This window comes from Salvelinus namaycush, chromosome 21 (assembly GCF_016432855.1).
Source record: "Salvelinus namaycush isolate Seneca chromosome 21, SaNama_1.0, whole genome shotgun sequence".
NCBI lineage: Eukaryota > Metazoa > Chordata > Actinopteri > Salmoniformes > Salmonidae > Salvelinus > Salvelinus namaycush.
This window is the reverse complement of record NC_052327.1, coordinates 42,991,416-43,057,593: the sequence shown is the minus strand read 5'-3', so window position 1 is coordinate 43,057,593 and position 66,178 is coordinate 42,991,416. Positions and strand designations below refer to the sequence as shown.

Below are 66,178 nucleotides of genomic sequence, written 5' to 3'. Positions count from 1 at the left end.
CTTTAATTATACATTCTGTCCTGGCATGGTGCAAACTGCATGAGCTGTTAAGACGAGAGGGATTTCTTTCCCCTAAAACCCCTCTATGGAACAATAGATTGATTCCTATGTTTTTCCAGAATAGTAACTTTAGACCATGGTCTGATAAGGATATCACTCATCTGGAACATTGTTATGAGGGAATTCTTATGTCTTGCGAACAGCTGAAACAGAAATACCACTTGTCTAACAGGGACTTCTTTAGTTACCTACAACTACGAAATTTTATTAGGGTGACTCTCAAGGGACAATGGGACCTACCTAAGATGTCACCTATTGAACAATTCTGCCATGCAGACCAACCACTGTTCAAGACCATTTCCCGTGTTTACGATGCTCTTATGTCAGGACTAACACTGCCTGAGCTAGACAAACCCCGACTTAGATGGGAAAAAGATCTGGGTATTAATCCTTATGAAGGACTATGGAGAGACCTATGCAGGGATGGTGTTACTTCCACATTGAACTCCAGATTAAAGGTTGACCGATGGCCGATTAATTAGGGGCGATTTCAAGTTTTCATAACAATCCGTAATCGGCCTTTTTGGACGCCGATTATGGCCGATAACATTTTTTCATTTTTTTTTAGTCATTTAGCAGACGCTCTTATCCAGAGCGACTTACAGTAGAGTGCATACATTTTATTACATTTACATACTGAGACAAGGATATCCCTACCGGCCAAACCCTCCCTAACCCGGACGACGCTATGCCAATTGTGCGTCGCCCCACGGACCTCCCGGTTGCGGCCGGCTGCGACAGAGCCTGGGCGTGAACCCAGAGACTCTGGTGGCGCAGCTAGCACTGCGATGCAGTGCCCTAGACCACTGCGCCACCCGGGAGGTGGATAACATTTCAATTCACAAGGAGACTGCGTGGCAGGCTGACCACCTGTTACGCGAGTGCAGCATCAAAAGGACCTTGTGGCTGTAAGGAGCCAAGGTAAGTTGCTAGCTAGCATTACATTTATCTAAAAAAAACAATCAATCTTAACATAATCACAAGTTAACTACACATGGTTGATGATATTACTAGGTTAACTAGCTTGTCCTGCGTTGCATATAACCAATGCGGTGCCTGTTAATTTATCATTGAATCACAGCCTACTTCAACTTCGCCAAACGGGTGATGATTTAACAAAAGCACATTCGCGAAAAAAGCACAATCGTTGCACAAATGTACCAAACCATAAACATCAATGCCTTTCTTAAAATCAATGCACAAGTATATATATTTTTTAAACCTGCATATTTAGTTAAAATAAATTAATGTTAGCAGGCAATATTAACTCTGGAAATTGTGTCACTTCTCTTGCGTTCAGTGCAAGCAGAGTCAGGGTATACGCAGCAGTTTGGGCCACCTGGCTCGTTGCGAACTGTGTGAAGAACATTTCTTCCTAACAAAGACCGTAATTAATTTGCCAGAATTTTACATAATTATGACATAACATTGAAGGTTGTGCAATGTAACAGCAATATTTAGACTTAGGCTTTCCACCCGTTCATTAAAATACGGGACGGTTCCATATTTAAATGAAAGAATAAACGTTTTGTTTTCAAAATGATAGTTTCTGGATTTGACCATGTTAATGACCAAAGGTTCGTATTTCTGTGTGTTTATTGTATTAGAATTAAGTCTATGATTTGATATTTGATAGAGCAGTCTAACTGAAGGTAAGCCTTGAAATACATCCACAGGTACACCTCCAATTGACTCAAATGATGTCAATTAGCCTATCAGAAGCTTCTAAAGCCATGACATAATTTTCTGGAATTTTCCAAGCTGTTTAAAGGCACAGTCAACTTAGTGTATGTAAACGTCTGACCCACTGGAATTGTGATACAGTGAATTATAAGTGAAATAATCTGTCTGTAAACAATTGTTGTAAAAATGACTGGTGTCATGCACAAAGTAGATGTCCTAATCGACTTTCCAAAACTATAGTTTGTTAACAAGAAATTTGTGGAGTGGTTGAAAAACGAGTTTCAATGACTCCAACCTAAGTGTATGTAAACTTCCGACATCAACTGTATATACATATGTACACAAACACAAGATAACATATGCACTATACACACATGTACACATTGATTTTGGGTTATAGATATGTGGTAGTAGAGGCCTGAGGGCACAAACTTAATATGTTGTGAAATCTGTTATGAATGTATTGTAATGTTTTTTGCTGGACCCCAGGAAGAGTTGGGGATCCATAATAAATACAAATGCAAATTGGCACTATGAAATGCAATTACAAACCTTTTAACCTTTTTTAATTGCATCACGTATTTCACTATTTATTATCACCATGAATTATCCTTGTATATACTGTTCCTATATTTATTACATATGTATTCATTTCTATCAGTATACAAACTCATCCTAATAACAAAGAAAACATGTATAAACTTGTATTAATTCGTACTTAACTCTTTAGATTGCAGCGCTGATCACGAAATCACCTTGTGCAAGTGAGCAGCCTTCTAGCAAGCTAGCTAGCAAAACAGCTAATGGCTAATTTTCAAGTGGTCTAAACATACAAACAGGGGCGCCACTTTGGTTTTCGAAGTGGTGGGGGACACAACCTGGCGAGAAGTCTCGTGGTCCTCCCCCAGAGTTGTTTTGGGAATCTAAATGTCAGGTTGTGGGTAACTGGTGCATGGAATCAGGCGCAGGAGAGCAGAGATTAGTGTACAAGGTAATTTATTCCACGAACAGCACCAGTATAAAACAAATACTAAAGGTGCCTGAAATTACCGGTCACTCGTAAATAACGGGCGTAATAACGATGTAACGCTCGTCGTCGGTGGAAGGAAGAGTGGACCAAAGCGCAGCGTGGAAAGTGTTCATGATATTTATTTACAAGAAACACTCAAACAAAAATAACAAATCCAAAAACGAAAACGGTCAGGCACAGACACTAAACAGAAAATAACACCCCACAAAACCCAAACGGAAAATCACAACTTATATATGATCCCCAATCAGAGACAACGATAGACAGCTGCCTGATTGGGAACCACACTCGGCAAAACAACAAAGAAATAGAAAACATAGATTTTCCCACCCGAGTCACACCCTAACCCAACCAAACATAGAGAATAAAAAGGATCTCTAAGGTCAGGGCGTGACAAACGAACCCGGCAAACAATACCAGCCAACAAGTAACGACCTGAACATTATATACAAACACGCACACAAACATGGGGGAAACAGAGGGTTAAATAATGAACATGTAATTGGAGAATAGAAACCAGGTGTGTAGAAAACAAAGACAAAACAAATGGAAAATGAAAAGTGGATCGGCGATAGCTAGAAAGCCGGTGACGTCGACCGCCGAACGCCGACCGAATAAGGAGACGGACCGACTTGGGCGGAAGTCGTGACACTAAAGCTTATTTCCTGCATTAAAAAAACAACAAAAAGTAAGCAAAAATGCTCACAGTCATCAAGCTAGGTAAGAGATCATTGTTAAATGTTTAACTGATTAACAAGACTGAATTAGATCAGATGAATTAGATTAGAAGGTAATTCAATAATAAATATTGTGTTGCACCTTTAACCAATAGCGTAACAAATGAACAACTCTTGAAAAAATACAAAGACTTGATCGTCTTTATTAAGACATCCTCTATATAAAATTTCAGCCAGACCGACCACCCAGCCCAAGCCGCCTGCAAGCCCGATCCCCATCAGTCTAATGAATAACTCAACTCAATTTCCTTCCCAGCTCGCACCATACATTTTTTTAAAGTTCCCAAGGGAATGGTTTAGAAGCAAAACAACAACAACAAAAAAACACATCTCAAATATACATTAATACACAAAAACAGCAAATACTTAATATCATTAATATCATAGGCCTAATAGTACTGTAGAGCTCTTTTTAACTGCACACAATATAGCTAGGTCGGCCAGTCCTGTCCTTTGGTGTCCACCAGCCTGCAGCGCCCCAACCCAACCCAACACACCCCACTCAGCTTTAGGATCTTAGTGAAACATTCATTATTTATTTTGAGTGAGTTTGGCCAATGCCAGAGTAACAACCCACAGGACGGCAGACCACCAGGGACAGGTCTGAGCAGCCCAGCAGCTAGGAATTGCCTAAATAGGTATCTCGCCTGACGTGGGCATGTTTTCAATACAGGCTCCTTTAGTTGTACTGTATTCCATATAAGGCATCCAGACCTTATGAAAGTTGCCCAGTATACCCTTAGTCTGGTAATAAATCAATGCTAGTGGTACACAACTTGACATTGTGGGAGGATAACCAACCTTCCAATTAATGACAATGCATTTCTTAGCCGCTATAAATGCTTGGTTACACAGGTTCTTTTGATAACAGTCTCCAGTATCAACATTTCCAAGCAAACAAAAACAGGTAGAAGGGAGAATCTGTAGATTTGCTGAGATAAAATAACATACTCTTTGCAAGAATTCAGTCAGCCTTCACAAGACCATAACATATGCAAATATGTCCCCTTCTGTGTTTTACACCCCCAGCAGAGGAAGTACATTTCTGAGTGCATGATATTCAGTTTCACTGACATATAGTACGTTATATGGATGGTCTTGAACTGCAGTAATTTATGTCTGAGATTATATGAACATGACTAGGCATTCAAACATATCTGTATCCATTCATCAGCAATAGCTTCTACCATGTCTTCCTTACAATTTTGTTTTACACCGGACAAACCCGGACGACGCTGGGCCAATTGTGCGCCGCCCTATCACGGCCGGTTGTGATACAGCCTGGAATCGAACCAGGTGTCTGTAGTGACACCTCTAGCACTGAGATGCAGTGCCTTAGACCGCTGCGCCACTCGGGAGCCCCTACAGTTTGTAAATCAACTTTGGAGGTTTATCAGACTGCCTTAAAATAGAATCTGGCTTGTAAAGTGTTTGCTGCACAGAGAGAATAAAGTGTTGTATCTTCAAAAATTCCCCTCAGCTCTGTCACAGACTGGTCTTCCCCGGCTGCCTGACCCTGCTGAGACCTGTCACCATCTGATCCTCCTAAGATGAAACATGACAAAGATTGACCTTGGTGTACATGATTACATTACATTATCCAGGAATATAATCAATGGTTCAATAATTGAAATGACCATTATTCCCAGATCCCAGACTGTAGCTTTAAGCTTAAACTGCTGTCCTGTAGCTACTGTAGGTCTACCCATCAATTCAAGATGGAACTTTGTATCATTCACTGATATTGTTAATATACTGCAAAATTCACCTGAGCTCAGTAGACTGGTCTTCCCTGGCTGTGTGACCCTGCTGGGACCCTGTCACCATCTGATCCTGCTAAGACATGATGAACATAGTGTTGTGTATTGACTGTGCAATAGAGGGCTGCATTCCTGCAGGATGCCTCAGGTCCTGACAGAGATCATTGCAACGATCTGTGGGCAGGAGCAGGGACTTTGGGATGAAAAAAATGTATTTTTGTTGTCCCACAGATTATTTGGAAACAGTGTCTTTCTGCTTTGTATGTGTTAGCCTACCTATTGTATTAAAAACACATATTTTTCACATTATTCATACTCAGAATTCCCTGCTTCAACATCAGTAGCCTACCTCTCCTAGTTGGGCGTGAGAGTTCAAGTGCGCCAACTATGTGTGGTCTCATTGAAATAGAGAAGGCTGCCTAAATGGGCGGAGAATCACATGGCAGTTAATTTAAATGAACTTAAATATGATTAGACTGTAGTTTACTACAGTGTCTGTAAATAAATATTGATAATGGACAGAAGTGGAGAGTGCTCAACTAACGTGAGTCGAAGTGCAATCGAAATGTAATCATCATTGAAAAGGAAAAGGCACAACGCGCACATAGCTTATACAGAACCCAAACCATGCTGCGCGCGTGTGCCATCGTGCATATATGTATTTTGTCCCCCCACACCAAGCGCAATCACGACACGTAGGTTAAAATATCAAAACAAACTCTGAACCAATGACATTAATTTGGGGACAGGTCGAAAAGCATTAAACATGTATGGCAATTTAGCTAGCTAGCTTGCACTTGCTAGCTAATTTGTCCTATTTAGGTAGCTTGCACTTGCTAGCTAATTTGTCCTATTTAGGTAGCTTGCTGTTGCTAGCTAATTTGTCCTGGGATATAAACATTGAGTTGTTATTTTACTTGAAATGCACAAGGTCCTCTACTCCGACAAGTAATCCACACATAAAACGGCCAACCGAATCGTTTCTAGTCATCTCTCCTCCTTCCAGGCTTTTCATCTTTGAACTTATATGGTGATTGGCATCTAAACTTTCATAGTATTACCACGATGACCGGGAACACAGTTCATCTTTCAATCACCCACGTGGGTATAACCAATGAGGAGATGGCACGTGATTACCTACTTCTATAAACCAATGAGGAGATGGGAGATGCAGGACTTGCAGTGCGATCTGCGTCAGAAATAGAAAGGATTTCTATTTTAGCCCTTTGGCAACGCAGATGCTCGTTGACGCGCGCGAGCAGTGTGGGTGCAATAATTGAATAACATAGATTTCTACACCACACGCAACGCAAGCGGTGTAGTTAGCCTGTTAGGCTACTATATAGAGCAAACGTTGCGCCTTTTCATTTTCAATAAGTGTTATGTTGTTAATTACTGATGTCCTCTTTAAGAATGGAGCACCCTTGGTCATGCGCAGTGTTGTTCTATGTTATTCTGGTACTAACTCATTTTTAGTAAATGTGAAGCTCCAGTTCAATTTCTTGTATTCAGAGTCTTTCTAATTATATAAATAAGTAATAAGAGCTAAGACACTACAATGGCAACGAGGATGATTACCTGCAGTGTACATCACGAATGCAGATGGAGCTCATAGGAAGAGAGGAAGATTTTGACCCTGTAGCACAACAGCTAGCAAGCAGTGACGACGAGGGGAGAGCTGACGAGAACGAGGCGGCAGATCAAAGACCCGTGGAGCCGGCGGTAAAGAGAATAGCTAGCATCGGAAAATAGATGTGTTTGATGACACGCAAGAAAACTGGGCAACTTACATTGAATGACTGGAACAGTACTTCATTGCAAACGACATTGCTGATAACAAGAGAGTACCAGCGTTGTTGAGTTTAATTGGCCCAAAAACGTAGTTTGCTAAGAGATCTGACTGCCCCTCTGAAGCCCTCCAATAAAACATTCACAGAGATTGTGGAGATATTGCAAAATCACCTATCACCTAAACCACTCCTCATCGCGGAACGTTTTCGTTTCCACAAGAGAGATCAGAACGAGGGGGAGGGTGTTAGTACATATGTAGCAGAGTTGAAGAAACTGTCTGAACATTGCCAGTTTGGAGAGAACCTAAATGACACATTAATGGATAGATTTGTTTGTGGACTGAAACATGAACACATTCAAAAACGTTTGCTCACAGAATCAGATCTCATGTTTGCAAAGGTTGTTGAAATTGCTGTGGCTATGGAAATCGCGACTAAAGATGCATTTGAGTTGCAAAGTAAAAGAAATACTGACCTATCACAAACTTCCCTGCACAAAGTTTTCACGCAGCCGACAGCTCCCCTGTGTGGCCGAAAAATGCAACAGGTGTGACAGAGATGGTCACAGAGCAGAGGACTGCCGTTTCAAAGACATAATTTGTCACAAATGCAGTGGAAGGGGGCACATTCAAAGAGCATGCAGAGCAAAATTAAGTCACAACAGGAAAACTGAGAAAATTAAAGGGTCTGTGAATGCACTAGTAGAGAACAGTGGCAGTGATTCAGATGAACGATTAATTGGTAAAATGGAGTTAAACACAGTGACTTCTCCCAGCAGTAGCATAATATGGGTGACACCAGAAATCGAAGGCAAACCCCTCCAAATGGAGCTGGACACAGGATCTGCAGTGTCTATAATTTCCACTACTGTCTACAATGAGCACTTCAAGGCTATCAAGCTGAAGAACACAAATGTGTTGCTGAAGACCTACTCAGGAGAGAGATTGAGCCCAATGGGGGTGTTGCAGGTCAGAGTGAGTTATGGGGAGCAAACACAACAGGTACACCTGTATGTGGTGCCTGGAACTGGCCCCCCATTATTTGGCAGGGAATGGCTTTCAAAAATAAAGCTGAACTGGTGTGACTTGAAAATGCTCCACACGTTCCAGTCCAAAGAGAAAGGCACAGACCAAACACTGGAACACTTGCGGAAGAAATACAACACAGTTTTCAGTGATCAGATGGGAACAGTAAAAGGCTTCACAGCAAAACTTGTACTAAGAGATGACGCAACCCCAAAATTCTGCAAAGCCAGATCTGTTCCATACTCCCTGAGACCAAAGGTGGAAGCGGAAATCGATCGCTTGCAGGATACAGGGATCCTGACGAAAGTGCACAGAAGGACAGAAGCGAATGTGCTGCACCCATAGTTCCTATTGTAAAGAAAGACGGGTCTGTTAGAATGTGTGGGGACTTCAAGGTAACTGTGAATTCAATGTTGCATGTGGACCAATACCCCCTGCCACATCTGGATGACATCTTTGCTGCACTAGCTGGTGGGAAACACTTCAGTAAAATCGATCTGAAACAGGCTTACCTGCAGCTACCGGTTGAAGAGAGCTCCAAACAGTACCTGACAATAAACACACACAAAGGTATAAGGTCTATACAGGTATAACCGCCTGGTTTTTGGCGTTGCATCAGCCCCAGACATTTGGCAACGAACTATTGACCAGATTTTGAAAGGAATCCCAGGAACCCAGTGTATCCTGGATGACATGATCATAACAGGACGTACCGACAAAGAGCACCTGGCTAACCTGGAAGAGGTCCTGAAAAGACTGAAAGAGTATGGTCTACAGGCAAACTTACAGAAGTGTGAGTTCTTCAAAGACAAGATTGTCTTCTGTGGACATGAAATCGACCGCAATGAATTGCACACAACACAGGACAAAATCGATGCAGTGGTACAGGCACCACGACCACAAAATATCACAGAAGTGAGATCTTTTACGGGACTGATCAATTACTACAGAAGACTCCTCCCAAACCTGTCAGCAGTACTCCAGCCTCTAAATCAGCTCCTGGAAAAGAATAGGACATGGCGGTGGACAGAACAGTGTGAAAATGCGTTTCTTGAGGCAAAACGGCTCATCACATCTGAACAGGTCCTGATGCATTACGACCCTGAACTGCCAGTGAAGTTGGCTTGTGATGCGTCCCCTTATGGCTTAGGTGCCGTCCTTTCACACACACTGAAAGATGGGTCAGAGAGGCCAGTTGCATTTGCGTCACGAACATTGAATGATGCAGAGAAAAACTACTCACAAATCGACAAAGAAGCACTGGCGCTAGTGTGGAGCGTCAAGAAATTCCACGCATACCTATATGGCAAGCGTTTCACACTGGTTACGGATCACCAGCCGTTGCTTTCCATTTTCAGTCCAAAGAAAGGCATTCCGGCAATGACAGCAGCCAGGTTACAGCGATACGCCTTGTTCCTTGCCAGTCATATGTATGACATTGAGTTTAAGCCGTCGTCCCTCCACACAAATGCAGATGGATTATCTAGACTGCCGTGTACAAGAGAAAGACAAAGGAGTGTGGATGCAGTGGACATTTTCCATACCGCTCAGCTCGAGGCACTACCAGTCACAAGCACAGTTATCAAACAGGAGACAAGGAAAGATGTGACCTTGTCAAAAGTGTACACATACACCATGTCAGGATGGCCAGCTACAGGCAGAAAGGAGCTGACTCCGTATTTCCAGCAGAGAAATGAAATTACAACGTACCAAGGATGTTTGATGTGGGGAATGAGAGTCATGATACCCCAGAAATGCCAACATCAGGTTTTGCAGCAACTACATGAAGGTCATGTTGGAATTGTCAAAATGAAGCTGGTCGCAAGGAGCCACTTCTGGTGGCCAGGTCTGGACCAACAGATAGAAAACATGGCGAAGAACTGTAGCGGATGTTTGGAAACCCTTCACATGCCTGCTCCTGTCCCAGTCCACCCATGGGAATGGCCCACAGAGCCATGGCAGGGAATTCATGTGGACTATGCTGGTCCCTTTGAAAAGTACATGTTTCTGGTTATAGTTGTTGCCCATTCCAAATGGCCAGAGGTGTTTTGCACTGACTCCTCCACCTCAGCTCAGACGATAGAGTGTCTCAGAACAACGTTTGCACGCTTCGGATCTCCGCTGCAGCTGGTAAGTGACAACGCGCAAGCTTTTGTAAGTGACGAGTTTACAAGATTCATGTCAGTAAATGGAATCAAACACTCAACCTCAGCTCCGTACCACCCTGCCACCAATGGCTGGCAGAACGCTTTGTGCAAACCCTAAAGCAAGGACTCCGTGCAGCAAAACGAGACGAAGGGACTTTGCAAACAAAACTGGCCAAGTTCCTGGCCTCCTACCGAAACACCCCACATGCCACGACAAATGAAAGCCCAGCCGCACTGATGTCCGGGAGGCCTCTCCGCACACAGCTGGACATCATGAAGCCAAACAGGTGTAATGAAGTGCTGAACAAACAAGCCAAGATGCTCTCCGGTGGCCGGGAGCGCCATCTCCAAACAGGACAGGAAGTGATGGTGTGAGACTACAGAAGGGGAGGGAAATGGACAAGAGGGACCATACATACACAAACGGGACCCAGAACTTACCAGGTTCAAGTGAGCCCAGACATAATGTGGCGGCGTCACATTAACCAAATGCATTCCACGGAAAACAGCACAACAATCGAGAGAGAACAGGCACAGAGAGCTCCTGAGAGTGACACACAAGGAACTGTAGAAGACGGTGGGGCAGTAAAGAGACCCCAGGCTGAAAGAAGGGAACGTGTTGATGAAGGTGCTGCTATAGCAGAAGCTATAATGGAACAAGCACACACTGAGGATGTTCAGGAGCCTCGAGACAATCCTAGGCGCTACCCAGAACGAAGGCACCGTCCACCAGACAGACTGGACTTATAAACAAACAAACAAAAACGAACTGTTCAAGTTCAAATCAAAAGATGCAAAATAACTACAACAAGTTCTGGGAAATGTTTCAGTTGTGGTTTGGTAAAAGTAACTCTGATTGTATAAGAGAAGGAATGTTATGTTCTGTTAATTACTGATGTCCCCTTTAAGAATGGAGCACCATGGTCACCCGCAGTGTTGTTCTATGTTATTGTGGTACTAACTCGTTTTTAGTACATGTGAAGCTCCAGTTCAATGTCTTGTATTCAGAGTCTTTCTTATTATATAAATAAGTAATAAGAGCTAAGACACTACAATAAGTATTGATTACTAAGAATTGTCACTGCCTGCAAAACATCCACCTAAAAGGTAGGCTATATCCGATAGGCCTATACAAAACGTAAGGGTTGCTTTTATCATTCTTGCTGCTTCAAGTTCAGTATCCATACCTGCGCGATCATGTGGGCGTGTGGTCTCAATTAAATTGAGTAGGCTATAGCCTATGCATGGGCGGAGAAGCACGGGACAGTTAACTTTTTAAGGAAATGTAATTCCTAAATAGGCCTATGATTAGGCTATAGTTTACTACATTGCCTAGAAATGCCTAAATATTAATCACCCATATTTCTCCTTCTGAAAATCTTCACACTCCTAAAGGATGGGCTATATAAATAGCTCAAGAGAAAGTGCATGTCTCTCCAACTCTGCTCTCTTCAAACTACATCTAGCATATTGGCTGATCTTGACAATGTGAGAATCTCTATTAAAGGCTTGCAAGTGAGCTGCGTCACATACGCCTAAAATAGCATTGTGGGACTGTGGTTGGGTTTGGGACCAGTTCTTGCGGTAGCGGGTGGGAGTCGGACAGAAAGCCAGCTGGTGCTGTATGAAAAGCTGTGGGTGCAGGCAGGAGCGGGATGAAGAAATCAGTCAGGCGCAGACCTCTACTGTGCACCATGACAAAGAAGCCTGTCATGTTAGAGCTGTTTATTACTATGTCAGTGTGAAGTGTAGGGAATTAGCTAGAGAAACAGACAGATCAATAATGTTACCATATTGACTAATAAAAACACTGCATTGAAAAAATGTCACAATATCAATCTTCAGTCGTTTGGCCGATTGTCACATCGTTTGATTCAGGTCTAGTGTGATTGAAGCAAAAGAAATAGCTAACGTTTGCCAACTTTTGGGCAGCTCTCCCTCTAACTGTACATCAACTGGCGAAAGCTAGCTAAGTTAATTTACTTCTGTTGAAACGGACGAAACAAAGGCTACAAAACAACAGCTGTTAGATATTAGTAACAGTCACCTCATATCGCTATCTGACAGATAGCTAACTTAGAGGCTAGGGCTGACCTGGCTGTGGTAGCTACTACTAGCTAGTGTAGCTTATTCATTAACCTCAGACAGAGAGGGGATGAAACATTAGCTAACGTCACATGTCAGTTACAATACTAGCTCAACACTGCGAATAAACACTAGTTTAGTTGTTTTCAGCAGTTACCTTTCCAGCTACATCAATCAACTAAAGAGTAGCCAGTTTCTGCTCTGCTTCCTTTTACAACTCGGTGAAAGAGCGCAACACATACACACTATGTTTAACTCTCCCGTGCTGGTCCAGCCAGCCTTCCAGAAGTTTTGCCTTCACACAGCCTATCAACCCTCTCTGTGGTGTCCGCTTGGTCTTAAATCCAGCCTCCTGAACACTCCCAACAGCCTACCTGACCGCTCTGAGGCGCCCACATGGTCCTAAAGCACACCCGCCAATTTTTGTATCACATTGAAATGATAAAACTGGGGGGGCACAAAAATGCAATTTCAGAATGTGGGGGAGGTTATTTGTGTGGGGCTGCACACAAATAACACATATCGTTTTAAACAAGTTTACTGCCTAAATAACACATAGTAACATCTGGCACCCCAATGGTGGAACAAACTCCCTCACGACGCCAGGTCAGCGGAGTCAATCACCACCTTCCGGAGACACCTGAAACCCCACCTCTTTAAGGAATACCTAGGATAGGATAAAGTAATCCTTCTAACCCCCCCCCCCCCCTTAAAAGATTTAGATGCACTATTGTAAAGTGGTTGTTCCACTGGATATCATAAGGTGAATGCACCAATTTGTAAGTCGCTCTGGATAAGAGCGTCTGCTAAATGACTTAAATGTAAAATGTAAATGTAACATTCTGATATTAACAAATATGTTCGACATCACATTCATACCTAAAAGGGGGAAAATATAGAAATAAATCACACGGAGATGTGGCTTCTGCTTCAAGTCACTTGTAATGTGTGAGCGCCCTATACAGGGTTGCCAGGTCTAGTAAAAATGTTTACACAATGATGACTCAAAACCCACCCAAAAGGCCTGAAAACTAGCCAATTGTTCCCCCCCACATCAAGAGAGGATTTGCCACGTTTATACAATAAACAATTTCCCCATAATGTTATGGAAACAATTAAGAAGGAATATCGACATAACCTGTAACTAGGTTAGAAGCAAAATTCGGTTTTCATCAAAATAATAATTATTGTGAACTATGAAATGACGTAATAAACTCATTTGAATATGTTGCAAGAGAAAATATAATTTGCCCTTATTAAACTCGCCAGATAATTTTCGATCAATGGATGTCGATGTAAGTCGTTTGACTGCTATGATTAAGCAATAACGCACAAGGTGGTATGGTATATGGCCAATAGTGCTGGTCTTCAGCGTGAACCAACACTGAGTGCCTGGATACAGCCGTTAGCCGTGGTATATTTGCTATACCACAAACCCCTAGGGTGCCTTATTGCTATTATAAACTGGTTATTAACATAAAATACTTGTTTTGTCATACCTATGGTATATGGTCTGATTAACCACGGCTTTCATTCAATCAGCATTCAGGGTTGAACCTCTTTATAATTGTAAATACATTCCTTTTGCGCATGTGCAAATTATAGATAAATCAGACAGGAGAGTTTGAGTAATTCTAATGTTAGGCTATTTTCTGGGAGAACTACAAATAGTTATAAATGGCCCATTTGTGAGATTGACTTGTCATTTATAGGATACAGACTAAAATCTGGGTTTATGATTGTAATTAAATTTTGCCATGGTTTGCTTAGATTCACTACATGGCCAAAATCATGGGCATTAATATGGAGTTGGTCCCCTCTTTGCTGCTATCACAGCCTCCACTCTTCTGGGAAGGCTTTCCACTAGATGTTGGAACATTGCTGCGGTGACTTGCTTCCATTCAGCCAGAAGGGAATTAGTGAGGTCGGGCACTGACGTTGGGCGATTAGACCTGGCTCGCAGTCGGTGTTCCAATTCATCCCAAAGGTGTTTGATGGGGTTGAGGTCAGGGCTCTGTGCAGGCCAGTCAAGTTCTTCCACACTGATCTCGACAAACTATTTCTGTATGGACCTCACTTTGTGCATGGGGGCATTGTCATGCTAAAACAGGAAAGGGCCTTTCCCAAACTGTTGCCACAAAGTTGGAAGCACAGAATCGTCTAGAATGTCATTGTACACTGTAGCGTTAAGATTTCCCTTCACTGGAACTAAGGGGCCTAGCCCGAACCATGAAAAACAGCCCCAGACCCTTATTTCTTCTTCACCAAACTTTACAGTTGGCACTATGCATTCGGGTAGGTAGCGTTGTCCTGGCATCCACAAAACCCAGATTCGTCCGTTGGACTGCCAGATGGTGAAGCATGATTCACCACTCCAGAGAACGAATTTCCACTGCTCCAGAGTCCAATGGCGGCGAGCTTTACACCACTCCAGCCGATGCTTGGCATTGTGCATGGTGATCTTAGACTTGTGTACGGCTGCTCGGCCCTGGAAACCCATTTCATGAAGCTCCCTACGAACAGTTGTTGTGCTGACGTTGCTTCCATAGGAAGTTTGGAACTTGGTAATGAGTGTTGCAACCGAGGAAAGATGATTTTTACGCACTTCAGCACTCGGCGGTCCCGTTATTTTAGCTTGTGTGGCCTACCACTTCGCAGCTAAGCCGTTGTTGCTCCTAGACGTTTTCATGTCACAATAACAGCACTTACAGTTAACCGGAGCAGCTCTAGCAGGGCAGAAATTTGACCAACTGACTTGTTGGAAAGGTGGCATCCTATGACGGTGCCACGTTGAAAGTCACTGAGCTCCTCAGTACAGCTCATTCTACTAACAATGTTTGTCTATGGAGATTGCATGGCTATGTGCTCAATTTTATACATCTGTCAGAAACGGGTGTGGCTGAAATAGCCGAATCCACTAATGTTAAGGTTTGTCCACATACTTTTGGCCATGTAGTGAAAATGCACATAGCCTATAGCTCCTTATAGGCCTACATCTTATTTCAGATAGTCTTCAGTAGCCTAGGGAAAAGGTAGGCAAGATGTAAACTGAACGATTTAGCAGCTTGCTTTGTTCAAATGAACAGACTAATTTATTTGGCCATTAATAATTGCATAATAACATAATGCTACAACAACAATACACTGAAGTTATAGGTTATTTATTAAATCCGTTTGCTAGCTCCAGGAAGGCTACACAAGTGGCACAAATTGATTTGCAATGACTCCAGTGATATAGTCATTTCAACACATTTACTGTATCAAATCGTAGCCTACAGTAGCCTACAATGGCATATAAATTAATAGGCTACTTGATGGCCAACAGATGCAAATGTAACATTCTCCACATTTAATGTCAGTTTCATTGGGAACTTTTCCCCATAACAGAAGCATGCGAGGGAATTCCATAACTTCCATTTCAAACTTACACTCAAGCATAATGACAAGTTAAATTGCCTACCTACCACTTGTAAAAAAATGTCACGACCTGCTTGTGTGCTGCTCTGTCTCCTCTCACTCTCGTGGATTAAGCTGCACACACACACCTCCGGCCCCACCCACCACTCAATAACTCAGCAATAGCACTGCCTGATAGTCAGCAGTAGCATGTCACAGTGAAATAAAAATGTTTTAAAGAGAAATGCAATGACGGTCGCTGTGTAACTTAGAAGTAGCCCAAAAACCTGCATCCCACGACCAATAGTATTAGGACAATTTACAGTACAAAATAAATCACAAATATGGCAACCCTGCCCCTATAGGAATTCCTATGTATAACCAATCAAACCCAGATCATTTAAAAAAAATGTTAACCTTTATTTAACGAGGCAAGTCAGTTTTAAGAAGAAATTCTTATTTACAATGACGGCCTAGCCCGGACGATGTTGGGTCAATTGTGCACCGCCCTATGGGACTCCCAATCACGGCCGGATGTGATACAGCCTGGATCAGACATCAGTAGAGCACACATATCGAAAAAATGGATAGTATATTACTTACTGCTACACATTAGGATTCTGTATTATTATTTTGTTATTATTAAGACACTTTTAATTATATCACACGTCCCTCCCGTCAAAGTATCCACATCTCACCTGAGAAGGTTAAAATATAGGATTAATATATAATGTACAGATATGTGATTAGTGATACTTCAGTCAATATAGGATATGTCATGGGGTGCATTTTGTATTTGAAAATATTTCCATAAACTGAACCGATCTTCTCGTACTCCAGTCCAGCAGGTGGTGATAAATCAAAATGTGTTACCTCCTACCAGATGAGGTTGCCCGCGGAAACGGACAGAAACCAGGAACTAGCTACCTCGGAAGCTACTAAACGTAATCTAAAATGTCTAAAATACAGCTGTTAAGAGTGTTTCTCAATGAGCGATTAAGAACTGCTGCGGAGGAGATATTATGGGCAGTTGAAAAAACGATAGCAGAAGAAGTTTCCCGTTCAAATGAGGAAAATGACCGTCTACAGAGGCAGCTTGAAATCGCTCTCATAAAGCTAAACAGAGCAGGTTTGTGATTACGTTTGTCTATTCAAACGTTATTGTATGGAAAGTGGATAGAAAATATCACATCAGCTTTTACAGTTACATAGTTATGTCGTTTATGTCTGAATAGTCATAGAGCTCGCCAGCTTGTAGTCCTAAAAACCGGAAATGAGTTACCTGGTTCGTTCAGCCGTTCCTATGGAGGGAAATGAATGGGGAAAGAATGCAGTTCGGTAGGGTCTGATGCTTCTTAATAAACTACGAAAATAAGGTCTGAGGTTAACACAGGCTTAGGACATCTCATACAGTAGGTTTTGTTCTATGAGATGATCAGTCAGTTAACATAACCTTTATGAATTAAGAAGCCTTTATGTGCTTCTTTTGATTACATGCATGCTTCACAAAAAGTAACGTTAGCTGATGATGATCTCATAGAACAGTAAGATCTGAGCCTGTGTTTACCACAGACCACATTTTATGTGTTTATCCAAAAGCCCTACAAAAAAACATTAATTTCACCCATAGGCTTTGGCCAACGAGCAATGGCGGAGTTAATGCCTACAAAAATACGCTGTTAATAATGCTCTCTATTGTAGGCTTACAGGTTTTCTATATCTCATCCTTCCTTTCTACTTGCCTCTAGACATCCTCCAACAGTCAGTCTCGGAACAGGTTCCCCCTGAGCAGCAGCAGGAGTGGAGCCCCAGTCTCGGACAGGAGGACCCAGAGCCTACACAGATAAAGGAGGAACAGGAGGAACTCAATACCAATCAGTGGGAAGAGCAGCTTCAAGAGCAGGAAGATGATACCAAAGACTCCATATTCACTAATGCCTTTATGGAACCTGACTGTGAGGACCCAACTCGGCACTCATATCTTTATCAAGCCCAGAATGACGGAAAAGAAGAGAGAGACTCTCTACCCAGCACCTCAACTGCACATATCAAAACAGAAACTGGTGGAGAGGACTACAGATTATCAGGACCAACCAGTGATTCTCAGCCTAATTATGCAAGAAATCCATACTGTTCTGCAGCTCAGAGGGAAAACATTGATTGGATGGGAGTCGGAGGGCCTCCGTCATGTTTTAAACCAGTCAAATCAAAGAAAAGATGGACAGGAAAAAGACAAAGCTCCCATATGAATACTAAGGGTAGAAAATCCACAGAGTCGTCCGATCTGAAATCACCCAGGCAAAGGGATAATGCTCCTTGCCGTTGTAAAGTGTGTGGAAAGTCTTTCCAGTACATGGGTTCATTAATGAAACATGTGCAAACTCATACAAATGAGAAAGAACATATTTGTGGTGTGTGTGGAAAATGTTTTGAGTCCACAGAAAGTATGAAACATCACATCCAAACTCACATTGCAGATAGGATGTGTTGTCATGTTTGTAGTAAATGCTTCACTAGCAATAGGGATCTGATTGTGCACATGAGAACCCACACAGGGGATAAACCGTATCAATGTTCTGATTGTGGCAAAGAATTCAGCGTTCGCAATAGTCTGAAAAGGCACATGAAGATTCATGCAGGAGGTAAAGGATATAGCTGCAGTCATTGTGACAAGTGTTTCAGCACTAGCTTCCGTCTGACATTTCACATGATGAGGAGTCACAGGGGTGAAATCATACAGGTGTCCTGTATGTAGAAAAACTGCTTTACCCAATCATGTGTAATCAGAAAAGTCACACTGGGGAAAATGTGTATGAGTGCAGGGATTGCAGTAAATATTTCAGTGACAGTGGCTGCTTGAATTTCTAAAAAGTCCACACAGACCACTGTCATATACGTTGCTCACCTAAATCTGTATATTTCTAAAAAGTCCACACAGACCACTGTCATATACGTTGCTCACCTAAATCTGTATAGTCCTAATGCTGGAGTAACTCGCCTTTGAATGAGCCTCGCTCGCAAAAAGAGACAACGTGTGTTTTTGGAGTTCTATTATGGTGGGAGGAAAGGAAATTAGCTACTAATGGTAATACATCTAAAACATAATAAAAGTACTGTGATTTCAAGTATGTTTTATTCCATTGAAATCTGTTGAGCTACTTTTTAATGCCCAATAAATATAAGCACAAAGCATATACTCAGTTTGGACAGTATGTGTAGGGAGTTGAATTTTAGTTACTGGAATTGTAGCCCAAAATAATTGTGGGCAAACTACATAGTCAACCACCAGGCTCTGTACACGTTGACAGTAATTTAAATGGTTATGGACAAATTATAAACTGGGTGGTTCCAGCCCTGAATGCTGATTGGCTGACAGCTGTGGTATATCAGACCGTATACCATGGGTATGACAAAACATATTTTTATTGCTCTAATTACATTGGTAACCAGTTTAAAATAGTAATCAAGCACCTCAGGGGTTTGTGGTATATGGAAAATATTTGTTTGTAAGGATAGAGTAGCAAACAAATTGTCAGTCAACGTAACTTATTTGAAAAGGCATTACTTTATTACATTTTTCAAAATTTTCTTAACATTTGTCATAATTAGTTAAAGCAATTCATTTGTATCTGCTCTCACTGGACTTCGGCTGCATATTTTCTGCCATTTTCTTCAAATCTGAAAAGTTATGAAGCCACACCCATTTCCTGAAGAATGGCATTAGCTTGGGTGCTTGACTGCGTTTGTAAGGTCAGAACGCTCAAATCAACCATACTCCTCCGCCCGAACATCCAGTGTGTGCACAAACAGTCAATGCTCTGAATTTATGAGCACACTCCCAGCACTCCGGATTGAATTTAAGAACACCCCCGAAGAAGTCGTGAAATGTCAAACTACTCATTTGCTATGCTAACTAGATAGCAAGAGGTTGCATAGCAACAGCATCAACTTCCGGTAGACAGATGAAGCGCTAGTAAGCTCAACTGAAAGGATACTATTCATTTACAGTATACTAAAATGAACTAATAGTATATAGTATGTAGTATACTCATTAAGTATGTAGTATACAGTATGTTAGTATGGGTATTCGAACACAGCTTTTGTATTTTGGCGAATTTAGTACGTCATCCGGGAAATTTTGGCATACTAACTACATCCATACTATGACCAATAAGCACACTATATACTCAATTCACATCACAAATAGTACGGTTAGTATGAGTATTCAAACACAACTCAAGTCTGGGTTCCATTGGCGCAGGCAGCCGCAGAATAGCAGGTGACACGTCCGGCATTTCGACTTAATAATATTACGTAAATTCCGGAAAGGGAAGTGGCTCCTTTGGAAAGTTATCGAAGCAGAAAGTTCTCAGAAGTTATCTAGCTAAACAAACAGAAGGGAAACATGGGAACAACAGCAAGTCAATTAGGGAAGGATCTGCTCTCAGAATATCAGGTGACAAGATATTTAACGTGAATTAGATATCTAGCCAAGAAAGTGTACACAACAAGTTGTTGGCCATTGTCGTTACTAGGTTAGGGAATAACTAACGTTAACTAAAAGCTAACCAAGTTGTTTTTAGCCAGCTGGCTATTTATCGTTATTTTTTGCCCTCATAAAAGAGTCAGCTTGAATTATTGCCTTTATTAACAAGCGAGTACATTTTCAGCTTTTGACGACTGTTAGCTAGTTAGTAGGACAACTTGTTGAGCACATTGCAAGTGACCAACTGATAAAAGCAAGAAGTTGTGGTAAAAATATGGAATGTGTGTAGTATTAAATAATGTATTAACACTTCCCTTCCAGGAGCTGACATTTCTTACAAAACAAGAAATTCTGTTGTAAGTAACTAGCTTTATTCATGATCATTTCAATTGACTGATACTTTTTTCAATATCCTATTTGATACAAATACAGTATAAATATATAGGCTCCATTTTGCCAGAGCTTAACGTCCTTGTCAACTGAAAGGGCTAAAGTCCCAATTTACAACGAAATTTGATCGGCAAGATGGATTGTTCGAACTAGGTTGGAATGGTTTGTCATTTTAGATTTATTGCGAAAGGGACTTGATGAACAATCAACATCCATACAGGCAGAGCTAAGTTTGTTTGATGTGTCTTTTCTGTAGGGCACACAAGCGATTCAGCGAACTCCTCTCCAAAGAGGACAGAAACCTCACCAGTGTGCCCATGGAGAAAGTCCTTTCACTGCCAGAACTCAAGGTGACAAGATTGCAATTGAAATTCTACTCCATTACTAATACTTGAATGTTGTTACAAATCATTGTAACATGTTGGATTACCTTTGGTCCCTAATGTTTATGTTCTGTCCCCACCCTTTAGTCCAACCCTTTCAGGAAAAGGATCTGCCATGTATTCTCAACATCTGATATGAAAGATGGAAGTCTCACCTTTGAGGACTTCCTTGATCTCTTGAGTGCCTTCAGCGATTCAGCTACACTGGAAATCAAGTCCCACTACGCATTCCGCATTTTTGGTAATACAATTGTTGGGAATTCTTGGGGTATATGTATGTCATGTATTCATGGATGTCTGGCAGTGTGTGGGTGGCTGGTGAAAACATAAAATGGGAATTGTTTTGTATGTTCAGACTTTGATGACGATGGCACTCTGGATGGTGGGGACCTGGAGAAGCTGGTGAACTGTTTGACTGGTGAGACTGAAGACACAAGGCTTACACCTGAAGAGATGAGGCAGCTCATCAGCAATGTAAGTTTACAGATTAAGGCCACTATTGGTTCTTCCCAATGTGAGCCTACCTCAAGGAAGACCTGCTGTGTATGATATAGTCAGGTCTGCTTTGTATGATTTCAAGTCTCCGTCTGCAATATCCAAGGGTAAAGCAACTACTTATTTACTTTTCAATTTTACAGATTCTTGAAGAGTCAGATATAGACAAAGATGGGACAGTAAATCTGTCAGAGTTCCAACATGTTATCTCGAGGTCACCAGATTTCGTCAGGTGAGTTGAAATCTGATTAGAATATCTCTCCATAATCACTACATTTTAACTATGTACCCCCCTCTAATATTCCAAATTTTTCTTCAGTTCTTTTAAGATTGTGCTGTGAAGTCTACGGATAACACACCAGGATATGGATGCTTTGGATTCTGTTCTATTCATACTAAGAGGACCTCTTCTATTTTTTCATTGTAATACCAGTAACTTTTAGATTTTGCCTTAAATTATACAGAGTGGCTTTCCCCCCCAGACTAAAGGTTCCTAAGCTTCTGGGCGTGTGCGGATCACACACTGCGCATGTTTTTACCTCTACTTGACACATACATTTGCGTTGTCTCTTTCCTTTCACATTTCTCATTGTGAATCGTGAATGATAAGAGATAATGGAATTTTTTTTTGTAGGCACAAACTCCACCATGGTTTGTTGGAGGGGAAATTAATGGTGTTTTTGGTTAAACGCCAAAAATAAGTTTAGGTAAACACGGGCTTAAGAGATTTTTTTGGTTCTGAGAATCTTCATCAGCTAACATCACTTTCTTGAATTTTGAAGAATTCATATAATCTATTAAAAAAAAGCATAGCACAAAGGCTTAATTCATAAACGTCATGTTAACTGACTGGTATTATCTGATAGAACAAAACAAGATCTCCTCAGCCTGTGTTAACCTCAGACCTTATTTTCGGCATTTATTCCAAAACCCTATTCTTTCCCCATTCATTTTTCACATAGGGTTGGCTGAACGAACCAAAGGTAACTAATTTCCTGGGTTTTAGGACTACAAGCTGGTGAGCTCTGATAATTCTTCAAGTTTTTACCGGTTAAACGTCCATACAGCATCTGCATACCAACCATTTGATCTCATCAGTTTCATGGGATATACATTTATAGCTTCGTGTTATTATTGTTTCGAATGATGGGCTAGTGAGCCAATTTTAGAGCAGATGTTAAACTGTAGCATAGTTTAGGCTGTGTTTTTGCCTAGTGGCCACATGGAATTTTTTTTTTTTGTCTGACAGTAATGTCATACTATTATATTCGGTTGTTTTGTAGAATACTATCATTGTGATCTTGCAGGCTTTGATCAAACTTTATTAAACAAGCACCATTAGCCAGAGTAGCCTGCTCTCTGAGTAGAGCAGAGTGTGCATAAAGTAGAGAATAATTTTTCCAGGGGGGAAAGGTTTGATCCACAGCCTAAATTATATTGGTCTGTGTAGATTAATATTTTCTGTTTGAAAATGTATTTCTACATCATGTCAGTGCTCTCTTAACTGTAAAACTTTTAAAAATCTATAAATAGCTAGAATAAAAGTAATCAAGTCTTAGTCACTAACTTTACTTTGTCTGAAACAAACAGCTAGTCAATCAATCTGTGCCCCGTCCTTAGTGCTCAACTCCTACAGGCAGTTTTTCCATTCTATGTAGTCCTTGGTTACAGAGGAATAAGGATATTTGTGTCAGGATGGAGAGAGGGGTCCTCTTTGATAGCAGAAACAAAAGTGTTCCATGGTCCACACACTACATCCACCACACGCAGTCCCTGGTCCTTGAAAAACTCTACCCGTCTTGGCTCGTCTGAACTGTTCACAGTCCCCTGTCCCAGCTGGCCGTATTCACCTGAAACGGTGGCAAATGCGAAACTTGTAGCCGGGCATATGAAAAAAGGCCATGTCTATCCATTGATATGAATTGCTAGGTGAAATACATAACGGCTATTTATTCAATACACAGGCCTACTCAAAGCCACGTAGACTAGAATATTTGACATGTAAAGCTTACCCCAGCCCCAGGTGTAGAGATCACCTGTACCTGGAAAATAAATAGAAAAAATACTCAGTGTCATCTCTCTAAATTAGCAGTTTGAGGCAGCTTGTGTGAAGGGCTCTTACTTGTGACTGCCGCAGTGTGACGCGACCCACAGCTGATCTTGCTGACCTCACATGACTGAGTAACATCCACCAGGGCTGGGAAGGCCTGTATTGATATGAACACCTCATCGTTGCTCTCCTCTTGATCTTTACATGTGCTGGCACCACCTAAACATACAGCAGTTCAGATATAACATATTTATATATTGTGTATCTACACCAGTCCAGAACCTCAATGTAGGTGTTTTGCAACGCAGCCAATTTGGGGTATATAAGTATCATCCATTTGCCTGCATGAACACTGAATATTAAAACAAGCTGAGCTGGTGGGTCTGCCCTCCCAAAATATAACACAGATTTCAGACAGGCAGACCTGTGTTCTGGCTCTTCTGCTGCTCTCCTCTTAGCGCTCGTGATGGCAGTCCCACCTGGCCACTCTCATTCCAGCCCCACACGTACAGGTCTCCCCCAGCTGTGGACCAGACTAGTGATCACATTGACTGAATAATGTAATGCAATGCAATCACTCTACTTTATCATTCTTTTGTAAGTTCCATCCCAGTCAGTCCCTCTTACCACTGGTGCAGACAGAGTGCCAACCCCCGGCGGCCACAGTGCTCATGGGCATACCCATTAGTGCCTCCATTGCTCTGGGCTCCTCCTGCGGGCTCAGGTCCCCATGTCCCAGCTGCCCATGGCTGCCAACAACACCAGGGAGCAAGGTTTTAACAACATTTAATACAGATCCTATGCTGTCGTTCATTCTGCCATGTCTGATGTACCCAAAATAGTCATCAGTAACCTATGAAAGGTGTGCTGTAAAAATGCCTATTGACTAAACTGTTGTACAGGATTTGTTAAATCCATTATAAAACATGACATTTGTGGTCTTCACCTGCCTGAGCCCCAGGTGTAGATGTCTCCAGAGGCAGTGAGGAGGACTGCGTGCTCTGTGCCTAGTGCCAGGCTAACAGCCAGTAGTTGTGGGGAAAGTGTGCGGTAAAAGGGAGGGTTGGAAGCTATGTACCCTCCTGGAACTAATGGGAATGCTAGTGAGGGCCCTACAAAACACACAAGAATACATTATGATTACAACATTATTGAAATGCAACTATTGATCAGAGCTTCATTATATTTTCCACACACCTGTACATGGACCTGGGTGGGGGAAATAACAAGATTTATTTCATTCTAGGGGCTGTGGGTGGTACAGCTCCAGTCAGTATAAATCAATACCAGTATTATCTGGAATCCCCATACTCCACCCTGGTTTCTTCTCATTTCGTTCAGAGTTCCAGCACTCTACTCTGTCTGTGAAAGACAGGGCCAGATATCCCTCGCTGATATGTGCATCCTGGCACCCTCGGCTTTCCTCTACACAGCCGCCACAACCTCTCTGACTGGGGGTCCCTACTCCAAAACCTGCCAGACACAGCCTTCCATCACCTGAAACATAAACAAATGATACAGTTAAGTGGAAACTTTGAAACAGTCCATGTAGTTAGACGAATTGAGGTACATGGTTGCAACTTAATTGATACACTGTGGGAACTGGTTCATGCAGTTATCAACCTTTCACTGCGGTCACTGGTTGAGCGGTCTGCCTGGACTGCAGAGTTACAATCACGAGAAGGCAGACCGTTCAAAAAAATATAGCAGTTTTAAAACTGCAGTCGACGGGTATTTTGGACGCAGGATTTGGCAGCATACTGCAGTTATACTAAGCTCTAACTGCAATCTCTTTTCGTAAGGGATGATCGAGTTGAGTACTCTACTCACTATTTGAATGCAGAACTGCTCTTCGACTCCAACTCGTCCTGATCTGCGTATCAACATTGCTATTATGTTGACAGATTTGGACAGGCTCCTCTTCCAAATTCCGACAAACAATATCAATAGAGATTGGATATGTCACGTTGGCATCTCCGGCACTTTCCGCATCAGTACATTTTTCATTCGCTCGTATTTGCCCAAAGCCGTTGAAGCCAAATCCAAACCAATTCATCAGCAACTCTGCGTTTCGCGGTAGCGTAAACCAAAAAATCCGTACAACGTTGCGATCAGTGCTACAGATAGAACAATGAGACGGATACTTCACCGGATGTATAAATGTGAAGCATCCGCTTTGCGTTTCCAGTCATTACCAAATATGGTAGCGAAAGGAAACCCACTGGCCGGCAGTGGGAGAAGATGAAACGAGATGGGTTTTGGCCGACATTCTGCAAATTCTCATCGATTAAACATTTGATCTCAATTGAATTTTCTGTTCACAAAATGTGAATGAACAGAGTGGACTACGTTTTGTAGACTTTACACTTTGGCGGTTGGCATCCAATATGTTGCATTACCGCCCTCAACTGGACTACAATATAAATCCATTAGGCTATACTTTAATACTTATATATATATATATAATACACACACATATATATACACACACATATATATATATAAATAAAACACCCTTCCAACTAACCCTACACTCATTAAAAACCCACTACCCCATTCAGCTACTTTGACCCTATCTGCTCCTGCACCATGCCAAAGGCCTGGGAGGACGGGACACCACCACTCAACACACCCTGTAACTCTTCTGAAGTCAAATCTTGTATATCCAAATACTTTTCTGTAGCTGCCACCACAACATCTATTTTCTGTGATTAATGTTCCATTTCTGCGTTAGTTAATAACCATTGCTATGAAAGCTTGATAACCATTGCTATGAAAGCTAAGAAACCAACCTTACAGAAGCATATATCACTGGTTGGCCTATCCCTCTGTGCTGGCACAGATCTACTACTCACAGGGATCCTAACAGGATCCCTCACCCATCCTCTACTTTTTTCACTGCCTCAGCATACAACACCTGCACTACTCTGACTCTAGCCACCTCAACCTGCCTCTCTCCCCCCGGACACTTCCGATCCCCAGCAACATGGGCACTCCTACAGTTGACACAACTTTATCCACGGAAACTACACAATCCTTTATATCCAATGCCCTCCTGCACACTTCCCACATCTTGGAATCTCCCTCCTACAAACTGCTGCTACATGACCGTACACGTTGCACCTGAAACAGCGCAGTGGATCCGGCACAAAAGCTCTAACAGGATAACTGATATATCCTGACTTGACTTTGTCAGGTAAAGACTGAAGCAAAACTCAAAAGGGCTGACTGACTGTTTCACAGCACTCCCCACCGGGTCTGGGTTGCACCAAACAGCAGGCATCACAAACACCAGGAATCTTCAACTTCACCTTTACACTTAACACTAAATCATTCCTTTCAATGGTGCAGATCTTAACCCAAGTAGTGTGACATAGAGCGTCCACTGACTCTGGTCATAGTAAATACAAACAAATATCACAAGTTCACTACAGGTTACCTTCACTGATTCAAATGCACCCACCTCCTTTCTCATCCACCCTGAAACCAAAAATGGATCCGCTAAAAAGCAAGGATCCCCTTTCTACAAAAATGTCACTCCTACTGGACCAGATTCTTCTTTATCATGTCCATTGATGCCAGGCTCAGGTTTCGAGTTCTTCAACACAATTTCCACCTCACTTAACTCGCCCTCATTCACTTCCATTTCACCTCCAGAATTCGGTCTGGCGCACAGCTCACTCTGTTTGCACTTGACACCAGTCTTCTTCAACACCCTATCTCCATTTTTATCGCCATCTTCCTCAAATTCAAATCCAAACCTCTGCTTTCCTCATTCTCTTCGACCTCTTCTTCCTATTTGTTCCCTCCATTCCTCCTCAGAAATCCACATTTGTGTGTCCCTGTCCCAATATTCCTATTCTCCGGACTTTGCTTGCGGCCTGACGTAACCCCATCTCATAGTCGTCCTGCTCACCTCGGAAACGTGTCTTCCCTGGGCGCCGACATTTGTAGAGCATCTTCCTGGTCATTTTCAGCTCTTGCCTCCAGCTCCATACGCTGCTAGAGATGGGTGTGAGAGAATTTGATCCGTTCGATTGTGGGAGGTCAGATCAGCATTTTGAATGCATGCTGTGCAGTAGTCCGACGAGTTGAAACTAATTACATATATAAACACTGGATTGCTGATGCTATTCCTTTATCTTGCTGACATTTTTCCCCTCATGCATTTCCTTTGCATTCCCTGACAATGTCTACAAGTGTTTAATGTTTCCAACATATTATTTATGTTGTTCTATAATGCACAGAGAAACACAAATTATTGACTTGCACCTTCTTATAATATGGATCATTTTTGCTTCCCTTTCCTATTTCCACTAGATTTCCAATGTCTCAGTTATTGTTTGTAAACCAAAAACACCAAGACTTTAGAAGGCTGTCTGACAAAAAAACGTGCGATGTTAATACATCTGAGTGATTTCATTAAAAGCTAATCCTTTGTATCTAAATCATTTCATCACTAAAGACTGCATCTAGCCTTAAATATTTATGTGCAATTTCTGGATTATGGAAACCACAGGAGGCTGCTGAGGGGAGGATGCTCATAATAATGGCTGGAACTGAGTGAATGGAATTACATTAAACACATGGAAACCTCTTTGATACCATTCCACTTATTATGTTCCTGCCATTACTACGAGCCCATCCTCCCAAATAAGGTGCCACCAACCTCCAGTGATGGAAATTAATTTCAAAGCAAGATGTTTCAACCAATAATGAGTATAAACCTTGGATGACTGACAGGGGGCGCTGTATTGAAGCTACCGCCAACTTGGTACTCCTCGATTGTAAAAAAATATATTTTGGAAGCTATATAAATGCATTTATTAATGTCTACATTCGTTTTTGACACATTTATTATATTAAAGACACCTTAATGCATACTTTTAAATGATGTGAGCTAAACATACAAATAAAAAAATAGATACAGTACCAGTCAAGTTTGGACACACCTACTCATTCAAGGGTTTTTCTTTATTTTTTACTATTATCTACATTGTATAATAATAGTGAAGACATCAAAACTATGAAATAACACACATGAAATCATGTAGTAACCAAAAAAGTGTTAAACAAATCAATATATATTTTAGATTCTTCAAAGTAGTACAATGACCCAACCCACCTCCAGGCTGTGTAAGGGCTATTTGACCAAGATGGAGAGCTGCATCAGATGACCTGGCCTCCACAATCACCCAACCTCAACCCAATTGAGATGGTTTGGGATGAGTTGGACCACAGAGTGAAGGAAAAGCAGCCCACAAGTGCTCAGCATATATGGGACTCCTTCAAGACTGTTGGAAAAGCATTCCAGGTGAAGCTGGTTGAGAGAATGCCAAGTGTGTGCAAAGCTGTCATCAAGGCAAAGGGTAGCTACTTTGAAGAATCTCAAATATAGTTTTGATGTCTTCACTATTATTCTACAATGTAGAAGACAGTAAAAATAAAGAAAAACCCTTGAATGAGTACTGTAGGTGTGTCCAAACTTTTGACTGGTACTGTAGATATTGGAAATATACACGTAATATCATATCACCACATATATCTCCCTTATACCCTGTTATGTCATAGTGTGGCAGTATGCTATCAATTTGTTTTCTGGCCATCAAGGGATTAAGATGGTCAAATGTAGGACTTGGCATGGAAATTCCTGGACTAGTCTCCTAGGACAGGGTTTCCCAACCCTGTCCACGGGCCCTCCCAGACTTTTCACATTTTTGTTTTAACCCTAAACTGGCACCCCTGATTCAATTAGTCAAAGGGTTGAATATTAGTTGACTAATTGAATCAGGCGTGCCAGTTAAGGGTAAAAACAAAAATGTGAAACGTCTGGGGGGGGGGGGGGGGGGCAGAGGAGAGGGTTGGGGAACCTTGCCCTAGGACACTGTCTTTAATGGGTCAGACAAATTGCCTAATTGTTGTGTGTGTCCTCTGTTGCTTTAGAGACAAGAGGAGTCTCGAGGAATCTTGTGCTCACATAGGACTCCTGAGTCCCTTCCATTGCCAAGGTAGCGCTGCTGCTGTGTCTTGTTACTGTAGGGGAAGAAGAGGCTAGAGATCGAGCGGGGGCAGGTGAAATGCCTCCTAAGAGCTGACGTTACTGTAAAACCCCACACACGATAGAAACATAGGAAGTCCACAAGCATCAGAACCAGTACCAAGGACCCATAGAGCAGAACCACAGTCTGGAACAGGGACCTCTAACTGGAATCAAAACAGACAGCTCTCATGAAAAACCAGGGCCATGCTTTTCACTGGTAAATGACTAAAATGCTTTCATCAAAGTCTAGTTTGCGGACAGTGCCCAAAGTTTCCACACAAGGAAAATGAAAAAACATCTGTCACAACAATGTAAAAATAACAATGCAGGAAATATCAATATTACCAAAGCTCCAAGGAGTTCTAAGGCTGAAATGAGTCACAGACAATGCCATCTGTCTCTATTATATCCCTGACAGCTTGTTAATAAATTATTCAAGTGTCAGTTTTGCTCATATTTCCACAAAAGCAGCTGCAGCATGTATAGGGCATGAGCTACCCTCCTGTAGGTTTTTACTCAAAACAAGCAAAAACCTACACGATGGTAGTGGTTAGAGCCCTGCTGTAGACAGGTTCTTTAGAGTTCCCTCCGGTCTCTGTCTGATTGCTGTTCATGCTGTTGTGGTACTAGGACCTTTGGAAGCACTGTTTGAACCCTAGCCCCCCTCCTAGCCAGCAACAGAAGGACAGGTCGGGGGGTCAGAGTAGCCCTCACACAGCATAGCTCTGTACCCTACTTCCCTACTTTATTATGATTTTTGCCAATAAAAAGCAGCACATGTTAGTTACATATGAGACATGTTAGTTACATGTAAGACAGTTGTTAGTTACAATCATTTGTAATAGGTGCCTTTATCAATATTACCGGGATAAAGAGGAGATTCTTACCTGATGCAGATCTACAGTATTCCACTCAAATACAAGGCACAGTTTAGAGTAAAGGTCTTCTCGGTTCCAAAAAGTTGGACCCGGACAATCAGACCCGGACCTGATCATAAAATAAAAAGGGGACCCAGACCCGAAAACAATGAAACCCTAATGGACCCAACGACAACCAGACCTAGACCCGATACGTACCCTAACAGGACCGGGTCTAGACCAGACTCGATTGGATCCAAATGACCAAAAAATGATGTTTATCAGCCAAGTTGCTCTTCTGGTTAATTAATTGGTCTTTGTATGTTGGCTAGGCCTTCTATAAGTCAATAAATTCACATTATTAGCATAAAATAAATACGCTATAAGCTATGCTGAGTCATTGTCGGGTCCATTCAGGTCCACGTGGGTCTATCGGGGCGGCAGGTAGCCTAATAGTGAGAGTGTTGGACTAGTAACTGAAAGGTTGCAAGATCGAATCCCCAAGCTGACAAGGTAAAAATATGTTGTTCTGCCCCTGAACAAGGCAGTTAACCCACTGTTCCCAGGCTGTCATTGAAAATAAGAATTTGTTCTTAACTGACTTGCCTAGTTAAATAAAGGTGAGAAAAAAAAAAATATATATATATATAGTGTGCCAACTTTTCTGAGCACGCATAAAAATCACTCTAAAATAGAAATGGTTATTTATGAACCATATGAGTCTTTTGACCAATCATCCAATAGTGCAGGGGGCTAGTGCAACCTTTTCTTGCCCAGGGACACCTGCCCTTGCAAACTGGCAACCCAGGGATCCCCACCATATGTTAGCAAAAATATTTTATTACGTGTGAAAAAGGTGAATGATAATGGCAAGGAGAAGTATTAAACCTTTTTAAATTAATACATTTGGTAGATAGTCATTATTTTGACCTCCCCACATTATAATTGTAAGAGGAAGCATAAACTCAAATAGCCTATTAGCTAGAAAGCTAACTCCAAACACATTTTCGCTAATAGCAGCTGTTGGTTAAACAAAGGTTAGCCATGTGTTGGCAAAAAAGTATGTCCAAGTCAAGACAGCTTAGTTTACCAGCAGCTAGCGGTACTTGCCACTGCTGGTACTTGCATGTGCTTTTTCAAAGCCTATTAAGATACTCCAGTGAGTGTAATTTGCTCAATATTAAGACAAATAAGGTCATAAAAGAGATTATAAAAATATATATATTCTCATATTTTCTACTGTAGGTAGCTATGTAAACATATATTTGTTCCACTTAAAATATATATATTCGTGGCCCCTGCAGTACCTCGCGGACCCGATGTTGAATACCCCTGGGCTAGTGCTTTGCTCCTCTGGTTGAGTAGCTAGCTAGTGCTACATCCCACAAATCTTTGCTGTTATGAATTGCGCTAACGTTACTAGGCTAAAAGCTTTACCAGAGTAGCCTCCACACTGACACACATATCCAAACGGGCTGACGGTGAAACAAGAGAACAAACCATTCCGTAGCTATAGATAACCGTGCACGGGCATCATTTAACGGCTATTCTTAATGTGTCCCTACAACAGCTATTCGGGAGGATTCAACTCTGACTGGTAGGTTATCATTTCTTTGACACTTAGCTAGTTGACGCCAGCTAGGCTAATGCTAGCTAACTGGTTGTGTAGCCATGTGACTAGCTAGCAAACGTTACAGCGTTTTAGCGAGGGATTGTGTCCAGCAGTTAAGTGTCGGTTAGAGAAGAAAGTGCAAGCTTCAATAACTGAAGGCTTGCTGAAGAAAGATGGCAAGCTTGTGTTGATAAAACGTTTACTGGAGACAGGAGAACAAGTGGAGACATAGGACGAGGTGGATATTTGTATAATAAGGCCGTTTTATTCAAGTGTAAAGATATCAGGCAAAGCGTGCACGGCCCCTTTCTGTCTGATTCTTATGGAATCGTCGGAGAAGAGGCCGCTCTAAACAGTACATTCAAATTATATAGGCAACTAGCAAAGTAGGTTGATCTTGTCGTCTGGCCTTCCGATTGGTCGATCTGGGTCGTGGGTTGTCCTGTCCGGGCCTGATGTCGACATTCCATTGGCTCTTCCCACAGTCCTTTGTCTTGTGCTCCAACCTTGAGTTGTGTGTGTCTGTGATTGTCATGGGGGAGGGGAGTTGTGTGTGTCGATGGTTGTCATCTAATGAGACCAGCATATGTCCAAGAGAAAGAGGGGGTGTGTGCATGTTGTGTCAAATATAGCTAATGTTGAGAAGTTGTTAAAACAAGTTACCAATATCTAATACAATTTCTTACAAATCCCCCTCTTCACGTCTTATAGACGTGAATAAACTAGTTAAAATTTGTCAGAAGACAAATTTTTGATTCCCCCTCTTCACGTCTCACAAGAGACGTGACATAAAAGTAAAAAAGACAAAGCTATGGGATAAAATTTGTCAGAAGACAAATTTTGATTCCCCCTCTTCACGTGACATAAAAGTTTCTTAGTCCTCAAATAGATAGACAGGTCCAGCTTCCCCATCATCAAGCAATGGGAACATTTGGGCCCTTTCCTGATTAGGGTCTATGGCGGCAGTGATAACACGGCTAGCAAGCGTCCGCGCACATGGAATGCAACAGCATCCACAAAGTACAAGAATGCCTGCAAAAACGGAAATAGATACTAGGATAGCTGCCAATTGTCCATGGACCGCCTCAAAGCCTTGTTGAGTCCAATTGCCCAGTTTCTGGACATTAAAATGAATGTAGTTAATTCTTTCCACATTTTTATTAACTGTACACCACCAACAGACAGAAGATTCAAACCCAGCTGTCACTTGGTCCACCAGTTTATATTCATCTAGCACCCCCTAGGGACACCAATAGCATCAATGTAAGTTGAGTCGTAAATGAGCAAGGACCAAAAAGGAGACCACTCCAATAACTACACCTGGAGTGGCCAACCACACATTAGTAACCCAAAAAACGAGAATATGTTAAACCCTCAGGTCCATCCCTCTATACAACCTGTACCAGGTGGGCTCGTCGCCACCCGGGAACTTCAAACCTTCACAACAGGGAGGACAAACATCACTTTTTATTCATTCGACAACATCAACTACAGCAAACCAAGGGTCCTCCTCTGTCAAGCCCACTCTCCTGCGGAAGCTTGTTTTCGTATCAGCCTCTCCAACTGGAGCATCAAGCAACGGCATCATACCAGAGGCCCCTTACACATCTGTAACAGACTTCTTCAAACAAGGTATGATACAGGCAACACAAAAATGAAAAACAACAACTAGTGTCAGAAATCCAGTAATCATCATTGCAGTGTACTTACCAAAACAACCACCCAGCCAGGGGAACAGTCCACTCTCCTCCACACCTGCAAGACCCTTCATCTCCACTGATAACCTCGCCAACCCACTCAGAGCTTTTGAAATGCTCCCATCCGGACTAGTATTGTTAGGAACAAACGTGCAACACTGTTCTACAATCATTTTACATACACCTCCCTGGTTGGCCAGACTTATGTCCAGTGTTAGTCTATTGTGTCTACTGGTTTGAGAGGTAGCATCCAATTGTTCAGCCATCCCTGTAAGTGCTGTGTGGGTGTAATTAACAAATCATTGTTGATTATAGTAGATATAATTGATCCAGGCATTCTGCTTAGCACCAACAATAGCGGGGCCAAAAATGGGCAATAAATGCCACAGGCCATCATTCCTGTTTGATGTCTGATATTCATGGGGGACCCCTATTGGGACCCCAACAGGTTGGTGTGCATGTTATCTGTACCCTCGGACCAAGGAGCGTCACGGTTCTGCCGTCTCCTGGGTTGGTCCCAAGCCTCTGTGTCATGTGCAGCTCCCAGAAGTTGATTAGCTATAACCTCAATAATAGGCAATGGTGGTATCAGACTGGCCAAAACACATGTGCAACGACAATTTCCTTTCAAAATGGGGTCAACCGCCTGGCAGGTCCATACATCCACCATACATCAGCAACACCTCTAGTTAATAGTGGCATTAGTGATGCAGGTAATAGTAGGGAGCCTTCCATAGTCTATACCTCTACCTGTACCAGTGATACAGCTGTTATATCCCCCATATGCCTTAACTCCCCACGGTACCTTCTGGGGAGGGACTTCTGGGAACACAAGACTCAGAGTTTTACACAGGGTTGAATTTGGCTTGAACTTTCCAATATGCACATCCAACCTTCCCCATTACTTAGGACAAATGGGTGAGCAGCCAGAATAGGTCTGGCATGTCCACATACGACACAGTCCTTTCTATTAAGTGTTTTGTAGGCCAACCACATATTCTCCCTTTCCTCATAACCAGTTTCAGTCTCCAAATGTTCACTATCTGATATGTCTTTTATATTTATTATCTGTACCGGATTGGAGAGCTTAGGTGGTGGTGTGGGACTTGGTCTTGAAGTGGTGGAGGAGGCCGGCTGAACCCTGGTCCTTTGGAACTGGTGGTGGTTCTGGCAGCACTGCGATGGTAACATCCCCATCGTATCCTATTCAGACAGCTCAGGACTACACGCAGTCCTGTAAAACCCCACCCTCTCCCAGAGAACACATCATCAGCCAGAGATCAAACAACACTTTCACTTCTATGAACGTACACAGTGTTGAGAGGTCGGGGTCAGGGATTCTTCATTAAGGAGTTGATCCCCGAGCTCTATTAGCAACGGTTCTTCTCCTTAACTCTGTGATCATTCGGCAGTGTCAGTGTGTCTCACCCTCCAAGTGCGATATGCCCCCAGGTCAAGTGATTCACCTTCTCCCTTAATTCACCTGCAATGCATAAAATCTTGGACATACAGGTTTGGTTAACAAACAGTTTCTCATTTGTTCTTTCTGATTATATATTTAACTTCTATGCCTATTTTTTAGCTAGAAATTTTTAATTTTAAATAAGTTTATTATCCAATAGGCCCCATCCTATCCTAGACCACAATGTACCCTCCCCCTTTTGATACCTGGCTCTGGCCAGGTATCAACCTTACCTACTCTAAATAATGACTTAGTACATCATATTATAGGAACGTCCCTTTTATTCGCCGCATATCCAATTCTCCCTTGGGCGTACATTCATATCTATTCTTTTCCAATTCTCTGTCAAGTGACTTATCTACTTTGAAATGTATCTGTGCTGCTTATATATGTTAAACCCTTTCTCTCCTATCTTATTTCACAGCCTACCTTGCTCATTTCCTGGTCCACCCTCTTCACTCTGCTCTCAAACCTTCAAGGTCTCAACAGTGCGGGGTAGACCCCTCTGTCTGCCCTTTTTTAATAATAGTCAATAACAACTATGTGTTCCTTTGCAATATTAACTAAGTGTCTCACTGTTTTGACTTTATCTGAAATCATGGATTTAAAAATAACAACATGTCTTATAGTGTCAATCTCTAAAGTCCTTACATAACCTTAATAAACCTATCTCTATCTTCTAATGGCCAATACAAATGCTTACCTTATGGTCAAGAGTTATAAACTCTATTATAATCAATTTACCTCAAAACTAGTATCCCAAATGACACAAATTCATTATTCTCACTACATTTCCCCGTGAGTGATCAAGTCACCGGAAAATGCAACGAAAACAGAAAATAGGTCAAAAGGTTACACCTACATTCGTGTTCCATACCATATCCAGACATACCAAAAGAACCCTTTATCTTCTCAAAGTCCCTTGCCTAAATAAAACTCAGAAAGTAAAACTCCTATTCCAATATGAGTGTATTCTTTTAAGATATCTTGTCTCTGGGAACACGGAAACCCTTATCCTAAACATTTACTGCAAAAACAAAATTATGTCACCAGCACTCAACCAGGCTCCCCGTCGGCTGGGAGACCGTTGAGTGCTGCAATACTGCCATCTTCTGTCCATTCTCTGCACAGCTCTCCACCCACTCTTATTCAACCTTCTCAATTTGAGCCATATTAGTTTCTTATTTTAACTGTTGTTTTAATTTAAAATCGAATTTAGCTGTTTAAATCAGCTCTGACTTCTGTCAGTGTTCTAGAAGGAATTGGAGCTGGAGTGCAATGTGTGAGGTGGTGCCAAGGTGCGCCTGATTTACCTTTGACCTGAACTGAGTGTGAAGTAACCTCCTTCACTTCGTACAGTTCAGTCCACCTGGGTTCCAGCCACTTTCTCTTGTGGACTTTTACCCCACCCAGTCACCAATTTTTACCTTCAGTGATGGCGGATCTCCCGTCAGCTCCCCCATTTGGACCTTGTGAATCTGTGTGGAGAGAGCTGCAGAAAGTTCCGTCAATTATCAGACATTACAATTTGTTATACATCAAGGGCGGGCATATGACCTCCCTCCCTTGGCGGACCAAGCATAACTCTTCCAACCATTATCTCATGAGGAGAGAGATGGGTGCCTGCACCTGGAGAGGCTCTCATGGCCAGCAACGCCAGGGGCAGGGCTTCAACCCAAATCAACTTCAAACCTGCACATACATTTGATTGGCGCGTTCCACGAGACTTTTGAGATTGTGGCCTGTACACTAACCCAAACTTGTGCACAATACCCAATCTTTCCTCCACCTGTCTCAGGTGTTGGTTACTGAAATGGGACCCGTTTGTCGGATCGGATTTGCCTTGGAACTCCATACCTTGGTATGAGTTCGGTTTGCAGCCACTTAATGACCGATTTTGCATCCTCCCTTGCTGTTGGTATTGCCTCAACCCATTTAGAGAACCTGTCTACCATAACTAACAGGTACCTTTTTCCATTTGTCACATTGTCTTGCCCCATATCTGTGTAATCTATGCTGATGTCCTGAAAACAAGCATTTGGGACTGGGTATGAACCCATGGGCGTTTGATATGGTTTCTTTGGATTATGGCTACCACAAATGCTACACTCGTCACAAAACAAATCTGTCATGTCTTTCATGTGGGGGTGCCACCAGATGTGGGACACCTTTTGTAAAGTCTTCAGTTTGCCTTCGTGTGTGGGCCCATGTGCTTCTCGTATTAGTTCTGTACAGAGGTTTGCAGGGGCCACTAGTCTGCCATCATGGCCTCTCCACAGTTCATCAGGTCCTTTGGTGGCCCCTTTCTGTCCCCATACTGAGTATTCATAGGGTCCTGCTGAAAACTGGAGTTCTTTTATGTGTTGCCCTGTGAGCTCAGTCCGAGCTGGTTGGATCTGAAGTATCATTTGTCTCGGGGTGTATCCACCAGCTTTCTTGGCTGCTTTGTCAGCTGCACCATTTCCCTCGCTGACTCTGTTTTTCAGTTGTTGATGTCCTTTATGGTGAAGTTGCGTCTAACCCATTGTGTTCCATCAGTATGGACTGCTCCATGAGCATACGCTGAGTCGATGTAGATGTTTACAGTCTTTCCTTCAGCTCTTTCCAGAGCTTGTGTCAAACCTATGATTTCAGCTAATTGGGCTGATGCAGGTTGTGGGATGATGGCAGATTCCAAAGTCACATGTGATCTATCCGGGAGCTGCTGCACCACTGCGTATGCTGCTATGTTCCCTTCCTCTCCTCTATAGCAGCATCCATCTGTGTATAACCATAGGTCCGGGTTGGTGAGTGGTTCGTTCCCCAGGTCAGGTCTTAGTTTCAGTTCCTGTGCAGCTCTTTCTGCACAGGAGTGGGGTAGACCTTCTTCAGCATTGAGTGCGTCTGCCATGTTTTTGTCAGTGTTGACAAATGTGATGTGTGATTGTGTGCATTTATTCTGGATTTTCGTTTTTCTTTCAGCGCTGAACGTGAATTCTTTGCTCATCAGATATGCTGCAACTCCATGGTGGGTGTGGATTTCTAATGGATGGCACATTCCCAAGTGGGCTGTTTTTCAATAGCTTTTGCCACTGCAGCTGCATACCTGGAGCATGTGGTTTGTCCTAGTTCAATGTGGTCCAGTTTGTAGGAGTGATACATCAACACTCTACTCTCCCCCTCTTAGTCTAGGGGCGTATCCTCGTCCCCTATTGGCCAGAAACTGGCTTTGGGCCGGGGTTATTGGGTGCGGACACTGTCGCACCATGTGCCCAGCTTGTTTACAATTATGACAGCTTCCATAAGATCCAGAGTACCTCTGGGGCTGTCCCCATGTGGGTGAATAGTTTGATTGTGGTAGTGGGTAGTAGGGTTGTAGAGGTGGTTCCGACGAAGGGTATGGCTGAAGCGGGTAGGCATACGGCAGTTGGAATGGCTGCTCCTGGGGTGGGTGTATAGATGGTCCCTGCTGGGTGAAGATGGGTAGTTGTTGTTGCTGTATCATTCGGGAAACAGTTTTTTCAATAATTGTGAGATTTCTTGTTGGTCTTCAGCCACCATCTGTTTCTTGGGTTTCTCTCCTTTCTGGGCCTCTTTCAATTGTAGTTTCAAAAGTTGTACCGGTAGGGACTGGATTTGTGTTTCAGCCCCTCTCTTATCCTTATTGTATTGGGTGATGTGGTGATGCACATGGGAGTTGAACTGAGCCTGGGGAAGTGCCATTAACCCCACAGTGCCCCTGAGATGGGTTGGGGCCGATGCGGCTGCTGTGGTGGTAGGTGGGGCGTCATTATTGTTGGGCCTGCCCTCTTTGGTGTCAGATGGGGCTTCAGTGGCCACCCCCATCATGTCAGGTTTCCTGTAAGGGAGTGCTCTTCTAATTTCTTCAATTGCCCAAATTCCTATTTTCAGCTCAGCCTCTGCTCTTTCCCTATGCTTTGTTCCTTCCTTTTTAAATAAGTGACTCTTATTATTTTCAACTTCACTTTCTATCCCTTCCTTCACCGCTCCCTCTAATTCTTTCTCCATAGTGAGGAGTTGCCCTTTTGATGGGGCCGCCCCACTAAGGTAACCTTCTTGCGTCCATTTTAGCCTCACTTTTTCCCAGATTTTTTAATGGCTTTGTATTGTAGTCTCCCCCCTGCTCTGTCTTCCATTCTCTGATCTAAGTATTCATTGAATTTGTGTTTGGGGACGATGGTCGTGGCCATTTTGTCGTTAAGCTATGTCTGGGTCTATACTATTTTGGTGCGCTTAGCCCGTCACTTGATCGGAACCAGCGATGTAATTTCCGTATCTTCAGTAAATTATTTTTCCGTTTTCCAACAATATTTCAGCTATATCCTTTTGGAACAGTATACTAATATATTCACGCGCTCCTGATATAATTGGAATGACAATTTTAGGTACTTATATTCAAAAATTATTATTGCTTTTCGCTTATTCAATTAATTAAATACTTTGGCAAAATATTTCAGAACTGTCCTTTTGGTACAATATACTAGTATATTCTAGCGCTCCTGATATAATTGGAATGACAATTATAGGATCTTTTATTCGAAAGTTATTATTGCTTTTAACTTTTTCGATTAATTTGAACTTTTTTCGATTAATTAAATACTTTGCCAAAACATTTCAGAAATTTCCTTTTGGGACAATATACTAGTATATTCTAGCGCTTCTAAAATAATTGTCAAATTAATTCTAACCCTTAAGGATTTACCAATAGCACAAGAGGGAAAAATCAGGTCAACTATCAGCAGAAAATAGCTGCTTCACAGCAGCTCACACATCTTAGCATATGGCTAATTAGTAGCCATCGGTCTCGTGGAACGCTCAATCACTCACATTAATTTGGAGAGTTTCAGGTTTAATACCATTACTCCTAGTTCAAGCTTAGATTTATCACCGATGCTCCTAGTTGAAGAATATTTCGACTAGTCCCAGATTACTAATGCAACTTGAATCCCGATACGCCAAGCTTAGATTTATCACCGATGCTCCTAGTGGGGTGCCATTTCCACTAGCCCCAGATTACTAATACGACTTGAACAGACTACATTACATTTCAACACTTTGAGTTTCAGGTTTAATACCATTACTCCTAGTTCAAGCTTAGATTTATCACCGATGCTCCTAGTGGGGTGCCATTTCCACTAGCCCCAGATTACTAATTCGACTTGAACAGCATCAAGCTTAGATTTATCCCCGATACTCCTAGTTGAAGAACAATTCAACTAGTTCCAGATTACTAATACGACTTGAACAGATCACATTACATTTCAACACTTCATCAAGCTTAGATTTATCCCCGATACTCCTAGTTGAAGAACAATTCAACTAGTCCCAGATTACTAATACGACTTGATTTTATACTTCGCAAATATCTTTACACAATGCCTTAGATTCTAAACAATTCCACATAAATTTAGCAACAATTCACACTCACCACAGTACTTCTGATCATTGAATTTAGATATTGGCTATAATACAATATACAGATTTTGATTAAACAGGCATCTGCTTACCTTTTAGTTTCGAGCTCTTTTGATCAGTTTCCTGGGTGAGTTCGCGAATCGCGATTCTCCTTCAAAACAGGTCACCTCTCCTTCTGGAATCTTTCTCCCACGCGTCTCCTGTCTGATCAATTTTCTATGGACCGAAATCAAAGGTGTCTAATAACCATCCTCTGCTTACCAAGTTTCTGTTGATAAAACGTTTACTGGAGACAGGAGAACAAGTGGAGACATAGGACGAGGTGGATATTTGTATAATAAGGCCGTTTTATTCAAGTGTAAAGATATCAGGCAAAGCGTGCACGGCCCCTTTCTGTCTGATTCTTATGGAATCGTCGGAGAAGAGGCCGCTCTAAACAGTACATTCAAATTATATAGGCAACTAGCAAAGTAGGTTGATCTTGTCGTCTGGCCTTCCGATTGGTCGATCTGGGTCGTGGGTTGTCCTGTCCGGGCCTGATGTCGACATTCCATTGGCTCTTCCCACAGTCCTTTGTCTTGTGCTCCAACCTTGAGTTGTGTGTGTCTGTGATTGTCATGGGGGAGGGGAGTTGTGTGTGTCGATGGTTGTCATCTAATGAGACCAGCATATGTCCAAGAGAAAGAGGGGGTGTGTGCATGTTGTGTCAAATATAGCTAATGTTGAGAAGTTGTTAAAACAAGTTACCAATATCTAATACAATTTCTTACACTTGCTAACTTTACCTGCTAGCTAGCTGACTAACAGGATAAGTTATGGTAACAGACAGAAACGTCAACCTGTCATTCTAGCAGCTATCTAACTAGCCAGCTAGCAGACTACCAACGTCAGGCATGACTGCAATAATCACGTTTTGTGGTGTCTGAATGATATCCGATTGACCCCTTGAGCGACATAGCTAGCTAACGCAATTGAAATTGAATGACAGCCGAGCTTTGACTAACTTATTTAGCTAGCTGGTGCACTGGTTTTCTGTTAGGACTTAACTATCTAACTGATTTTAAATGATTACAATAGACAATGTTTATAATTAGCTAGATCTTGATATATTGATACTGGTTTGCTTGTTGCCATGTTCTTGCTGCTTCACACCTTACACTAACGTTAACCCACACACTGGGAAATCATCATGACCTATTGAGCTTTATTCCACTTCACTGATTGCTGCTGTTTTCATTCACAGGTTACTATACTTTTCCACAAACAAGGATTTTTACAAACATTGGTTTCCATCATCTCGGTATTGATGAAGGGGAATCAGCAGTCAGTGGCTAAATCATCTCCATTTGTATTAAAAGCATAAAGCATGTTACTTTGGCACTGCTAATATCACTCTGGAGCCTGTCATTTCCATGTTATAAGAGTTTGAGTCATCATCATGCACAGATGGCCCAACAAATACTTTTTGAATTGGGACCCATTTAGTTGTTTTGCAACCAGCCTAAGCAAGTGTTGGGTTTTATCATCCAAAATCCCCTTGGCAAGGCTAAATCACTGACATCCTGTGAGTTGAAAGGATTAAGATCATACAGGATTTGCATGCTGAGGGAAGAAGGAACACCTGTCTTAGCAAGAGCTCTGAAATCCAGGCCACTGTGCTCAGCTTGGTTGTTTGGTTTTTTGGTATACATTTACTTATCATCATCTGTCTGTGACTCTCTCTCTCCCACAAACTTACATTCAGTCTGTTACTGAGTGCTGACAAGCGTTATTCTGTTGCCTGGAAAGCAGAATTACATTAGTTTTTTTTGCCATGTTTCGTTAAACTGAGATTATCTGAGATTATCCCACCGGCTTCAGAAAAGGACCCAAGGACATAATTTAAACATCGTGCAAACGTGATCAATGGAACTCAACCTCTTATTTTTTTGTCACTGTTGGTATGCTTCGGCTTTGTCATAGAGCGCATAGCAGTGACATTTGTCGCATTCAAAGTCCTGATGTGCTGTAAGCCAAGCGAAAAAGGCTATCTAAAAAGCTGCTGGTACCTGTAGCCAAGTCCCTCTCTCATTCAGCCGTTTCTCTGCATCACTGCAGCCCTGTGCTTACTGTTATGGCTTTGCCCTGGTGGCCAACTGAGCGAAATGGGACTCTGGCTGTGCTGAAGGATTAGACGCAGCCCTGGGAGTTGGACTGGACCAAAGGATCGCGCACACAGACACACACCATGTTGCGGAGACAGTAGGTTTCCTGTTTGAGCCCCTGCTGTTTAGAGCTTGTTTTTGTGGGGGGTGTGTGTGTGTGTGTGTGGGGGGGGGGGGGGGGGGGGTTCTCCTCCGCAATCTCAAAGGTTTGGATGGTTGAGCACAAGGGCCACTTTGAAGGAGCTCGGCGGAGGCTGTGGTTTGGCCGGAGCTGACAGACTGTTTGCCAGCTACTGCTGATTTTTTCTCTCCTAAAAAAGCTTTTCTATGGGCTCAAGGATGAAGCTGAAAAAGCAGGTGACGGTCTGTGGAGGAGCCATATTCTGTGTGGCCGTATTTTCCCTGTATCTTATGTTGGACAGGGTCCAACACGACCCTGCAATGCGACAGAACGGCGGTGGGAACTTCCCAAGGGTAAGACATTACCTATAGCCATAGCATCGCTTGTTATTTTCTAAATCCTTGTCTGCAATCAAACACCATGTTGTTGTGATACATCTCACTGTGGCGTTAAAAGCCAGAGGCAGGCAGTACCTTCGAAACAGTTTTGTGAACTTTCCTTTGATATTGAGTTACATCAAAGCTGTAATTAACAAATGTTAACTAAATTAATTGGTGAGATGCACACGTGTTTGAATAATTCATATCTCTAATCTATACGTTTATTTTGTACTGTAACCTGAGAGGCAGTCAGTTATTTTCATAAACACACCTTCTGTAGAGTCGCGGCCCAGCCACCACAGCTGAACTGCTTCGCAGCAGCAAAGCTTTGTGACTGATTATGTTTACAGACCTGGTCCAGCAACAGTGTGTATAATGAGGGCTGGATTTGATTGTTACTGACAGGATTTTAGTCATGTTACCCCAAACTTGTTTTTGCAGTATTTTTTTGTAGAGCTGTTGATGTGTAAATTGGCTTGAATAGAATCCATAAATATAGAGAACACAAATATATAAATGCAGAAATTTCAAAGATTTTACTGAGTTACTGTTCATATGAGGAAATCCGTCAATTGAAATAAATTCATTGGGCCCTAATCTATAGATTTCACATGACTGGGAATACAGATATGCATCGGTTGGTCACAGATACCTTTATAAAAAAAAATGGGCCTCACAATGGGCCTCAGGATCTTGTCACGGTATTTCTGTGCATTCAAATCGCCACCATACCATAACCCCAGCGCCACCATGGGGCACTCTGTTCACAATGTTGACATATGCAAACCGCTCGCCCACACGTCACCATACACGTGGCCTGCCAAACTCTCTAAAATAACATTGTAGGCGGCTTATGGTAGGGAAATTAACTTTCAATTCTCTTTGAAATTGTTGCATGTTGCATTTTATATTTGTGTTCTGTATATTTATGGCTTATATTCAAGCCAACTGCCACATTGATAGCTCTACAGAAAATACTGCAAAACAAATGAATATTCAATTATCTGGCAACAGCTCTGGTGGTCATTCCTGCAGTCAGCATGCCAATTGTACGCTATCTCAAAACTTGAGACATCTGTGGCATGTGACAAAAGTGCACATTTTAGAGTGGCCTTTTATTGTCCCCCAGCACAAGGTGCACCTGTGTAATGATCATGCCGTTTAACTGGCTTTTTGATATGCCACACCTGTCAGGTGGTTGGATTATCTTGGCAAAGTAAAAATGATCACTAACAGGGGTGTAAACAAATGTGTTCACAAAATTTGAGAGCTTTTAGTGTGTATGGAACATTCCGGGATGTTTTATTTCAGCTCATGAAAAATGGGACGAACACTTTACATGTTGTGTTTTTTTATATTTTTGTTCAGTGTAGTTTTGTTTGATTTGATTGATTTATTAATTCATTTATCTATTTGCTACAGCTTGAGTGAACAAGGACCTGCATTTTCACAACAACAGTGTTTCCTTTGGTAATGGGACTGTGAAGTAGTGTCAAATAAAACAATAAATGTTTTTCACATGCTTAATGTACACCTGTACACTAACAGTGAAATGCTTACTTACGGGTCCTTTTCCAACAATGTAGAGTTAAAGATATAAGTAGAATAAATACACAGTTACTAACGAGTAAAATTAACATGGCTATATACAGGGAGTACCAGTACCGAGTTTATGTGCAGGGGTACGAGGTAATTGAGGTAACTATGTACACATACAGTACCAGTCAAAGTTTTGGACACACCTACTCATTCTAGGGTTTTTCTTTATTTTTACTATTTTCTACTTTGTAGAATAATAGTGAAGACATCTAAAATAACACATATGGAATCAAGTAGCAACCAAAAAAGTGTTGAAGAAATCTAAATATTTTATTTTCTTCAAAGTAACCACCCTTTGCCTTGATGACATATTTGCATACACTTGGCATTCTCTCAACCAGCTTCATGAGGTAGTCATCTGGAATGCATTTCAATTAACAGGTGTGCCTTGTTAAAACGACATTTATGGAATTTCTTTCCTTAATGCGTTTGAGCCAATCAGTTGTGTTGTGACAAGGTAGGGGTGGTATACAAAATATAGCCCTATTTGGTAAAAGACCAAGTCCATATTATAGCAAAAATAGCTCAAATAAGCCCACTAGTCCCACTATCATTTGTTTTTCAACAGGACAATGACCCATAACACACCTCCAGGGTGTGTAAGGGCTATTTGACTAAGAAGGAGAGTGATGGAGTGCTGCATCAGAGGACCTGGCCTCCATAATCACCCAACCTCAACCCAATTGAGATGGTTTGGGATGAGTTGGACAGCAGAGTGAAGGAAAAGCAGCCAACAAGTGCTCAGCGTGTGGGAACTCCTTCAAGACTGTTGGAAAAATATTCCTCATGAAGCTGGTTGAGAGGATGCCAAGAGTGTGCAAAGCTGTCATCAAGGCAAAGGGTGGATACTTTAAAGAATATGTTTAATACTTTTTAAACATATAAACATATTATTCCGTATGTGTTATTTCATAGTTTTGATGTCTTCACTATTATTCTACAATGTAGAAAACAGTAAAAAAGAAAAACCCTTGAATGAGTAGGTTTGCCCAAGCGTTTGACTGCTACTGTAGGTAGGGCTAAAGTGAATAGGCAACAGGATAGCTAGTAGCAGCAGCACAGGGAGTGTGAAAGTGTCTGGTGTAAGTATGCGTGTGTGTGTTGGGGTGTCGGTGTAAGTATGTGTAGGTAGAGTCCAGTGTGTGTGTGCGTCGACTCAGTGCAAGGTAGTTGGTGCAAAAATCCATCCATCCATCCATATAGGCTAGCTAGTCCTGTTTAGCACCTCCTGTGACCTTCATTCCCCCCCCTCCCCCCCGGGTCCTTTTCCTCTTGTGTTCTAGAGCCAAATCTCTGTTCTGCAGAACCGCATAGAACAGCTGGAGCAGCTACTGGAGGAGAACCACCAGATCATCAGCCACATCAAGGACTCTGTTCTGGAGCTGACCGACACTGGCGCTGTGTCCCCCAGCGGACAGCTGCCCTTCCACAGTGCCAATGGTTCCTGGGTCCTGCCCTTTGATGGACGCCCCACCTTCCTCTCCGTCAAGCCCCAGGACGGCCAGTTCGCACAGGGACGCCGCGGACATACCGACCTGCAGGTGACCAGCTCTTCAGGGACTGTCTGGTCTCGGAGGAACTCTGTTGTTCTGTTGGCCATCAGTAGGCGTGTGTGTAATTGTTAACATGCTGTCTCTTGTCTATGTGGCAGGTTTAAGGTGAGGGGGTTACAGATATCATATTATTTGCCTCTGTTCTAAACGCAAAGCAGAGTTAAGTTTAGCTAACTTTGGTCTGTTGCCTTCCAGATGCTAGACATATACTCCCTGTTGAAGTTTGACAATGTGGACGGGGGTGTGTGGAAGCAGGGCTTTGAGATCACCTATGAGCCTGGGGCGTGGGACAATGAACCGTTGCAGGTGTTTGTGGTCCCTCACTCCCACAACGACCCAGGTGAGACATGGCTCTAAAACTGTGTTCTTCAGGGCACATTGTAGCAAAAGACGAAGGAAGGCCAATTTCTAAGGAAACAAAAAAGTGAATAAAATTTAAATCTATTTTTTTAAATTTTATATATATACTAAGCAAAAAACGAAACCTTGATTGAGTTATTACCTGCAATATTAAGCAAATGACTGGATTGACAAATTGAGTGACACAATGACATTAGAATTCCAACGTCTTAGTTATTTTTAGATTAGAACGGCTGTGTATTAGCACAAGATTTGATTTTAGCCAGAGACCAACAGTTCCATTAAATTTGTTTACAGCCAATGCAAGGCCAGCTAGCTAACTTGACAGTTATTGACTTGTTGACTTTGGAAGAAACTGTCAAGTTTTGTAATTCAGTAGCAGGAATAGCCATTCATTATGGCTCCATTTTAATTAGGATAGACTTTGCTCTTTACCAAGGTGTCACTGAGTAAATGTTCACAGCTTGTCCTGGGTCTTTGGAGAGCTATGAGAGACCACTGAGACTGTTGTCAGCGAATCCAAAAAAGCAGTTTTCTGTTATGGGATGTTCTCTCTAAAAGCCAGGCCAGAGCTTATAAGGTTTAACAAGACTGCAGGTAAAGGGAAGTAGGTCAAACCGCAGGACTGGCACCAAGTCAGACAACGCAACGTTAAAATGCCCCTTTCACTGTCCGTCCTTTAGTCTATTTGGTTGGTCTACCTTCTACCAGTCTGTGCATCCAGTGGCGTGGACTCCTATGGTTTAGTCTACGGTGAGCATATTGCTCTATAGATTAGTTAGTGCTAGGCTGCTCTGTTTATGTATTGTAGAGTCATCAACTTCTCTCCTTTCTGAGAGATTCATTGTCTGCTTGTTTCTCAGCCTCTGACAATACATTCAAGGTGGTTCATTGTTACTGTTCTGTTTAAATAATAAAACGGGAGTTATTTGTAATACTTCACTGCTATGTTGTGTTTGGTACTGTACCACTGACCTGCTTTTACCCCTCCTTGTCATGGCAAAATCCAAAATACATGATAGGAAATAGTACAGTACTGTCTGTTAGGGGGGTCGATGGTAGATTCACTCTTTGTTGTTCATCTTCTATTTATGTCTGAAACTGACCTACCCTCAAACCAAGGTCCTGGGTTATATTTCATAGACACAAATGTTTTGACATGGGGCCTATTACTTGAACTTTTCCAATAAGGGATTCCCATTTTCATTTTAAATTGTTTTGCTGCGGTGTCCGTGCCAGTCAAACTGAAGAGGACCCTGTTCCTCCTGATCTGGGTTGTTGTGCTCATCACCTCTGTGCTGCGATCTCCTGTCCCGACAGGCTGGATCAAGACGTTTGATAAGTACTACACAGATCAGACGCAGCACATCTTCAACAACATGCTGGTCAAGCTGACTGAGGACCCACGCAGGAAGTTCATTTGGTCTGAGATCTCCTTCTTTGCCAAGTGGTGGGAGAGCGCCGACATGCACAAGCAGGAAGCCATGCGCAAGTGCGGATCTCACAGTCACAGCACTAGCTCTCAAACATCTTACTACAACACAATTTAAGTCTGCCACTGTTGGTTCTTCCCTAAAGTATCTAAGCCGTCCGTTGAGGATTGCCCACATAGGGAAGAGTCAATAGTGGCAGTCTTGGTAGATAAAAATTCAGTTGTTGTAGTGTCGTAATACAGAATTTAACGTGTGTGTGTGTATACACTGCTGAAAAAAATAAAGGGAACATTTAAACAACACAATGTAACTCCAAGTCAATCACACTTCTGTGAAATCAAACTGTCCACTTAGGAAGCAACACTGATTGACAATAAATTTCACATGCTGTTGTGCAAATGGAATAGACAACAGGTGGAAATTATAGGCAATTAGCAAGACACCCCCAATAAAGGAGTGGTTCTGCAGGTGGTGACCACAGACCAATTCTCAGTTCCTATGCTTCCTGGCTGATGTTTTGGTCACTTTTGAATGCTGGCGGTGCTTTCACTCTAGTGGTAGCATGAGACGGAGTCTACAACCCACACAAGTGGCTCAGGTAGTGCAGCTCATCCAGGATGGCACATCAATACTGATTATTATTTGACCATGCTGGTCATTTATGAACATTTGAACATCTTGGCCATGTTCTGTTATAATCTCCACCCGGCACAGCCAGAAGAGGACTGGCCACCCCTCATAGCCTGGTTCCTCTCTAGGTTTCTTCCTAGGTTTTGGCCTTTCTAGGGAGTTTTTCCTAGCCGCCGTGCTTCTACACCTGCATTGCTTGCTGTTTGGGGTTTTAGGCTGGGTTTCTGTACAGCACTTCGACATATTAGCTGATGTACGAAGGGCTATATAAAATAAACTTGATTTGAATGCGAGCTGTGGCAAGAAGGTTTGCTGTGTCTGTCAGCGTAGTGTCCAGAGCATGGAGGCGCTACCAGGAGACAGGCCAGTACATCAGGAGACGTGGAGGAGGCCGTAGGAAGGCAACAACCCAGCAGCAGGACCGCTACCTCCGCCTTTGTGCAAGGAGGAGCACTGCCAGAGCCCTGCAAAATGACCTCCAGCAGGCCACAAATGTGCATGTGTCTGCTCAAACAGTCAGAAACAGACTCCATGAGGGTGGTATGAGGGCCCGACGTCCACAGGTGGGGGTTGTGCTTACAGCCCAACACCGTGCAGGACGTTTGGCATTTGCCAGAGAACACCAAGATTGGCAAATTCGCCACTGGCGCCCTGTGCTCTTCACAGATGAAAGCAGGTTCACACGCACATGTGACAGACGTGACAGAGTCTGGAGACGCCGTGGAGAACGTTCTGCTGCCTGCAACATCCTCCAGCATGACCGGTTTGGCGGTGGGTCAGTCATGGTGTGGGGTGGCATTTCTTTGGGGGGCCGCATAGCCCTCCATGTGCTCGCCAGAGGTAGCCTGACTGCCATTAGGTACCGAGATGAGATCCTCAGACCCCTTGTGAGACCATATGCTGGTGCGGTTGGCCCTGGGTTCCTCCTAATGCAAGACAATGCTAGACTTCATGTGGCTGGAGTGTGTCAGCAGTTCCTGCAAGAGGAAGGCATTGATGCTATGGACTGGCCCGCCCGTTCCCCAGACCTGAATCCAATTGAGCACATCTGGGACATCATGTCTCGCTCCATCCACCAATGCCACGTTGCACCACAGACTGTCCAGGAGTTGGCGGATGCTTTAGTCCAGGTCTGGGAGGAGATCCCTCAGGAGACCATCCGCCACCTCATCAGGAGCATGTCCAGGCGTTGTAGGGAGGTCATACAGGCACGTGGAGGCCACACACACTACTGAGCCTCATTTTGACTTGTTTTAAGGACATTACATCAAAGTTGGATCAGCCTGTAGTGTGGTTTTCCACTTTAATTTTGAGTGTGACTCCAAATCCAGACCTCCATGGGTTGATACATTTGATTTCCATTGATAATTTTTGTGTGATTTTGTTGTCAGCACATTCAACTATGTAAAGAAAAAAGTATTTAATAAGAATATTTCATTCATTCAGATCTAGGATGTGTTATTTTAGTGTTCCCTTTATTTTTTTGAGCAGTGTATATATATATGATATTATAAATGCCTCATGCGACTTGTAATAAGACTAAGCAATTAGCCTATTAAAATGTGACTCCATAAGATAAATAGCAATATGCAAGAAACTATAGTTGAGTCAGAGTAATAGGCAATGAAGAAATGTCTGAGAATGGAATTCTAAATACAGGTGTATTTAATTACTTTAGAAAATTAATGGTAAGCTTATGCCTTGTATAATAAGTTACAAAGCATTATAAGGCAGTATTCTAAGCATGGTCAGAGAGAGAGAGAGAGAGACAAAGAAACCATGGCTTGTGCCATGGCCCATAGCTCAGGGAAGAGGGTAAGACATGGTGTAAGTATCTCACCACAGAAAGGAACAAATAAGAAAACAGAATCTAATATTATTTTTAAAGTGTAAGCATTGGACCTGTTTGGATTAAAAAATGGAGTTGTTGACCAATGGAATTACTGTGAAGTTAACCTCGAATCCGATATCGGACCTACAGGATGTAACCTCTGGTTCTCAGAGGTGAGACAATGGAGGTTGGCAAGATCAACACAGAGAATGCTGAATTCCTAAGACAACACAAAGGAATTTCTTGCATACAGTTAATAAGAAGAGTCACTTCGGGGGCTGGCCTACTTTGTTGTTTTCTGTAAGCAGGAACTCGCCCAGCTGTGAATGTCTACCCAACTAGCAAAACAGTGTCTTTTCAGTATCTCTTATCTCAGTGTAAACAACCTGCCAGGCCACATTAGCAGCGTGATCTACGATAATTAGCTAATAAGCGCCACATCTCCCTTGGCAGAGAGACCAGATACTTCTAAAATAGCTGGTTATTTGGGTGGCTCCAAGTAAGCGTTGGCTTTTCAAATCAAATTGTATTTGTCACTTACTTCGTAAACAACAGGCAGGTGTAGACTAACAGTGAAATGCTTACTTATGGATCCTTTTCCAACAATACAGAATTTTCCTCATGTCTCTACTGGGTGGATGTCTTAAATCCTCTCGCTGTCGCAGGCTAATCCTGGGAGGGCAGCTGGAGATAGTGACCGGAGGATGGGTTATGACTGATGAGGCCAACGTTCACTACTTCGCCATGATTGACCAGCTCATATAGGGCCATCAGTGGCTGGAGAAGAATGTGGGTAAGCAACACGCTTCCCCTCTCCGAGATGCCTTCTCTTATTCATGCAAGGGGTTTTGCCCACTGATGTTTGCAGCAGAAGCATTGGAAAGTTAAAATAATTCAAACTCTGAGTGGATAACTTTGCAATGACACCTTTGCGCATATTGTGTGAAGTCCTGTATGACTTCGGTCATAGTTCTGTTGCAGTAGGAGTTCCATTATGACATAGAAACTGTGCACAATGCTTTGTTGTATTCTCCATGATGGTAACCCTCCTGTGCTGTGCCCTACTGTAGGTGTGACCCCTCAGTCGGGTTGGGCGGTGGACCCCTTTGGCCACAGTGCCACCATGGCCTACTTGCTGAAGAGGGCCAACCTGACCAGCATGCTCATCCAGAGGGTCCACTACTCCATCAAGAAGCATTTCGCCTCCAGCCGCAGCCTGGAGTTCATGTGGAGGCAGTCCTGGGGTCAGTTGCTGGCTGTTTTCGTGGCAGCAGACCAATCTCATCTATTTACACCATAATGTGCTTATCTCTCTGGAACGCAGATTTCCAATGAGTGCTGCCACTCTGGATGGCCTTTCAAATTGAGGATGAGGGAAATGTTGTAAATGTCACAAGTGGTCAATTTATAGTTTGGACTAAGAACACTAACAGTTGTTTGTTCCTTGCTTGTATTTGCATTGTACTTTTGAATTCACACAAACCCCAAAATAAAAATGTAAAACCTTTTTTTTGTGATGCCAGACCAGGAGTCGGGCACGGACATCTTCTGCCACATGATGCCCTTCTACAGTTATAACGTGCCACACACCTGCGGACCTGAACCCAAGATCTGCTGCCAGTTTGACTTCAAGAGGCTGCCGGGCGGCCGGGTCAACTGTCCCTGGAAGGTTCCTCCGCGGGCCGTGGTGGAGGCCAACGTGGCAGAAAGGTGAGCCCAGCAGAGAGCCTCCCCCCGGCCTTGTACGCCACACTGCTAGGGGGGAGATGTCTGACCTCTGCAGTAGAGCAGGGAGTGTGGGTGCTGAGAAACATGGAAATATGCAACCGGCTTTATAGACCTTCACTGCGACTTGCTTATCAATGAATAATTTTGTGTAGAAAAAAACAGCTTCATGGAACTTTCCAAAGCACACATTCCTGAGAGAGTCTAATGGAAAATAGCTCTCTCACTGAAAGCTATTGATTGCCTTTTTCCATTAAAGCTCCTCTTTTTATCCTCCATTTTCTAAGGTCATGTCGGTCATGTCAGTCATCTATTGCCCTGTAACACAGGCATTGCGCTGGGATGCACACACTCATTTACATTGATATTTTAGTCATTTAGCAGACGCTCTTATCCAGAGCAACTTACAGTAGTGAGTCAATACATTTTAGTTATTTTTCCCCGTACTGGTCCCCCGTGGGAATCAAACCCACAACTCTGGCATTGCAAGCGCCATTCTCTACCAACTGAGCCACACAGGACTACATAACTAAGAGACTATTGAATATGTCATGCGTTTCAAAAGAAGACATTTCCGCCCACTGCCTGCCAAGCTTTCTTCTTTTCATTCAAATATGCTTTGACGAAGGTCAATGGACAGAAATGTTGCTATTGTCAATCATTTCTGTATTCTAAAGCAAGCAGTGCTCAAGTCGGTGTGCTTGGTTTTTGGTAAGCAATTGGGTGCGTGTATTTCATGATACTACAACACTTTGCTGAAACAAGGAGGAACAAACTGTCTTCACATTATGAAGAGTCCATGTTACTGTGGAAACTGACTCAATTGCATTTCTCGTATTGTTGAATCAAATCAAATGTATTTATATAGCCCTTCTTACATCAGCTGATATCTCAAAGTGCTGTACAGAAACCCAGCCTAAAACCCCAAACAGCAAGCAATGCAGGTGTAGAAGCACGGTGGCTAGGAAAAACTCCCTAGAAAGGCCAAAACCTAGGAAGAAACCTAGAGAGGAACCAGGCTATGAGGGGTGGCCAGTCCTCTTCTGGCTGTGCCTGGTGGAGATGATAACAGAACATGGCCAAGATGTTCAAATGTTCATAAATGACCAGCATGGTCAAATAATAATAATCACAGTAGTTGTCGAGGGTGCAGCAAGTCAGCACCTCAGGAGTAAATGTCAGTTGGCTTTTCATAGCCGATCCTTAAGAGTATCTCTACCGCTCCTGCTGTCTCTAGAGAGTTGAAAACAGCAGGTCTGGGACAGGTAACACGTCCGGTGAACAGGTCAGGGTTCCATAGCCGCAGGCAGAACAGTTGAAACTGGAGCAGCAGCACGGCCAGGTGGACTGGGGACAGCAAGGAGTCATCATGCCAGGTAGTCCTGAGGCATGGTCCTAGGGCTCAGGTCCTCCGAGAGAGAGGGAGAAAGAAAGAAAGAGAGAGAGAATTAGAGAGAGCATACTTAAATTCACACAGGACACCGGATAAGACAGGAGAAATACTCCAGATATAACAGACTGACCCTAGCCCCCCGACACATAAACTACTGCAGCATAAATACTGGAGGCTGAGACAGGAGGGGTCAGGAGACACTGTGGCCCCATCCGATGATACCCCCAGACAGGGCCAAACAGGCAGGATATAACCCCACCCACTTTGCCAAAGCACAGCCCCCACACCACTAGAGGGATATCTTCAACCACCAACTTACCATCCTGAGACAAGGCCGAGTATAGCCCACAAAGATCTCCGCCACGGCACAACCCAGACAGGAAGATCATGTCAGTGTTTCAACCCACTCAAGTGACGCACCCCTCCTAGGGATGGCATGGAAGAGCACCAGTAAGCCAGTGACTCAGCCCCTGTAATAGGGTTAGAAGCAGAGAATCCCAGTGGAGAGAGGGGAACCGGCCAGGCAGAGACAGCAAGGGCGGTTCGTTGCTCCAGAGCCTTTCCGTTCACCTTCACACTCCTGGGCCAGACTACACTCAATCATATGACCCACTGAAGAGATGAGTCTTCAGTAAAGACATAAAGGTTGAGACCGAGTCTGCGTCTCTCACATGGGTAGGCAGACCATTCCATAAAAATGGAGCTCTATAGGAGAAAGCCCTGCCTCCAGCTGTTTGCTTAGAAATTCTAGGGACAATTAGGAGGCCTGCGTCTTGTGACCGTAGCGTACGTGTAGCTATGTACGGCAGGACCAAATCGGAAAGATAGGTAGGAGCAAGCCCATGTAATGCTTTGTAGGTTAGCAGTAAAACCTTGAAATCAGGCCTTGCCTTAACAGGAAGCCAGTGTAGGGAGGCTAGCACTGGAGTAATATGATCAAATTTTTTGGTTCTAGTCAGGATTCTAGCAGCCGTATTTAGCACTAACTGAAGTTTATTTAGTGCTTTATCCGGGTAGCCGGAAAGTAGAGCATTGCAGTAGTCTAACCTAGAAGTAACAAAAGCATGGATTAATTTTTCTGCATCATTTTTGGACAGAAAGTTTCAGATTTTTGCAATGTTACGTAGATGGAAAAAAGCTGTCCTTGAAACAGTCTTGATATGTTCGTCAAAAGAGAGATCAGGGTCCAGAGTAACGCCGAGGTCCTTCACAGTTTTATTTGAGACGACTGTACAACCATCAAGATAAATGTCAGATTCAACAGAATATCTCTTTGTTTCTTGGGACATAGAACAAGCATCTCTGTTTTGTCCGAGTTTAAAAGTAGAACGTTTGCAGCCATCCACTTCCTTATGTCTGAAACACAGGCTTGTAACGAGGGCAATTTTGGGGCTTCACCATGTTTCATTGAAATGTACAGCTGTGTGTCATCCGCATAGCAGTGAAAGTTAACATTTATGTTTTCGAATGACATCCCCAAGAGGTAAAATATGTAGTGAAAACAATAGTGGTCCTAAAACGGAACCTTGAGGAACACCGAAATTTACAGTTGATTTGTCAGAGGACAAACCATTCACAGAGACAAACTGATATCTTTCCGACAGATAAGATCTAAACCAGGCCAGAACTTGTCCGTGTAGACTAATTTGGGTTTCCAATCTCTCCAAAAGAATGTGGTGATCGATGGTATCAAAAGCAGCACTAAGGTCTAGGAGCACGAGGACAGATGCAGAGCCTCGGTCTGACGCCATTAAAAGGTCATTTACCACCTTCACAAGTGCAGTCTCAGTGCTATGATGGGGTCTAAAACCAGACCGAAGCATTTCGTATAAATTGTTTGTCTTCAGGATGGCAGTGAGTTGCTGTGCAACAGCTTTTTCAACATTTTTTGAGAGGAATGGAAGATTTGATATAGGCCAATAGTTTTTTAAATATTTTCTCGGTCAAGGTTTGGCTTTTTCAAGAGAGGCTTTATTACTGCCACTTTTAGTGAGTTTGGTACACATCCGGTGGATAGAGAGCTGTTTATTATGTTCAACATAGGAGGGCCAAGCACATGAAGCAGCTCTTTCAGTAGTTTAGTTGGAATAGGATCCAGTATGCAGCTTGAAGGTTTAGAGGCCATGATTATTTTCATCATTGTGTCAAGAGATATAGTACTAAAACACTTGAGTGTCTCTCTTGATCCTAGGTCCTGGCAGAGTTGTGCAGACTCAGGACAACTGAGCTTTGGAGGAATACGCAGATTTAAAGAGGAGTCTGTAATTTGCTTTCTAATGATCATGATCTTTTCCTCAAAGAAGTTCATGACTTTATTACTGCTGAAGTGAAAGCCATCCTCTCTTGGGGAATGCTGCTTTTTAGTTAGCTTTGCGACAGTATCAAAATGAAATTTCGGATTGTTCTTATTTTCCTCAATTAAGTTGGAAAAATAGGATGATCGAGCAGCAGAGAGGGCTCTTCAATACTGCACGGTACTGTCTTTCCAAGCTAGTCGGAAGACTTCCAATTTGGTGTGGCGCCATTTCCGTTCTAATTTTCTGGAAGCTTGCTTCAGAGCTCGGGTATTTTCTGTATACCAGGGAGCTAGTTTCTTATGACAAATGTTTTTAGTTTTTAGGAGTGCAACTGCATCTCGGGTATTGCGCAAGTTTAAATTGAGTTCCTCAGTTAGGTGGTTAACTGATTTTTGTCCTCTGACGTCCTTGGGTAGGCATGCACGGGAATGCACGGCCATCCCTTCTTCAGTCAGATGCTTGTTCCACAACACAAAATGATTGTGTCTCCTCTAGTCTCTCCTATTTTCTGTCCTCTCTCCTTATATCGGCTGTTAGATGTGAACCAGAATTACTTTTACTTTACTGCTTTTGGGTAAGTTTGTCGTCTTGAAAATGAAGTTGATAAAATAAAATAAAACAATTGAAGACAATTACATTTTCTTGACAGTCTTCATCCATAATGGTCAGTTACATGAATATACACTTACAGTGCCAGCCCTACTATGACCTGAGTCACTCTCTCCACCCCAGGGCCCACCTGCTCTTGGACCAGTACCGTAAGAAGTCCAAGCTGTTCCGCAGTAAGGTGGTTCTGATTCCACTGGGAGATGACTTCCGCTACGACAAGGCCCTGGAGTGGGACCAGCAGTACCTCAACTACCAGAGACTCTTTGACTACATGAACTCTCACTCAGAGATGCATGTGCAGGTATGTTCGTTTTGATTGATATTTGATTAATTCTAAGATGTATAAAATGTAATGTCTCACCTTTATGGTCCTGTGTGTCTCCAGGCCCAGTTTGGGACCCTGACCGACTACTTTACTGCGGTTTACAAGGCCAATGGTGTGCCCCAGGGTGTCAGACCCCCAGAATACCCGGTGCTGAGCGGGGACTTCTTTGCGTACGCAGACCGAGAGGACCACTACTGGAGCGGCTATTACACTTCCCGGCCCTTCTACAAGAGCATGGACCGGGTGCTGGAGTCCCATCTCAGGTAAGGCCAGATGGCTTTAGTACATCTGGCTTTACTACATCTGACATGGCTTTAGTACATCTGTAAAACAGCAGGTTGGCATTTGCGCCTTACTCTCAGTCCTTAATTCAACAATGTTAGCCACATGTGCGTAGGTTTCAAAAGTAAAATCATTGGAGATGGAGACCTGTCTGCACACTGTCAAAGTTAGGAACAATCCCAAAACGTTCTCTTGTCTTTGTTAATTTGTTCCTCTGTGTTGTTCCACAGAGGTGCAGAGTTCCTGTTCAGTCTGGCTGTGGCTTACGCTCGCCACGCGGGAATGGAAGGCCGCTACCCCACGTCAGACTACACCCTGCTGACGGAAGCCAGGCGCACCGTCGCCCTGTTCCAGCATCACGATGCCATCACAGATACCGCCAAGGAGAACGTGGTTATCGACTACGGCAACAGGTCAGTTGCTAAGAGAGAGACACAGAATAGAGATAGAAGTATATTTTTCAACTTTAAAAACTTTTATGCGGAAAAGTATTCACTAGTTTCTTTTTTTTTCTTTCTACATCCCTGCCTTTGTGACCACTGGTCTCAAAAGAAAAATACCGCCATTTTACACTTAAGTCTCCAACTCAGTTGAATGGTTCAGAAGGAACAGAGAAAAGAGACGAGGCTAAGTGGACATTCAAGAATACTAGCATAACGTCTCATTGGTCCTTTGTCTTTCCTTTAGGTTACTGCGCTCCCTGCAGGGCCTGAAGAGAGTAATCATTAACGCAGCCCACTTCCTGGTAATGAAAAACAAGGACGTGTATCGCTTCTACCAGACAGAACCCTTCCTAGAGACGGTAACGGACGACAGGGAGACATGGAGCTCTAACAATGCATTGCAGTGTTAAAATAGCTCATATAAGCTCAACTTCTTTTGTATGTTAATTTCCCATATGATTCCTTGTTGTTGACTGTATATCTATCAAGTTGTGATCTACTCCTACTCAGTGCTTCTCTAGTCTAGTAACAAGCAATAAGTGCATTTCTGACTCTCATATACAGTGCCTTCAGAAAGGAGTCATACCTTTGACTTATTCCACATTTTCTCACCCATCTACACACAATATCCCATAATGACAAAGTGAAAACATGTTTTTAGAATTTTTAGCTAATTTATTGAAAATGTAATATCTCATTTACATAAGTATTCACACCCCTGAGCTTTGCATACCCGGATTGTACAATATATGAACATTATTCTTTAAAAAATTCTTCAAGTTCTGTCAAATTGGTTGTTGGTCATTGCTAGATAGACATTTTCAAGTTTTGCCATAGATTGCGAAGCCTATTTAAGTCAAAACTGTAAGTAGGCCACTCAGGAACATTAAATGTTGTCTTGGTAAGAAAGTATAGTGTATATTTGGCCTTGTGTTTTAGGTTATTGTCCTGCTGAATGTTGAATTGGTTTCCCAGTGTCTGGTGGAAAGCTGACTGAACCAGGTTTTCCTCTAGGATTTTGCCTATGCTTAGCTCTATTCTGTTTCTTTTTAGCAAAAAAAACCTCCCTGGCAGATGACAAGCATACCCACAACATGATGCAGCCACCACCATGCTTGAAAATATGAAGTGGTACTCAGTGGTGTGTTGTTGGATTTGCCCCAAACGTAACGCTTTTTATTCAAGATGAAGTTAATTTCTTTGTTGCATTTTTTGCAGTTGTACTTTAGTGCCTTATTGCAAACAGGATGCATGGTTTGGAATATTTGTATTCTGTACAGGCTTCCTTCTTTTCACTCTGTCATTTAGGTTAGACGAGTGTTGTGGAGTAACTCCAATGTTGTTGGTCCAGACTCAGCTTTCTCCTATGACAGCCATTAAACTCTGTCGCTGTTTTAAAGTTACACTGGCCTCATGGGAAAATCCCTGAGCGGTTCCCCTCCTCTCCTGCAACTGATTTAGGAAGGACGCCTGTATCTTTGTAGTGACTGGGTGTATTGATTCACCATCCAAAGTGTAATTAATAACGGCACCATGCTCAAAGGGATATTCAATATCGGCTTTTTTGTTTTTACCCATCTACCAATAGCTTTCCTTCTTTGCGAAGCATTGGAAAACCTCCCTTGTCTTTGTGGTTAAGTCTATCTTTGACATTCACTGCTCGACTGAGTGACCTTACAGATAATTGTATGTGTGGGGTACAGAGATGAGGTAGTCATTAAAAAGTCATGTTAAACACAACTCCATGCAACTTGTTATGCGACATGTTACGCAAATATTTACTCCTGAACTTATTTAGGCTTGCCATGTCAAAGGGGTTGAATACTTACTGACTCAAGACATTTCAGCTTTTCATTTTTTATTAATTTCTGAAAATATAATTCCGCTTTGCCATTATGCAGTTGTGTGTGTGTGGGCCAGTGACACAATCTTCATTTAATCAATTTTAAATTCAGGCTGTAACTCAACAAAATGTGAAAAAAGTCAAAGGGTGTGAGTACTTTCTCAAGGCACTGTATACTTCTGTGTTTGTGACTATAGGATGATAGGCGTGCCACCCAAGACTCCCTGCCCCAGCGCACCCTTATCGAACTGGGCCAATCAGGACCTAGGTAACCCCCTCTTCCCCTCTGCCTCAGTATAGTCTCTCATGGGTGGAGTGTTTGACTGATCTCCCCCTGTTTCTCTCTGTTAGGTACCTGGTGCTGTTCAACCCAGTGGAGCAGGACAGGCTGTGTGTGGTGACAGTGTTGGTGAACTCTGTCAGGGTCCGGGTGCTCACAGAGGATGGACAGACCCTCCCTGTACAGCTCAGTGCCCAGTGGAGCTCTGCTAGTCAGATGAGCGCAGAGGGCTTCCAGGTGTGTGTGTATGGTTGCTGGTTTAATTTGTGGTGCTCTCAGTGACTATTTAATGTACATTGTGTGGTACTTCAGTTGACAGATGCATTGATATATTATGTGTAGCATGAGGGTCTGCCGTGTGTGTGTGTGTTTAACTGTGTTCTCTCCTGTCTGCAGGCCTCCTTCACGGTGCGTCTGCCTGCCCTGGGCCTGGCTGTGTTCCAGCTTTATGACTCTGCTGACACCCCCATGACGCTGCGCTCTGAGACCCTGCTGAGGCGGTCTGGTCAGGGGCAGACTGCCCACGCCGTGGACCCCTTCCCATTGCGCTCCCAGACAGCAGATCCACAGATCTTCTACATCTCCACCCAGTCCGTTACACTGGGCTTCTCTGGAACCACTGGCCTGCTGGAGGTATATGGAGGGGAAGAGGCTTGTGGCCCAAATGGCACCCCGTTTCCTATGTGGTGCACTATTTTTTGCCAGAGCCCTAGGCTGCCATTGCGGATGCAGCCACTGACTATTCTTTGTCTCTAACAGATTGACTGATTTGGAAGTGAGCCTAAACGCTGTGACTAAAATTAGCCCAAGGCCGTTGATCATTTGCTGAATTCCAAATAGGCAGCACAGACTAATTTGCTTGAAGTGTAATGTATAATTCTCTCTCTGTCTCTCTCGCTTGGTCCATAAGAGTATCCATCGTAAAGACGACCCCCAGGAGGTCAAGGTTCAGATCCAGTTTGTGACGTACGGCACTCGGTCCTCAAAGGACAAGAGCGGAGCTTACCTCTTCCTGCCTGATGGGAAGGCTAAGGTGAGCTAGCTGCCAACCCCCCCCCCCATCTGTCCTATAGCGTCAGGTAGCCTAGCGGTTAGCGTGTTGGGCCAGTAGCCGAAAGGCCGCTGGTTCAAATGCCCAAGGTCTGTCTGTTTTTAAAATGTTTAATTTCACCTTTATTTAACCAGGTAGGCTAGTTGAGAACAAGTTCTCATTTGCAACTGCGACCTGGCCAAGATAAAGCAAAGCAGTTCAACACATACAACAACACAGAGTTACACATGGAATAAGCAAACATACAATCAATAATACAGTAGAAAAATCTATATACAGCATGTGCAAATGAGGTAGGATAAGAGAGGTAAGGCAATAAATAGGCTATGGTGGCAAATTAATTACAATATAGCAATTAAACACTGGAATGGTAGGATGTGCAGAAGATAAATGTGCAAGTTGAGATACTGGAGTGCAAAGGAGCAAGATAAATAAATACAGTATGGGGGTGAGGTAGATTGGATGGGCTATTTACAGATGAGCTATGAGCAGTGATCTGTGAGCTGCTCTGACAGCTGGTGCTTAAAGCTAGTGAGGGAGGTAAGAGTCTCCAGCTTCAGAGATTTTTGCAGTTCGTTCCAGTCATTGGCAGCAGAGAACTGGAAGGAAAGGCGGCCAAAGGAGGAATTGGCTTTGGGGGTGACCAGTGAGATATACCTGCTGGAGCTGCGTGCTACGGGTGGGTGCTGCTACGGTGACCAGTGAGCTGAGATAAGGCGGGGCTTTACCGAGCAGAGACTTGTAGATGACCTGGAACCAGTGGGTTTGGCGACGAGTATGAAGCGAGGGCCAGCCAACGAGAGCATACAGGTCGCAGTGGTGGGTAGTATATGGGGCTTTGGTGACAAAACGGATGGCACTGTGATAGACTGCATCCAATTTGTAGTAGAGTGTTGGAGGCTATTTTGTAAATGACATCGCCGAAGTTGAGGATCGGTAGGCTAGTCAGTTTTACGAGGATATGTTTGGGAGCATGAGTGAAGGATGCTTTGTTGCGAAATAGGAAGCCGATTCTAGATTAAATTTTGGATTGGAGATGTTTAATGTGAGTCTGGAAGGAGAGTTTACAGTCTAACCAGACACCTAGGTATTTGTAGTTGTCCACATATTCTAAGTCAGAACCGTCCAGAGTAGTGATGCTGGACGGGCGGGCAGGTGCGGGCAGCGATCGGTTGAAGAGCATGCATTTAGTTTTACTTGCATTTAAGAGCAGTTGGAGCAGTCTGTGCCATTGAGCAAGGCACTTAACCCTAATTGGCTCCAGAGGCATTATGGCTATTATGGCTGACCCTGTACATCAACACATTTCACTGTACCTATCCGGTGTATGTGACAATAAAACATATTTTTTAACTGTATAATGTTTTAAAATCAGTCTACCCTGCCTCAATCCATTACAGAAACACACTGTCTCTGCCTCTCCGTCTCTCAGCCCTACAGTCAGAAGGAGCCACCGGTGGTGCGTGTGGTGGAGGGCCCTCTCTTCTCTGAGGTAGTGGCTATGTACCAGCACTTCCAACACACCATTCGCATACACAATGTGCCAGGTGTGGACGGTCTGTCCCTGGATGTCACCACCATGGTGGACATCAGAGAACAGTCTAACAAAGAGCTGGCCATGCGTCTGGTCACGGACATACAGAATGACGATACCTTCTACACAGACCTCAACGGATTCCAGGTCAGACCACAACGCACACTTTACACTTGAGTGTCTGTCCTTTGGCTTCAACATGTACCTCAATACTGTAATGTTTCCACAGATGCAGCCCCGGCGCCACTTCCTGAAGCTCCCCCTGCAAGCCAACTTCTACCCCATGCCCAGCCAGGCCTACATCCAGGACAGCCATCTCCGCCTCACCCTGCACTCTGCCCAGGCCCTGGGCGTCACCAGCCTAGAGGGCGGTAGGGATGGACAACTCATACGTTATTTTTTCTTAACACTTTAGTGTTCCTGAAGTTTTTTATCTCTTATATCTCTAAATAAGTTTTCATTAAGAGGGACTGGTAGCAGTTTTTCCTTTTTCATTTACTGAAATGTGGTGACTTCTCTGCTGTTTGCCTTTGCAATGTTATCTTCATTTATCCACCATTTTTGGCAGTGCCATTGAGACGATCTCCATTTTAAAGTAGTACATTCTCTTCTGTGTTTGTGTTGGGGGGGGAAAAGTGCTGGAGTCCTGAACCAAATATTGTCATTCATTTATTGTGGCCACTAGATGGTGGTGATATAGCTTAAAGCCATTTGCAAACTATAGGCAACTCAATTTGAAGAAGACAATGCTCTGATTTTATTAGCTGGTCGCTCCCAACCCATAGGAATCCCCACCTAGTTGACTACTTTAACATGGTGGAAGTCCTCAATGACAATATCCATGCTAAAACGGGTTCTATCCAGAATCTAGAGTCCCCTATCGATCTCTATGATGGAGCTATATATGCATGTCTCTGCTTTTCCCTCCGGCAGGCCAGTTGGAGGTGATTCTGGACCGGCGGCTGATGCAGGATGATAACCATGGCCTGGGCCAGGGCCTGAAGGACAACAAGAAGACGGCCAACCGCTTCCGCCTCCTACTGGAGAGGAGGTCCACTGGCAACAAGGTCAGTCAGTCTAAAATCCTCAGATGGGAGTTAGTTACTGGAGCTACCTGGATTTAGTTTCTAGGTGTCATATTCAAGCAAATTAACACAATCTAGTCTGAGGGGAAACAGTGGGTGAGCCGGGACTACTTCTCAGTGTGTCTCAAATGTCTTAATCTCTCATGCTGCGCTCTTTAACCCATGTCTCCGTTCTTTATTTGTCACCCCCCTCCATTTATTTTTGTCATCTCTCTCTCTGTCTCCTGCTCCATTGCACTCAGCATGATGGCTTCTTTGCCAAACTCTCCATGTTTCACTCTCTCGTCTCCTTCGCCCTGAGAGGCGGAGCTCAAGAGGTAACGTTGCCATGGCAACAGTGAGGTCACTAGATACCCAGCCGTGGCCGTCTGTCTATGTAATCTGTGTTATAGCTGTTCTTACCTTCTAGTTTAACCTGTGTTTAGCTGCCCTGTACCCTATAGCTAAAAAGCCTGCCGTAGCAGCATTGCAAGAAATCCTGGAATTGGATATGCGCTTAAAATGCAAATAATTGTTTTCAGCTCTGCAGTTTCCCTGCTGTGTTGACTGTTGAAGCTAAGCAGGGTGGGATGGAGTTAACAGATTTGACCTGTGTTGAAACCTGTCTTCAGGCCTCCCAGGTGGTGGACAGCAGACCAACCAGCTTCCCCTCCCTACTTAGTCACATGACCTCGGCCATCCTCAACCACGAGGTGCTGGCACTGCCCGTGCTGCCCAAGAAGCGTGGCATCCCTCCCTTGCACACCTTCGCCCCTGCCCTGTGACTTCCACATGCTCAACCTGCGCAGCGTCCAGCACCAGGTAACTAGAAGTGAAGAAGTAATTGTCCTGTTTGTGGAACGTCAATATACTGGAAGATATAATACATGTAGGGTTCTGTGTACTAACCATTGATGCTAATATGTTTGTGTGACTTGTAGCAGGACACCCACTCCCCGTCTCCCTACACGGCCCTCATCCTGCATCGGAAGGGTCTGGACTGTGACCTGGAGACCCCCAACCCTGGGTTCAACTGTACCACTTCCGAGGGACAGGTCAGTGGTCCTCAACAACACGCACACATGGATCACCACAGATACAACTGGGGCGATAGTACAGTGTGTTGCACAGACGCATACAGCACTGCAGTGGGAGTCATTCTAGCAGTCTGGAAAGATTATTCTCTGTGTTAGACATGAGGAGTGACTGGACAAATTGTTCTCTCATACACACTCTTTCTACCTCCTCTCTTTCACAAACTGTATCCATCTCTCGCTCTCTCTCCTTATCTGTTCCTCTAGCTGGGTGTGTCTTCTCTGTTCCGTAACCTGGACCTCCAGCTGCTGCAGCCCGTGTCTCTGTCCCTGATGTACTCCAGCCCCCCTCTGGCCAATGACTCCTCCATCAGCCTGGAGCCCATGGAGATCTCAGCCTTCAGGCTCAAACTGCTCTAGCCAGGCTCAGATAAACACATCAGACCAGACACACCCAGGCCAGGCCTGGTCCCACCTGGTTTTGTCTGTTCAGTTCTAGTCTATAGGAAGACTGCCTCCCAGTGAACAGAGGGGTGGCCAAGCTGGGGCTTCCTGGTCCAACCTGTGTATACAACACATAGTACACTACACCACTCTACACTAAACCACTCTGCACCACACCACACTACACTACACCACACACACCCTGAACTGTAAAGTCAACTTTGAAGAGCAGGTGTCCACCATGACTAGACTATAACTGCAGGGGGCAGATGGCTCTCAGACACACAGTGGCTGTCTCCAATCTATCTCAGAGAACCAGAAACCTTTGGTGATTTAGTTTTTGTGCTTGTGATAATAAAGGTGATGTCTTTATCACAGAACATATACTGGTGGTCTTCTGCCGTTGCATTGCAGTAGCAATGTCAAGTTATTGGAAACATAATTTTTCAGTTTTTAAATGAACTTTATTTGTTTTCTTTAAAAAAAAAATCCTTGACTAACTAATGAATGTAAATATCACATGTATAAGGACCTTGGAATGACATGGCGACCGAGTGCAATTTGTAAACGCTTTATTTTTGCCACGTTCTAGTCAAAACTAGGAAACTGGTTGTAGTTATACACGTTCCGCTTTCAACCAATTAGCAAGTCGAACATTTTCGATTTTCGTAGTTCCGACTAGCACATGAATGCGGTGTTAGTTTGGAAGTTTGGACAGCCTATCCACCCGCTGCAGACTAGAGAACTGTTAACTCCATTCCGAGCTCATCACTGCTCATTGAACTTTTATTGACTGCATTGACCGACTGAATGCAGTTGTGTACTACCAGTGTGAATGTTTGCTCTCTCTATCTCTGCAGTAGAGGCGCTGAGGCTATGGCTCTGTAAGATACTGTATGTCAAGCAGAGTCAGTCACTACCAGGCTGGGGATTAGGTCTCTCTCTAAGGAAATACCAATCCCCACGCTACTTTTTTGTTTTTAGTCATCATTATCTCCCTATTGCATGACTGTACGGCCTGCTATCCTTTCAATCCCCCCTTGCTTGTAGATGGTCTGAAGACTTTCAAACTTTTCTTACGTGAGCCTCTCAAAGCTATCATGTCCCGATGAGTTGGCTGTGGAGGACCTGTGATGGAATTTAAGTTACGTTTGTATTTAAATGCTCCTAAAGCCATTCCTGTGCTTCTTTGTGTGTGTACGC

The 66,178-nt window shown here is 43.1% G+C and overlaps 4 protein-coding genes across 4 annotated transcripts; 3 read left to right on the top strand and 1 right to left on the bottom strand.

The window, feature by feature from the left end:
- The first annotated feature begins 16,612 nt into the window (after positions 1-16,612).
- On the top strand, positions 16,613-18,896 carry LOC120066733 (zinc finger protein with KRAB and SCAN domains 8-like). The gene is made up of 2 exons (XM_039018199.1): positions 16,613-16,842; positions 17,462-18,896. The coding sequence occupies exons 1-2, from the start codon at positions 16,668-16,670 to the stop codon at positions 18,466-18,468; spliced, it is 1,182 nt and encodes a 393-aa protein (XP_038874127.1). The 5' UTR covers positions 16,613-16,667; the 3' UTR covers positions 18,469-18,896.
- Positions 18,897-20,035: 1,139 nt separating this feature from the next.
- Positions 20,036-23,038, top strand: LOC120066386 (calcium and integrin-binding protein 1-like). The gene is made up of 7 exons (XM_039017721.1): positions 20,036-20,169; positions 20,521-20,555; positions 20,846-20,939; positions 21,060-21,213; positions 21,328-21,446; positions 21,611-21,699; positions 21,787-23,038. The coding sequence occupies exons 1-7, from the start codon at positions 20,119-20,121 to the stop codon at positions 21,806-21,808; spliced, it is 564 nt and encodes a 187-aa protein (XP_038873649.1). The 5' UTR covers positions 20,036-20,118; the 3' UTR covers positions 21,809-23,038.
- Positions 23,021-25,656, bottom strand: LOC120066385 (RCC1 domain-containing protein 1-like). Its single transcript, XM_039017720.1, has 8 exons — positions 25,348-25,656; positions 24,805-25,014; positions 24,464-24,629; positions 24,145-24,266; positions 23,942-24,040; positions 23,590-23,736; positions 23,480-23,509; positions 23,021-23,317 (listed from the first exon to the last, which is right to left on the bottom strand). Exons 1-8 carry the CDS (start codon positions 25,571-25,573, stop codon positions 23,133-23,135), a joined length of 1,185 nt encoding a protein of 394 aa, XP_038873648.1. The 5' UTR covers positions 25,574-25,656; the 3' UTR covers positions 23,021-23,132.
- Positions 25,657-43,083: 17,427 nt separating this feature from the next.
- On the top strand, positions 43,084-65,353 carry man2a2 (mannosidase, alpha, class 2A, member 2). Its single transcript, XM_039016955.1, is given in 22 exon segments — positions 43,084-43,218; positions 46,128-46,385; positions 46,593-46,737; positions 48,078-48,249; positions 51,317-51,444; positions 51,722-51,895; positions 52,175-52,361; positions 56,799-56,976; positions 57,061-57,263; positions 57,513-57,695; positions 57,970-58,084; positions 59,766-59,836; positions 59,920-60,085; positions 60,245-60,481; positions 60,759-60,881; positions 62,332-62,580; positions 62,663-62,804; positions 63,367-63,500; positions 64,130-64,272; positions 64,274-64,319; positions 64,439-64,552; positions 64,799-65,353. Coding segments are annotated over 22 exon segments (3,456 nt in total). The 3' UTR covers positions 64,952-65,353.
- Positions 65,354-66,178: the final 825 nt, after the last annotated feature.

Coding starts and splice junctions, on each gene's coding strand:
- LOC120066733 (XM_039018199.1), top strand. CDS start 16,668: ATGTCTAAAATACAGCTGTTAAGAGTGTTTCTCAATGAGCGATTAAGA. Junction 16,843..17,461: donor CATAAAGCTAAACAGAGCAG/GTTTGTGATTAC, acceptor ACTTGCCTCTAG/ACATCCTCCAACAGTCAGTC.
- LOC120066386 (XM_039017721.1), top strand. CDS start 20,119: ATGGGAACAACAGCAAGTCAATTAGGGAAGGATCTGCTCTCAGAATAT. Junction 21,214..21,327: donor CTACGCATTCCGCATTTTTG/GTAATACAATTG, acceptor TTGTATGTTCAG/ACTTTGATGACGATGGCACT. Junction 21,700..21,786: donor AGGTCACCAGATTTCGTCAG/GTGAGTTGAAAT, acceptor ATTTTTCTTCAG/TTCTTTTAAGATTGTGCTGT.
- LOC120066385 (XM_039017720.1), bottom strand. CDS start 25,573: ATGAATTGGTTTGGATTTGGCTTCAACGGCTTTGGGCAAATACGAGCG. Junction 23,737..23,941: donor GCAGAAGAGCCAGAACACAG/GTCTGCCTGTCT, acceptor CTGTATGTTTAG/GTGGTGCCAGCACATGTAAA. Junction 23,318..23,479: donor TCTCTACACCTGGGGCTGGG/GTAAGCTTTACA, acceptor CCACCGTTTCAG/GTGAATACGGCCAGCTGGGA.